Genomic DNA, 60,948 nt, shown 5'->3' with positions numbered 1-60,948 from the left:
TATACCAATCCAATCTAATTGGCTGACCTGATTTGGAATTGTGTTATTGACATGGGGCTTAGGATACCGAGGAATTAAGGGACTATTAAAGTTTGAATTGGCCAACTCCGTATCAGGATGGACACACCTAAGATGGGGAGATGAAATTCTATAGCAGGAAAATCACTTAGGTATGGCTACTACCTGAGCTAGGAGCCAGACATAACTCCAGAGTTCAGGACTATCATTCCAAAAGAAAAATCCCCCTAACTCTCAGGAATTTTTCCCCATTTTACCCCCAAAAGGAATTTTCCATAGTCAGGGGGTCACCCTATCTATCTTCTATAAAAGCTTTGGCATTCTTTCTGTTCTGGGAGAAGGTTTCTCAGCCATCTCCTCCCCTGAGGCTAAGTCTTTGACTTCTCTCTCAGTCACTTTCTCTAGGGACCAATAAAGGACCATTTTAATTCTAATTGGATTGTATGTAATTCTTTACAGAGGACCACCATCACTGCCTTTCCCCAGTGATATTATATTAAAATGAAGTCTGGGGATACTTGACCTAGGTCACTCAAATCTTGATAAGAATGAAACCAGAGGGGGGCAGCTAGGTGGCGCAGTGGATAAAGCACCAGCCCTGGATTCAGGAGGACCTGAGTTCAAATCCAGCCTCAGACATTTAACACTTACTAGCTGTGTGACCCTGGGCAAATCATTTAAACCCTCATTGCCCTGCAAAACAAAACACAAAAAGCAAAACCAAAACCAAAAAAGAAAGATACCAGAGAAAGAATGTAAAGCCCACCCAAGATTCCATCTAGGTGTGGTTTGGTATAGTTAAGTCCTTCAGCCATCTAGATCTGTCTCTACCCAAGATTCTTTAGTAAGTTTGGGTTGGGCTTGACCCAGATTAATTTTACAAGGAAACTGGACTTGGGATGGAGGCGGGGTTGGGAGAAAGGACTAAGAAAGAAGAGAAGAACACTAAATCCTCTGAGATATTGATTATTAATAATTATTTCTCGGGTCAGCTAGATGGCGCAGTGGATAGAGCACCGGCCCTGGAGTCAGGAGTACCTGAGTTCAAATCCGGCCTCAGACACTTAACACTTACTAGCTGTGTGACCCTGGGCAAGTCACTTAACCCCAATTGCCTCGCTTAAAAAAAAAAATTATTTCTCACAGCATTCTAGAAATATTAGCGCCTTGGTTATTATGATCTTGGATGAAATAACATTTATTACTGTTAACATTTGCCTTTCCAGTTTTATATGTAAATTACAAGGTATTTATTGGACTGCTAAATTAGGAACACCATTTTGATGTTATTAAATATTTATTAACAATTTAAGGCAAGTAGTACCAGTTCCATAGTTACAAATTCCATGCTGAGCATCTTGTTAATTCTATACATGGGGAAAAGGCAAAGACAATTTTGTTTTAAAAAAAGTCATAAAATTTTATAAAAAATGGTTATATTACATTTTCCTAGAAATTATATGGATCTCTCACATTTTCGTACACACACCCACACACCCCAGTGATCAAATTCCAAAAGTATATCTAAAACTATAGCATAATGAATAGTTAACAATAACAATACCATAAGGCACAAGTTTCAAGTATTAATGTAACAAGAATCCATGTAACAAATATATTCTTGAGAAAAAACATTTTGTCAAAGGTTTGGTTAATTTCCATTAATTTTATAAATACAAGCTGAATTAAAATATCTTGGCTGGTAAGCACTGTTTATCAGTACTTAGAAATGCTTTCAACTCCATAATTCTGTGTAAATCAAAATTAACTGTAATGATTTGATTATTCACATAGCAATTGGCAATTTTTCAGGATCCTGGGAACATCCAAAAGCAGCAAGTATTGCAAGTATATTTGCCAAACTTTCCAGTGACAGATACCACCCAGCTCAAAGAGAAAGACTACTATTTGTCTGCTTGATAAGTTGACTGATCTATAACCACATTTTAAGTTACTTGTGGCTAATTTTTCATACTTTGTATTGCTATCAATGTTAAGAATCATCTTTTCTGTGTTCTTGTTGATGCATTTTTATCAATCCAAGAGCAACACATGTCAGTCAGCTTTCCTGCCCAATGGTACAGACTCCTTTAAATAAGAGACATTTGAAAAAAGTTTTGGCAACAGGAATTCACAAAGAAGACAATAACCAGCAGATGGGGGCTAAACATTTGGAAGGCTCTTATAAAAGAAACAGGGAGTTCTAGCTCTCTGTGTGTATATATATATATATGTGTGTGTATGTGTGTACACACACAAATGTATACATGAAAACATATATGTATATGTTCATAAACACATATGTATATGTTTAAATGTCCCCTCTTCCCTCAACTGTGAATCTAGATTAACTCTTCACCAATTGAAATTATTTCTAAGATCAGATTTTATGACTATCTGCCAAAGGCTCTTGGTAACATCTGAAACCCACATTTAGATCATTTAACACAAGATTTTAGTTCAGCTCAATTTTCATTTGAAAACAAACAAAAAAAAATCTCACCTCTCTAATCAGTGCTATTAGGAATACAAAGTTAAATTACAAAAAGCAAATATACACACAGTCTGATTCAGCTAGATTTTTTGCTTTTTGCACCACAGGTTACAAGTACATTTTAAAGATTCAAAAAACCTAAATCAAACCAAAAAGCTTCAAAACAAGCTTACCTCCTTGAAAGGAAAAATGGGCTAAGACTAAACACATGATGATTATTTCAGTAAAGGAAGGTCAAACACATGCCCAGCATCTGCTGTTAAGTCACTTCCTTATTTGTCCCATTTCCTAACCAGTCCCTTGAAATATATAATGTAATAAAAATTATTTTGAACAGGTAAGTCAAGAAAGCTTGAGGCAAAAACCCTAAATTAGCATTCTGTTTCTTTGCTGTCCACTCGACTTTGGCGTTGTAATTTAAAAGAGGATGCCTTTTCACTCCTTGTGACAGGATGGTCTGTAAGATCCTCAAAAGACTTTGCAGCTGAGCTGCTATTTGGGAAAGGATCCTTCTCAAAGCCATCTTCATCAAGGACTGAATCAGTGCTCGGGTCTTCCTGAATGGTGTCCATCCTTTGGTGGTCCAGCTTTGGAGCCACTGAGGGCATCACTGGAGCAGGCTGGAGGGGCTGAAGTCTACCCGGGGGTTGAGGCACAGGAAATGGTTTGATGATGCGAACAGATGCAGAGTCCATGCTACTCAACATTTCCACATTCTGAAAAGATAGGTTTTACCGATATGGAACAATTTTATTTTTAAAAAGGTTTTATTTTCACTTTATCAAGAGGATGGAGGAGTGAGAGACTTGATTCAGAGTGACCAATGATGAAAGTGGATTTAGAGTCAGAGGCTCTGGTTTCTAATCCTATCTCTGTCAGTTATTATTTCAGTGACTGAGCAAGTTACAACCTCCCTGGGTCTCAGTTTTCTCATTTATAGAATGAAGGCAATAGACAATATGATCTCTAAGGTCTCTTAAAGGTCTAAAGCTAAGATCTGTTACAGTATCAAATAATATATCAAAATGATTCAAAACTTTCTATTGACAAAGAAAAAATATATTTATGCTATATACTTATATTTAGTGAATGGCTCTATTAAAATATCCCTTTGATATGAAGAGAAATTTACATGCATTCTCAAACCCCACCCCCCCAAACTAGAGACATATTCACATTTCCAAATTTAGGAAAATTTGCAGTTTATAGAAAAAGGCTAGAAACATCCACTTTCCTCCCCTTTTTAATATTAATCTTTTTAAATAAAAATTTTTAAAATGGGGGGGGGAGGAGGAAAGGTTTTATTTTGAAAAACTTTTCCTTACCCTCATTCAACCTAAGAAGAGTGCAATGTCTCTGAGGAAAACTTTCCTCTTTAAACTTCCATTCACCATTTTAACAATTTGAGTAAGGAAAAGAAGGAACTCATTATTAATATAAACCTATTAATAATAACATAGTTTGCCTACTATTCTAAAAGAACAATGCAACCAAAATCTGACAGGATCCTAGATTCGGCTCAAGAGAAGCATCATGAGATAACTTAATTCATCGCTAATTACCCAAACCACTCCACGAGGCTGGGGGTGGGGTGGAATTAGGGTGGAAAATGGTCTTGTCTCTTTAGATTCTTAGATCTCCCCGAAAATTCTAGTATTTATTAAATCCCAGCATCATGAAAGTTTTTTTCTTTTATCCAACTTCTCTATCCTGCTATAGCTTTCACTCTAAATTTTGTCACCAAATAGTGATAAAGTCCCTATGGGGAATCCCTATATTGAGTTGGACCATCTGAAAATCTAAGCATATGAGCTAAATGTTTGTCTTCAGGATAGTCATATCAACATCCTGGCTTGTGTACTGCAAAAGATCTGAAGCTACCTTTTCACATTCAAGTCAGAGGAAAATTCTCAGCATTATAGACTTCCAAGTGTAAAGGATCCGGTCCATTTAGTCAAACCCCCTTCATTTTACAGATTTGGAAACAGGCCCAGAGAAGTTAGGTGACTTACATAAGTATTGTAAGATTGTACAAGATCACATAAGTAGTTAAGTGGTAGAGCCTGGATTAGAACTCAGGTCCTCTGAATCCAAATCTGGTACTTTTCCCACAATACCAGTGTTTCTCTTAGTCTGATGCTACCTTCACTTAATTCATGCAGGAGATAGCATTTAAGAAAGACTTTGAAAGATGAGTGGAATTTCAACAGGTAAAGATGGGGGTGGGGGGTTTGAAATGAGGCATTTTAATCATAAGCAAAATTGTAAGCAAGGACACAGAGACACACAAACATTGGTCAACTCCAACATAAGTAGTATGAGAGAAAGGTATGAGTACACCAAAGACATATTATCTCTCCATGTACATAACATACTTACACTGGGGTGAAACAAAGACAAAGACTCATACTCTTTATCCAATTTCTTGTCCTAAAAGATAAATTTAAGCTAAGTAAACATTTCTTCAAACAAAATTAAGCAATACATAAAAATCTTTCTGCCCACCCCCAATTTAGGCCATTTCCACAATACTAAAAGGAATGCTTAGAAGGATTGTCAAACCACCAGCAAGCCCAGTGGGTGAATGGCTCTTCAAAGAAAGCTTTATATCATTTGTCATCAGCAAATGTGAAGCATTAAAAAAAAAAAAAGCTTTTATACCATTAATGAATACCATTATCAGTAGGGTCAAATGTGACCACAGGTAAGACTTCCTGGCAATATTTCAATTCACCCTCTTTCTTTCCAGACAAGAAAATGACAAAAGGCTCTAGAGGCTTTACTGATAGTTTGTCTTGTTCTCCAGTATAACAACATAATAATAATGCAAAGCAGTGTTGAGATGGAGGAATTAATGGGGAAATGTAGAAAAGAGTATTCAAGGCAATTCCTCAAGTATTTTCTCATAGGCTAAGTTATATGTATTAAGAGCACAACTGACCACATGACAATTCAAATGTAAAGCAAAGGTCATTTATTTTGTAGGTGTGTACACATTTCCAAAGAGTCCCCTGAAAATGTAGCTATGCCTACATATGCTCATTACCACTTCCCTCCCATCCCTGACCCTACACCTTCCTGCTTCTAATTTCTTCCATGCCCTCTTCAATGAGCAGTCATCCCTGTGCTGAGTAGACCACATAGAAGAACTGGGCTAAGATCAAAGAAAGTCTTTCCAGAACACAAGGGTCATTTAGGTATCTGCCAGATAAAAACATTTCCTGAACCATGCTGTATCTTTACAGAACTAAGAATCAGGATTCATGCTCTTAATGGTGGTTGGCAAGAACCTGCTTTATGGCTATAAAGTTGATCTTCCCACATGTGCCCCACTTAAAAAGTAATGATCCTTGGGGGAGGCTAGGTGGCGCAGTGGATAGAGCACCAGCCCTGGAGTCAGGAGTACCTGAGTTCAAATCTGGCCTAAGATACTTCACACTTACTAGCTGTGTGACCCTGGGCAAGTCACTTAACCCCAATTGCCTCACTAAATCCCCCCCCCCCAAGTAATGATCCTATTTTTTTTTACTGGGGGCAGGGGGCGCAATGAGGGTTAAGTGACTTGCCCAGGATCACACAGCTAGTGTCAAATGTTTGAGACTGGATTTGAACTCAGGTTCTTCTGAATCCAGGGTCTGTGCTTTATCCACTGTGCCACCTAGCTGCCCTGATGATCTATTATTTATTTTTTTTCAAGTGAGGCAACTGGGGCCAAGTGACTTGCCCAGGGTCACACAGCCAGCAAGTGTCAAGCGTCTGAGGCCGGATCCGAACCCAGGTACTCCTGACTCCAGGGCTGGTGCTCCATCCACTGTACCACCCAGCTGCCCCCTGATGATCTATTATTAACTGAAAATTACTATATGAAAGGCAAATTTAAAAAACAGTAGGAGTTTTCAAGTGGGCCCAAATCAGGAGATCTGGGTCTTTGTGTCCTCTCTAAAATGGAGAAAACTACCTCTCTATATCAACTACTCCACACAAAAGTCAAGCTGAAAAGCATTTTGAGTTCCTCAAAGTTTTATTGCAAGGGGCACAAGATGCACTTATTACTAGACTAACTTGGTACATCCAGAATTAAATAAGTAACAACTCGGAGATGGTTGCTTGAGGGATCTCTGCTTACACTTAAGTGGTTTTGAAAATGTTTACTTGGACCACCTTATCAGAGTCTCTTAATGCTTATGGCTATGTTTTAAAACTAAAGTAAGATGTAAGATCATGGATTGTTAATACAGCACTCTTCTGCAAAATAAGAGTAGACTAACTGGATTCTTATTAAGACAATGCTCTTCAAAGAAATTCATGTTTTGACTAATATAAGGTCATAGCAGTGAGAAAATGTCCCAGGAACATTCAAGATTAGATGGGGAAAAGTTTTGCACAATATTTTGCCAAGATCAAATTTTGCTTAACCTTCATAAAGTACGGTGGATTGCTGTATTCAAAATTAAACTCATAAACACTAAAAGATTGTGACTTACCACACAATGGACAAGAATGCTGAGGGGAATCCACAAAATCAAGGAAAAGACGAGGACTGAACCAACAATATTGTCTGCTAAAAACTTCCCTGTGAATAATTTGAAAAACCGTAAATGTCCCATGTCAGTATTTGACTAATCCAAAACCAGTGTGAGCTGCCTTTTTCCTATCAACAGTAGTATCAGACCTATAATTCTTTGTTATAGAAATACTTCATTGAGAAGATATATATGAAGAATGTGATAAACTGAAAATCTTATTGCAAGCAAGTACTTTTTAAGTCCTTTGAGGTACCAGCTGAAGACTGTTTAAGCAACATTAAAAGGCTGATGCTAATTCAGATTGTTATTGGTACTCAACTACTCAAGAACTAATCAAGAAGCCAATCCTTACAGAATATGAACCATGCTGTTCAATGAGGGCTACATATTAATATAAAGTCCGAGAAGCCAATACCATGCATTCATTTCTGGAAAATTAGCTGACATTCAGTGTCAGTAAAATAATGGCTCCTAATCAAATTATACACTGTCCTAGAACAAACAGGATTATATTATGTTTGTAGGGATACATTATTTTATAAAGGAAAACAATGTTTTAGCCCTGAAAAACTTGATTCCCACTACAAAGAACGACAAATCTACATTACTGCAGTTTTATTTGAAGTGATCAAACTGCTTTATGATAAATGTGCATGAGGCTTCTATTTCTTCAATCTTATGATTCTAGTTAGCAAGTCTGAAAAAAAATCCCACCTTTTCTGATTTCTTTTATATATATATATACACACACACACACACTAAATTCTTGATTGTTCACAAATGTATTTATCCAAAATAAATCTTACTGTCAAGTTTTTAAATGATGCACCAAGCGGAGTATGTGGATAATTCTTTGTCACTATAGTGGGTCTCTTTTAAGAACAAATTTTAAAGCACTTAACCTCCCTATAATTAATCTTCCAAGAATAGTGAAAGTTCTCCAGTGTTCTTCATGAAAATACGGTACAGGAAAGCACATACCAAATGTATTGATGCTCAGCTGATCAATGAAATCCCAAAATCGCTCTATTACATCCTGTACTCGTTTTTCACATTTACCCTTTAAAGGAAAATGTTAGTATGAGTAATTTATGCAACAAACACCAAAAAACAGTCTCAAAGTTCCTTCAAAGGCCAACAAGATGACGAAATACACAGAGTGCTGGGCCTGGAGTCAGGAAGACGACTAGCTATGTGACTCTGAACGAGTCACTTTTTGCTTGCTTACCCATCTGTAAAATGAGGATAATAATAGTACCTACTTCTCAGGGTTCTTCTGCAGACCAAATGAGACAATAATTTTAAAGTGCTTAGCACATAGTCTGCTATATAAATTAGCAGTATAATTATTAGTATTATGACTACTATACAAAAACCTAACTGCACAGACCACCTAAATTTAGCACCATAAAAGTAGACAACTAACTAGAAATGTTTTTTGTTTGGTTGGTTTTTTTTGCAAGACAGTCCCTGCTTTTAGGGAGCTTACATTTTTTGGGGGGTGGGGTAATGAGGGTTAAGTGACTTGCCCAAGGCCACACAGATAGTGTCAAGTGTCTGAGTCTGGATTTGAACTCAGGTCATCCTGAATCCAGGGCCAGTGCTTTATCTACTGCACCACCTAGCTGCCCCTGAAATGTTTTTTAAATGAAAAAATTTGCTTCCTTTGTATGCATGTATATGAGAAAACGTACAGAGTGTGTGTGTGTGTGTGTGTGTGTGTGTGTGTGTGTGTGTATTTGTATACAAAAGTATCTATGGAAAATCAAGGGTTGTTTTTTTTCCTTTTCTGGCTTAAGTAGGCAGAATTTTGATTCCTGACAACCAGTGATGAAGTGTCCTATCCCACTTTCTGACAACAAGATGACAGACTCATTGTATAGAATGAGACATATTTTGGCCATGGCAAATGCAGAAAATTTGTTTTGCTTGACTATGCAGATATGCTATGAGGGATTTGCTTTTTTTTTTTTCTTTTTCAATGAGAGCAAGAAAATAGATTTTTGTTAAATAAAAAAAATTAGATCCAATAAAACAAAAAACTAAGTTCATGGACACCACACTAATGAAAAAGGAAAAAGAAAATTAGGCCACCAGTCCACTTCTGTTTCACTTAAAGTCAAGTCATTTTATATTATAAAATATATGGTATAAAGTATGCATAAAATATAGTATAAAGCATAGGATACTATAGTATAGCACAGTATATATCATATAGTATAGAATGATATACTGTAAAGCATAAGGTAATATGATATACACAGTATAGTATGGCATAATAAAGTATATCATAGCACATTAGAGCAAAGTACATTATCATATGGCATGTATTAAGCCAGCATGGTGACCTCACTTTGTCATGTTATTGTTCAGTCATGTCTGCCTCTTTGTGACCCCATTTCTGGTTTTCTTGGCAAAGATATTGAAGTGGTTTGCCATTTCCTTTTTTAGCTCATTTTATAGATGAGGACACTAAGGCAAATAGGGTGAAGTGACTTACCCAAGGTCATACAGCTAGTAAGTGTCCGACGAACTCAGAAAGAAGAATCTTCCTGACTCCAGGACTAGCACTCTATCCTAAGCACCACCCAGCAACCATCATTTTGTCAGAATGAGTGACACTGTAATATGTCATTTATCATACTATCATTATATATCACCTAATTTGCTATATCTAAAATATGACATATATGACAAATAATAGAAAACAGAAAACAAGATCTATCATGTTTTACATAATATATGATTGTACATGCAGAACAAGTCAATTATCACACGCCAGGGCAGTACATGGCTTATTTCCTAAGCATAATAAATGACGACATTTTTAAGAAACAAAAATTTCCAGGCTGTTTGGGGCCGCCAGATTAAGGACATGTGTCGGACATACATACTTACATTCATGTCACAAAATCCCACAGTACAGGGCTTTCCTTTCCTCAAATATAAGAAGTTATTATAAGCATCAAGGTATGGAACACATCGGCCAGATTCATCCCTACAGCACACTTTGCAAGAGTGGTCAGTTTCTAAAAGAGAAGACATTGCATGTCATCAGTTGTCCATTTTCTTCCTTCTTCCCTTTCTCTTACTGACCACACAACACTCTCAAGAAGAGGAATTACTATGTCTTTAAAAGACAAAATAGGGAAGGGGAAGGGAGAGAAATAGTTAAAACCTATTTTCACCTCAGTTAATAGTTTCTCACCCTGCTCATCTCTAAGAGACAAATTTATAATAACTATAGTAAAATAATCCTCTGTGACCCTTGCAGCCAAAAACCCCCCAAAATTGCATAGAAAAGTAACCTCCCATGTTCAGTATAAAACTTGCAATGGAACCCAAAATTTCCTTTAGGATTCAATATGCCATTAAGTTTGTTCAAAATGCATGTTTTCTCACAGCATGACGAATTTTCTCAATACCTGTTTATAACTAAAACTATTAATCTTGCCAATTTAAACCCCTTACTTCTTGGTTTAATGTCATTTCAAAGAACTATGAAGTATGAATACAGATTGAAGCAGACTATTTTCACTTTTTGTTGCAGCTTTTTTGTTGTTTCTTCTTTCTTGTGGGTTTTTTCCCCCTTTTGTTCTGACTCTTCTCTTACAACATGACTAATATGCAAATATTTAACATGAGTGTAATGTATAACCTATATCAGACTGCTAACTGGCTGGGGCGGGAATGAGAGAAAAAATCTGCAACTCAGATTCTTACAAAACTAAATACTGAAAACTATCTTTACATATAATTTGTTATAATGTTCATATAGTTCTTGGATTTGTCTTGGCAGGTATACTCTCAGGTATTTTGTTTTTGCAGGGCAATGAAGGTAAATTGACTTGCCCAGGGTCAAGTGTCAAGTGTCTGAGCCTGGATTTGAACTCAGGTCCTCCGGAATCCAGGGCCGGTGCTTTATCCACTGTGCCACCTATCTGCCCCCTTTACATATAATTTGAATAAAAATAAAAGTCAGGTAAAATGGAAAAAAAAAAGTCATTTCAAAGTATTATTACTTGAGCTACCAATATAATAAAGGCTTTTTCCGATGCCTTACCATGAGGTAAGGCTCTGCATTCTCAGGTGCCTGTTACTACCTGACAGGGGCCATTTATATACCACTCCCTCCCACTGTAGAGTTTTCCTCACAAACACCTTATAAGGAAGAATTGTTGTGTGATCAGGGACCAGCTATTTCACCTGAGTTTCTCCACCCATAAAATGGGGATACTTGTGGTACGTACCTCAGGGGTCTATGGATTAAATTCTAGTTTAGACATTATCTTTGTAACACACTTAAAACTTGAAATAAATCACTATTACAGCTGTTATTATAGTAACCTCATTTTGTAAATGGGGAAATTGAGGTCTTGAAAGGTAAAGTGACTTGTGAGGATTCCCCCAGGAAGGAAAAAAGCTAAGATTTATTCCCAAACCCCAGCTCTACACCAGGACTCTTTCAACATGTGACATGACCCCTACCATGATGGGGGCAGGCCTAACAGTGAGCAAGAAGAGGGTTCTTGTTCCTCCGTTATGTTTGCCAGAAGTTTTGATATCATAGCCAGGACACCAAGCTCCATTACAACACTGTAATATGTAAATGAAATCAGAAAGGAGTAGGCTACCCCTGCACAATGAATCAGGGAATACTCCAAGTGAAAAACCTCAAGTAGGAAAATCAGCTCGCTGAAGAGCACACAACTAAGTATATCACACAAGTTATCGAAAGACAGTTGTGCTATGAGAATTCTTACATTTGTAAAGTACCAAGCTTCCTTTAGTTCAGAGCCCTTCGAATCCTTCACTTACATATTAATAGCTCCAATGACCATGAAAGGACTAATTATTTCCATTTTATAGATGCAGATATTAAGGCTTGAATAATTAGAAGTCAATCAACAGGCTAGCAAGATTATCATTTTGGTCCTCAGGCCAAAGCTCTTGCCACTAGGCTATACTGTTTCATCATAATGAACCCAGTAATCAACTGAGGTTTCTGTTTCCAGGAATATTGGGAAGGATTGTGTGGCAATCCTACCCCCATGAGAGGGTAATGTACTCTATGTTTTTGGGTTTTTTTGGTGGGGCAATTGGGGTTAAGTGACTTGCCCAGGGTCACACAGCTAGTAAGTGTCAAGTGTCTGAGGCCAGATTTGAACTCAGGTACTCCTGACTCCAAGGCCAGCAGTTGTCAATCTACTGCGCCACCTAGCTGCCCTTGGGTAATGCACTGTAAACCCTCTTCCCCACTTCTGGGTTTGGTGGCATTGCCATTCTGTAGCAGCAGGTGAAGTCAAGCATTTTCAATCTCAGGATCTGGTGATTTAGTGCTGGACATTCTGGACACATGTGAAGACAACCTAAGCCCAGGGAAAATGACTTGTCCCCTAGGCAGTGAGTAGCAGATCTGATGCCAGGCCCTCGCATTTCAGACTGAATGTTCCTTCCAAGATACCACGCTACCTTTCAGAAAAACAGATCAGATTAGCTATTATTTCTTGACTTCATCTGGCATGGAGCCTTGAAGTCAGAAACAGAATATGTTCTGAATCCCAGCTAACACTTAATAGCCACATAACCTTGGACAAATTCTTTCTCTTGTCTGAACCTCAGTGTCCTATCTGTAAAATGACAGGACTGTATTAGCTGAGCTCTTTAGTCCTTTGTGGTTCTAAATCCCATGACATTAAATCAATCCTATCTGATTAAGAACAAAGCAGGAAAATATTGAGGAATGCTGCTGAAATGCTATTTCATAATTAAGAGGCTTTGATGATCTTGTCAATTTATACCCTTGGTTTGTTCTTCCCCACTGCCTCCAAAGAAAGAGTCTGCTGAGTCAGAACCACTTTGATGCCTTTTCTAATGTCAAGAACAACCGGTTATTTTGCTCACCATTACATGCACAAGACTGGAGATTCTTCTCCCTCTCACAGAAGGGAATACACTCTCCATCTTTACACTTTCCTAAATCCAAGCAAACAGTATCATCTGCAGCATTTCCAGGAGGGGGGCATTCACTGCTGTTACCTAGAAACAAAGGATTATAGAACAGAGATTACTGGAATCAAATATTTCTCTCATCCTCCCAACCATCTTATAGGCATGTGATCTACAGGTACATGATATATTTTCTCATGAGAAGTAAAATCCTACAAAAGGCATGACCTAGCTTCTCAAATGCCCTAATACTACCTTAATTTCCTCACTGGTATAAAAATAAAGATATCCGCATTTCCTCTGCCTCAAGTGGATGGAAAGTACTTTGCAAACTTTCAAGTGCTACAAAAAGCTGATCCATGAATTATGCAGAACAGCATAGAAAAAAGCGAGCTTCTTATAATTCAGCATGATCCACCACACAAACAGTAGCTAACTATATAAGAAGGGATCAAATTTGTTATTCCCAGGGCTCAGCTGGGCCACATTTTCAATATAACAGCAAAACCAGTCAAGAATATTATCTGACAATGCTCTGTGGAAGTGTCAGACTTTAATGAACTAGACCCTATTTCAAAGAAGACACACTGAGGTTCATTTTAAAAGTTTGAGTGCCCATGGTGATTTTCCCTCCTTTTTTGGGGGGTGGGGGCAATGAGGGTTAAGTGACTTGCCCAGGGTCACACAGCTAGTAAGTGTCAATTGGCTGAGGTCGAATTTGAACTCAGGTCCTCCTGAATCCAGGGCCGGCGCTTTGTCCACTGTGCCACCTAGCTTCCCCCTTAAGTGTTTTGTGTTTTTTTTTTTTAAAGATTAAAAAAAGATAAAGGCTCATACAGTCAGAAAAATTATCTTAGAAGTCCTTCAGTACTATTAAGATGAAAAAAAAAAGTATTTCTGGAAATCCTTGCTAGAATACTGACAGTATACGGAAACCATTTTTTTAAAAGTGAAGAATGGGGGCAGCTAGATGGCGCAGTGGATAGAGCACCGGCCCTGGAGTCAGGAGTACCTGAGTTCAAATCCGGCCTCAGACACTTAACACTTACTAGCTGTGTGACCCTGGGCAAGTCACATAAATTGCCTCACTAAAAAAAGAAAAAAAAAAGAAAAAAAAAAGAAAAAAAAAAGTGAAGAATGAGCAACTGAGCTAAGAATTCTTGGCACACATTGTTTGGTAATCAAACAGAAAGAAAACCACTGTGATAAAATACCTGTACAGTAGGATACGCCTTTGCAGGTAGCATTAATGGCTTCTTGGCACTTCTTCTCAGCTGTCTCAAACTGACAGTTTTTACAGCAAGGACTATTTCTATCGCTGGGAGAAGAGGATTTGATGGGAAAGTTAAAACATGAATAAAAGTACATTTTCAAAATTAAAATGATTTCTTTATCACCACAACTGAACCCTCTGCAGCCATTGTGGTCTATCCTTTACAGATAAATCCCCTCCAAATCCCTGTTCTCCATTACTCCACAACCATTTCTACAATGTTTCAGTTCATCTACTGCCTAGAGGTTTGGCCTAACTGTGGCTATACCACTCTCTACACTTCTGAACATATAACAAATCTTTCCATACAGTTCTTCAGTCTTAATTTTTATTGGATCAACAAATGATTAAAGGAACAGATCTTATGAAATTCATTTGTTAACTGCTAATTATCTAATATATAAACCTGCTGATTTTTCATCACAAGGGTTTATTTAGATAGTTCTTTAAATGGTATTTCAAGATCTCCCCCCCCCCCCATATTCAGCCAGGCATTGATCTAACTATTTGGCTGGGCTGGGGAGGGAAAAAGAATGAATATAATACCCTTAACTAAATTTCCAAAGTGAGTCACTGTTTTAGGTTACTTACTCCCCTTAACTCCTTTAAAAAAAAAATTCTATTTTTATTTTATTTTTTTGTTGGGGCAATGAGGGTTAAGTGACTTGCCCAGGGTCACACAGCTAGTAAGTGTCAAGTATCTGAAGCTGGCTTTGAACTCAGGTCTTCCTGAATCCAGGACCAGTGTTTTATCCCTCTGCTTAACTCTTACATTATAATAGATGATCTAAAAATCGAAAGCAAGCTATATTTACAAAAATTTGAAGATGTAGAATTGTTACCCTATGCAAGGGCTTCTTAAACTTTTTCCACTCTGGACCCCTTTTTGCCTGAGAAAGTTTTAGATGCCCCTGAGTATATAGCTATATGAAATAGGTATACATAATCTTTTACTGTTGCGAATTTTTTCATGATCCCCACATTGTTATGTGATCCCATAAGGGGTTGTGACCCACAGCTTAAGAAACTTTGCTCTATGCAACAGAAGTATATTATACAATTAAGTCATTACTATGAACAATACTTTAAAGATGTGCTCAAGAGGCAAGTGGCTACCTTTAACATTAGCATAAGACCACCACCTTTTTCAGTCTCATTCATTTATATGGAGCTTCAGAATTTCTAATCAAACTATATGGTTTAACAATGCTCACCTACACTGAACTCCTTTTTTCAAAGTACAGTTTGTATTGCAACAGGTATCATTGTTCAGATACATAATGCCAGGATCACATTCTTCTCCTTCATCCACCCTGGAATTCCCAACATACATTGTTTGTTGCGTTCTTGAAAACACTTCCCGAGCCTACTTTCGATAGTCTTGAAGATGGATTGTTTACTGCAGTTTGAAAACATCTTAAAAACAAAATGCCACATAAGCCCAAATTGTAAGAGTTCATTCCCATCTTATAATATAACTCATTCTTTTACTCAGTGACAAGCAATAGTATTTACTGTGAAACCTGTAATAAGATATTGTTCCAAAAGTGCCAAGAGGCTTACCAATGTTATTTCTTTTTTCCCTTTTCTTTCTTTTTTTTTAAACCAATGTTATTTCTAAGTGCCATCTGTTTGGAATTCCAACCCCTTCCCTCCCTGCAACAAAGATGTTGAAAGGATAGGTTACGCATGGTAAAGCTTTTTAAAGAACTTCAGAGAATGCAAACTATCATTATGAAACGGATGAATTATTCCTGCTGGCCAACTACACCAAGGGAAGAAGTTACATTGTTCAGATATGGGAAGAATTAGATTTACTTTGTAATTCTATGTATTTTATTTTATGCATTTAAAAACATTAATCTGAGAAAATTGCCATATGACATGCAAGAACTGTAAGAATGCAACTATAAAACTTCTCACACAAATAAAGTCAGATCTAAACAACTGGAAACATATTAATTACTCATAGGTAGTCTGAGCCAAGATAATAAAAATGACAATCCTACCTAAATTTATTTATTTATTTAGTGCCATACCAATTAAACTATCAAAAAATTATTTTGTAGACCTAGAAAAAATAATAAAATTCATCTTGAAGAACAAAAGCTCAAAGATATCAATTGAAGCAATGAAAAGAAAATGCAAAAGAAGGTGACTGAGCAGTACCAGATATCAAATCATATTACAAAGTAGTAATTATCAAAATAATCTGGTACTGGAATAGTATCTATATGATTTATGGGCAGGGGAAGAATTTAGGACCAAAGAAGATGGAGCATTACAAAATATAACATAATTTAGATTATAAAAAAAAAAAAAGATTTTGTACAAACAAAACCAATGCAACCAAAATTATAAGGAAAGCAGAAAACTGGGAAAGAATTTTTGCAACAAGTATCTCTGAAAGGCCTCATTTCTTTCTTTCTTCTTTTTTTTTTTTTTTGGTGAGGCAACTGGGGTTAAGGGACTTGCCCAGGGTCACACAGCTAGTAAGTGTCAAGTGTCCGAGGCCGGATCTGAACTCAGGTCCTCCTGAATCCAGGGCGGGTACTTTATCCACTGTGCCATCTAGCTGCCCCTAAGGCCTCATTTCTGAAATATATAGAGAACTGAATCAAATTTATAAGAATACAAGTCATGGGGGCAGCTAGGTGGCGCAGTGGATAAAGTACCCGCCCTGGATTCAGGAGGACCTGAGTTCAAATCTGGACTCAGACACTTGACACTTACTAGCTGTGTGACCCTGGGCTAGTCACTTAACCCTCATTGCCCCACAAAGAGGGAAAAAAAAGAATACAAGTCATTCCCCAAGTGATAAATGGTCAAAGGATATGTATGAATAGGTAATTTTACAAAGAAATCAAAGCTATCTATAGTCATATGAAAAAATGCTCCAAATCACTACAATGCAAATTAAAACAACTCTTAGGTACCACCTCACATTTATCAGAGAGGCAAATATGACAAAATAGGAAAATGCTGAATGTTGGAGGAGATGTGCGAAAACCGGGACATTAATCCACTGTTGGTAGAGTTGTGAACAGATCCAACCATTCTGGAAGGCATTTGGAACTATGCTCAAAGGGCTATCAAACTGTGCATACCCTTTGATCCAGCAATACCACTGCTAGGTCTATATCCCAAAGACATCCAAAAAAGGGAAAAGAACCTATTTGTACAAAAATATTTACAACAGTTCTTTTTTGTGGTGGCTAAGAATTGGAAATCAAAGTAATACCCTTTAATTGGGAATGGCTAAACAAGCTGTCATATGATTGTGATGGAATATTATTGTGCTATAAGAAATGACAAGCAAGATGATTTCAGAAAGGCCTGGAAAGACTTACATGAATTGATGTATAGTGAAGTGAACAGAACCAGGAGAACATTGTACACAGTATATTGTTGGTGAAGAGCTGTGAATTACCTTAGTTGTTCTCAGCAATATAATGATACAAGAAAATCCTAAAGGACTAAGGATGAAGCATACTATCTACATCCAGAAAAAGAACTGATACTGACTGAACACAGACTGAAGCATGCTATTTTCATATTCTCTTTCATTTTTTTTCTTTTTGAGTTTTCCTTATATAAAATGACTAACAGGGTAATGTTTTATATAATCGTGCTAAGCTAAGAAGTCTGTAGTTTATCTAGAGGCAACAAGTCCACTAAAGATTTATGAGGGAAGGGCAATGACATGATCAGATCTATTCATTAATGAAATGATTTTGTATGGGGATGATTTGATATCACTTCTACAACTACTTCTCTATAGAGTTTAAGTATAAAAACAAAAACAGAGGAGAAAGAGTTCAATAAACCTTACTTCTGGTTATGAAAATAGTTCAAATGACACCTTTAACTCGATAATCAAATGTGATTACAACATGCATTACTCTTTTTTTTTAAAGGAGGGAGATTGAAAGGTCGAGTCCCCCCCTTTCTCAACCTTAGGCATTGGAACATTTTTAATATTCTTTCCTAATATGAAGCAAGTTCTCTCCCCTCATTATCAATATGAAAAATAAAGGGCTACATACCTTATTATTCTCATGGTCTCCCCTCACAGCTATTGGATACATAACATATTTTCCACCTGATCTTCATTTGGGGCACATTCTGCTAAGCCATCGGGATCATGTTCTGCTCCAAAGTTGTGGCCCCAATTCATGAGTTGTAACCAAATCAGCCTCCTTAAAGATAGTGCAAAGAATGTGGTATAATTTCCCAACAATAGATTGTATGCCTATGACTGCAGCTGAGTTTCAACAAATATGGAAACTCAGGAAGATTATGTTTCAGTTGTGCTTCTTAAGGTTCTGAGTATTTAGAATGTATTTATCAATTTAGAAGGTGATATATGATTATTAATAGGGCCTATAGTGTCATGATATATGGAGTGAATGTTAATCAAAGGAATAAATATAAACAATAACAACAGTAAAATTTCAGCTCACTTTTCCATACGCAACAGAAACATATCAAAAGGTTCTATTACAACATAAAGATTTTAGATTCAAAAGTAAATAGGGGCAGCTTGGTGGTGCAGTGGATAAAGCACTGGCCCTGAATTCAGGAGGACCTGAGTTCAAATCTGGCCTCAGACATTTAACACTTACTAGCTGTGTGACCCTGGGCAAGTCACTTAACCCCAATTGCCTTGCCAAAACAAAACAAAACAAAACATTAAAATAGAAAGATAAGTAGATTTGTAATCAGAAGACCTGAGTTTCAAGTTCTGCTACTTAATACTTATATGACCTTGGGCAAGTCATTTCCCCTCCTCTAGGTTTTAGGAACCTCCTCTGTAAAATGAGGATGAGATTATTTTTAAGTTCCCGTTTATCTTTGTGCCCTATAATCCTATGATTTTGAAAATCAACACCAAGAAAACAAATAACAATTGTGCAACAGTGATATGTCATTTGCTCTTCAATTCCTAAACCTATTAAACGATTGTTTTAATATAGTGGTCAAGAATTTTAGTAATTAAAAGTTTCTTGACAAAGAAAACATTCATATTCTAATAGGGCTTAGAATTATTTGACTGTTAAGAAGCTAGAGGGCCTGTGGAAAGAGAACTGAATTAGAGTCAGGAAGACTTGGGTTTGGATTCCTCAGCTCCCTCCAAAACTACCAAGCTGTGTGACCATGAGTCAGTCACACATGAGCTTTCAGAAGCAAAGTTTCCTCATTTGTAAACGGAGGATAATAAATCCTGTAGTACCTAGCTCAAAAGGTTCTTTATCAGGTCATGTCAGACAATATATAGAAAGCATTTTTACAAACTTTAAGGTACTACACATTACCTATGATTATTATATATATTTTATAAGGGAAAATAATAAAACAATGACAATATATCATTACATTATTCAGTCATGTCTGATTCTTTGTGACCCCATTTGAGGTTTTCTTGGCAAAGATACTGCCATTTCCTTTTGCAGCTCATTTTACAGATCAGAAAACTAAGACAAACAAGGTTAAGTGGGCTTTCCCAGGATCACACAGCTAATAAATAAGTATCTGAGGCCAGTTTTGAATATCAGTAAGATGTGTCTTCCTGACTCCAGGCCTGGCACTATAAACAGCGCACCACCTAGCTGTGCACCCCATTATTACATATGCAAGTCAAATCAAGTAAAGATTACCAGCAGTTAAGTAATTTTAAAATAGTGTAATGGAATTTATTAATTCGATCATTGACAATGCTATGCTAAGGTTTAGTAAAAAATACAGCAATTCAAACAGTTAAAGATAATCCAGCTTTCCAGACCAGAGTCCAGAATCTAGCTTTCCAGACCAGAGTCCAGAATCTAGCTTTCCAGACCAGAGTCCAGAATCCAGTTTTCCAGACCAGAATCCAGTTTCCTCCTGATGACATCTTACCACTTCAAGAATACAAGAGAACTCAGAGACTTTATATGAACTGTTTTGCTTTATTAGTTTTTACTATCTCCTTTCTGTTATAATATATACTATCTGTAACATGTACTCTCTGCAGAGGCTCTCCCTTTGCAAGACTAATGTCAAAGCGTCGGTTCATGAGGACAAAAAATCGCCCCTCTGGACAAAACTTTCCTCTCTTCCTTTTCTATATTGTTGTTCTCATATTATTAGTTAGCAATAGTTATTATATTCTTTTTACTGTTCCATCAAGGAAACATTCCGTTTCTTGAGGAACAAAAGGGGGGAATGTGGTAAAAGTTTTAAACAGTCAGTTAGATAATGGAGAGGACCACCCTTTGGGAGGAGACCAACAGCATGAGCTATGCACACCAGTCCGCCTGCAGTGCAGGCCAGATTGCCTGCTGAGCACTCGACTTCTAGGGTGCAAGCTTAAAAGGCAAGGAGAGAACGGAAATGGGTTTTTTTCCTGCTCTGCTGGTCTCCTGACTGTGCTGCACAGATGGTCTCTCTCTCCCCAAAGGTGGCCTTCGGCTTTTGGTGAGTTTTATACAGAATATAGACTAAGCCTAGACTTAAGACGATTTGTATTGTATTTCTACTTTCCTAACCTTCTAATCAACATCACCTTGTGACTACCATACAATAAAGGCTCTATCTAGAAACCAGAACTTCTTCTTATTTACTAGTCTGGGAGATAAATTAAGGGAAAGGTTAAGTAGGGTAGATTTATGATCTAATATCCAATTTTAGTCTCACAATAGGAAATGTCTGTTTCCATACATTGGATAAATGAATCATGTGTTTATTTAATAGAAAAACCTGCCTTAATTGTTATAATTGCTTCAAAAAAGGAAAACAAAAGCAAACACACTTTAAAAACTAGAGTTTATAATTTTTTCCAGATTTGTTTCATAGTTCAAAATCATTGGAAGATAACAACAAAGAATTACTTGTTCTAGATGTTCTATGTCAAATAAGAATAGATTCAATACGCTAAGTAATTACTACACCATTGTTGATTATGTTGAATATGAGAAAGGACAAATTAAGTAACATACTGGTCTGAATATAAGCTAAAATCAAGTGTAGCATATAATCAATGTCATTTTTTTCAGTAGAGGGTATCTCAAAAGTCTCTATAGTTATAAGGTATTAAAGTTTTTCATAGCTTTAGTACAGTATACCTAAAGAGTATAACTACTTATAGTCTTTCAAAGAGATTTCATTTAGGGTATAATCTATGAATATGCCATTCAATTAATCTGCTACATCATGTTGGCAAAAAATATTGCAGTGCTCTCTAAACTGTATGATCTAATGACAGATTATTTACAATAATCTCATTTCACACTCATGCAGGGAAAAAATGGTTTTTATAAGAGTGTCCATATCACTACTACACAATATCAATTGAAAAAATGGCACCTTCCGCAGGAGGAGTTCAGAGAACCTGGAAGGACTTGCATGAACTGATAATGAGTGAGATGAGCAGAACCAGAAGAACATTGTACAAAGTATCATCAACTTGGAGTGTGATCTACTTGTGAGGGACTAGATTCTTCTCACCAATGCAATGGTACAGAAGAGTTCCAGGGGACCCATGATGGAAGGGATCCAAATCCAGAAAAAAAAACCCCAAAACTGTGGAGTAGAGATGCTGATTGAACATACTGTTTCTTTTGCTGTTGGTGCTGTTGTTTTTATATAATATAAACCTATATCAGATTACTTGCTGTCTAGGGGGAAGGGGAAGGGGAGGGAGAAAAATCTGAAATTGGAAAGCTTGTATAAACAAATGTTGAGAACTATTTTTACATGTAACTGAAAAAAAATACTTTATCAGAAAAAAAATGGCACCTTCCTTTATGCCATTAAAAAACAATAGAAAAAGTGACAATGTATATGATTAGGAAGAATTAGGACTCTTCATACTTTACTAGGAATCACAACTTTTCAGAACATTTTATGACCTTAATTAAGTCTTCCTAAAGCAAAACTAAAATGTCTGAAAATCTGCAAATAAATTCACCTACATTAACCCACTAAATCAAAAAATACAATACTGGCAAGTGTCCTTTGAAGGTTTTTCTAAAATTTAAAGCACTACATATATTATATAATCTGAAATGTGAAGATCATCCGGATTTCAAGCAGCTCGGCAACAATTCAGCCAGTATTTTTCCCAGATATATAAATTCCCTTTCAAAAACTTAGCAGGGGTCGTCAAATTAGGATTGCTAAAATAGAACCCCAAACTTAATTTATAAGAACAAAGCGAATAATTTTTAAATACAGGGTTCAGCATCAACCGAACGCCATACCACAACATTTTTTTACTTAAAATTTTTCTACTTACTAAATGATGACCAAAAGTATGAACTTCAGAAGGTATATTATGAAATATAATGACAAATTGTGTTACCATTCATTGTTTGTGGCATGGTACAATTTATCAAGCATTTTATAAGCATTATCTTTTTTTATCCTCTCAACTCCTTGTGATGAAGTTGAAACAGAAATTATAATCCTTATTTTACAGATAAGGAAACTGAAAGGTACTCTAAGAGGTTACTACACTATCTGCCCATGATCACACGGACAGTATGTGGCAGAACTAGGACATGACTCTTCAGACTCTACATCCAATGTTCTTTCTCCTACGTATGGCTCTCACACGCACATTCAAAACTAAGTTAATGAATGGTGGCAGAATAATATAAGACAATACAGGATCCCAGTGAAACTTCATACTAAAGACTAGGGGGATGTCAAAATGCACCACCTAGAGCACATCACTTGGAGATGGAAGTCAATCTCTAACACAAGCCTGGCTTAAGCCCCTTGAAAAACACATTCCTGTGTGCTGGGTTTATGAATATCTGTGACCTATAAAGTAAATCATTTATCATAGACTAAAGTATTTTAAAAGAACCATCAAGAAACATACCTTTGTAAGGATGGTTTTACCGTAATTTTTTGTGCTGGTCAAACCACTGTTCAGAAAGATGTTCTTTTTCCCAACTGAGCTATAATAAGCTAGAGGAAAAGAGGGGGGGAAAGACAAATTGCTTATGGAATATATCTCCACTTTCTTCTCTCTCCTTTCCCTTCCACTATTCCACCCCTCCCTTCACTCAGGCTCCAGTTACCCTGGCTAGTGATACCGAAATCATATTCATGGGTTAGCTAGGTGGCACAGTGGATAAAGCAGTGGCTCTGGATTCAGGAGAACCTGAGTTCAAACCTGGCCTTAGAACACCTGACACTTACTAGCTGTGTGACCTGAGCAGTCACTTAACCCTCACTGGCGCCCCCCCCCCCCACCCCCGTCCATCACATTCAACCTGGGAACTGGAAAAAAAACAAAAACAAAAACAAACAACTTACCCTTTTGGACAAACACCTCCATGACTGTTTGATCTGGGAGATCCAACATATGCTAATCAAGAGTTCCCATATCAAAATCTTGGTATGTGAAAGATGTGCAAGGCAAACCTTTTGATGCATCCTCAGCTATATCAAAGCTAAATTGCTTTAAAAAAATCAGATACAAAATACTATCAGACTAAAAGATATTGTTACCAAGCACCCCCAAATAGCTCTTTATTACTACTCAGAGTCAAGCATCACAGCCCACCAATTGCTCCAGTTCTTGTTAGTCAGATATCTCAATCTACCTGTCTGAGCTTCAATTAGCTGTACAACGTATAAGAAAAAATATCCAATATAATGCCTGACGGTAAGAGATAATTAAGAGTAAAACAGCTCAGCAACTTTTTATATATATTCAGGCTGAAGCATAACAGACAGGAACCCAGACCCAGAAGACACTATAATTCTTTATTATAGAGTCTTAAGGGCTGGTCCCAGGGAACCCTTGCAAAAGAGGTTGCCTTGAAAAAAAAAAATCTCAAAACACCAGCTTTATCACCTACCAGGCTAGCTAGGAAGACAAATAATACTATTATGCCAAGAATGATATTCCACAGGGGAAAAACAAACAAATTTCATGGCATCAAAATATTTTAAAATATCTGGCTTTTGCCCAGAGATCAGGTTGCCAAACTCATAGTATATTCTCCTGAATGTCATTAACTTGCATTGTCCCTCACTTTTAAAAAAAAAACATGAAAACAGAAAAATCTGGCCTTCAGGCCCCTCTTTTCCTTTACAAATAGGTTATAAAGTTTAGACTCTTTCAAATGCTCTAAGAAAATTCTACATAAAATATTAAGTCATCCTTTAGACAAGCCTTCTATTGACGGAAAGACTCAACCTAAAAATGATCAGATAAAAAGCAAGAAAAAGATAACTCTTCTTTATCTCTAATATCTAATAGCTAAATAGTACTTTACAGTTTCCAAAGGGCTTTTTCATAAAATACGCTGGGATGAATAACCAGCTATATGTGGATGGGACTATATCTTTGATTTATACAACACCTTGTAACAAAGGCTAGAATAGATATTAAGACCCTCAATTTCAAAGATGAGAAAACTGAGGCTCCAAGGAGCTATGTACATTTTATGGCTAGTAATGGGAAAGCTTGGTACTAGGACTCAAGACTTCTGATTCTCAGGTTTATCCAATACTCTTCCATCACAACACACAAGAACCAAAAGCCAGACTTGAGGGAAAAAGGAAGATATCTTAAGGGAAACCCTATCTTCCAACTTGATCAATCTAGTAATAATGAATTTTTTAAAGTACCTACTATGTGAGGCACTGTTGTAGGATTAGGTGTCCAACTCTTGCCCTCAAGGAGCCCAGCAGGGACAGACAACATGTGCAAATATGTCAGTACTATAGTTTTTTCTGGGAGGCTCCTCTACTGATTGTGCCAATACCATATCCCCAAACTGGCACAGCAGAAAGACCTTATTTCCTAAAAGCATTCTCTTCACTAAACCTTCTCAGTGAAAAATCCATAACAGCTTTGTAATGTTTCCCAAAGCTGCTTTCCTGCACCACAATTACAGCTTATTGTTTGAAAGAACTAAATGAATTTATTCCTAGTTTCAATTATCTGCCCTGATGCTCTATTCATCAATGTGTATATCTGAGTTATACTCAAGTAAAGAATCCTTAACTAAGTACTACATCTTAAACTGCGACCTACCTCTAGTAACATTTTCACATCCCAAGCATCCTTCTCTTCATGGGATAACTTTTTGCCATGTTAAAGTGCCTTTCACCAGGTTTTACCTCCTGAGGTGTCTTGAGGATACGAATCTATACTTAAAAGAGGATATAATTAGAGTGAAGTCAAAGAAAGTAAACACCAAAACTCTAATAATTTTATAAATGTCAAAACAGGATGCCAGAATAGAAAAAATATTTAGAATTAAACTCTATAATTCTTTAAAATCTAAAGCTAAGTAAGTTTAAACAATTTTCATGCTGTCTCTAGTAGAAATTTCAGAAATTAAAACTTGGAAGATATGAGATTATAATATGATTAATTATAACTTAAGGCTTTAAATTGTGCATACTCTTTGATCCAGCAATATCACTACCAAGTCTATATCCTAAAGAGATCATAAAAAAAAAGGGAAAAGGACCCATATGTACAAAAATATTTATAACAGCTCTCTTTATGGTGGCAAAGAATTGGAAATCGAGGGAATGCCTATCAATTGGGGAATGGTTGAACAAGTTGTGCTATATGAATGTAATGGAATACTATTGTGCTATAAGAAATGATGAGTAGGCAGATTTTAGAAAAACTTGGACTTACATGAACTAATGCTGAGTGAAGTGAGCAGAAGAGCCAGGAGAATATTGTACATAGTAACAACATTGTGTGATGACCAATAATGACAGATGTAGCCCTTCTCAGTAATACAATGATCAAAGACAAATCCAAAAGACTCATGGTAGAATATGCTATGGACATCCAGAGAAAGAACTATGGAGTCTGAATGCAAAATGAAGGTTACTATTTTCAATTTTTTTGTTTTCTTGTTTCTTCTTTCTTGGTGGTTTTTCTTTTGTTCTGATTCTTCTTTCACAACATGAGTAATGTGAAATTTGTTTAACATATACCTATTCAGATTGTTTGCTATCTAGGGAGTGGGAAGAAAGAAAAATTTGGAACTCAAAATCTCTAATGCTGCCTTTACAATTTCTCTCATAAATATTTAACAAAGATCAAATTTATATTTTATGTGGAGAAAAGAAAAAATATCCAAACCACAAACTTTCCACATTTTAAGAAACAGTAATTGGTATTATTACTACCAAAGCCCTCTTCAGCCAACAATAACAAAAATGACAACAATGACAACACCCTACAATGTAGGAAAAGAATCTGTAAAGAAGTACAAAGGCAACAATTTCTATACCAAGATGTGTCAATGTATTGGGAATACTATCAAGTTTGAGTGTTCCTTTCAAATAATTTTATCAAAAATGGCATAATACTAGCAACGGGTCATGATTAATGTGACAATCAATGCATGCCAAGGTAATATATTTTTGTTGGTTTTTTTTTTTGGTGGGGCAATTGAGGGTTAAGTGACTTGCCCAGGGTCACACAGCTAGTAAGTGTCAAGTGTCCAAGGCCGGATTTGAACTCAGGTACTCCTGAATCCAGGGCCAGTGCTTTATCCACTGCCCCCTAGGTAATATATTTTATATAAATCGCCAAATATTTATTGAAAGTCTTCCCCCATATCCTCCCCCTCTGTTGTTAGTGATTTCGCATTACCTTCCATTATACTTAACTTGTTTACATTCTCCCAAGTACAATGTAAGTTTCTTGGAGTCTGTTTCGGTTTTTTTGTCCAGAACCCTACATAGTACTCTATACAGTCTCCTAGCCTCACGTCTCCTGACTCCAATTCATTCTCCACAAGCTGTGAAAGTAATTGTAATTCTAACCTTCACTATCTTCCCCAAACCTTCCCTATACAACAAATCCTAGGGGACTCCCTATTGCCTTGGTGAGGTTTATTTCCTCTTTATGAATCAACATTTCCCTGCCTCCCTGTGCATTCATTCCCTTGCTGTCCTCTACCATTGAGGGGAACTGTCCTTCTTGATACTGCCCTGTTGTTCCCCATTCCTGGAAGGTTTCCCTCTTCCCCCCACACCCCCACCTTGTAGAATCCTTTGCATCCTCTAGACCCAGTTCAAGCTCCATCTTCTACATAAACTTTTCCCAAAGACCAATACCCTGAGTCCTGGAACATAGTGAGCATTTAATAAATTCTTGTTCACTAATTAATATCTCCAGCATCTGCTACCCTCTCTCTTAAAACCGCTTTGTATTACTTTAGTATTTAGTCTGCAGGTGTCTAAAAATAAGCATTTATTAAACACTTAGTATGTGCCAGGTATGGTGTGAAAAGGTGAAGATACAAAGAGAGGGAATAAAACATTTGCTCTCTACCAAAGAACACAACATTCATATGAAGAAGGATATATATGATGGATGATACATACAAGAATTGATAGAAGAGAACCTCAGAGGGGAAGCTAAGAGTGGCTAAGAAAGTCTTCCAGTAAAAGGTGGCATTTTAATTTGAGTCCTGAAGAAAGTCAAGGGTTGTAAGAGGGGATGATAAGCACAGAGAGCATTACAGGTTTGGGGAACAGCCAGTGCAAAGGCACAAAAAGAGAGTGGCATGTCATGTATAAGGAACATCAAGCAGGTCAGCATGGCTGATTGGAAGAATACAAGAAGTATAGTGGAAAGGAGAAAGACTGGAAAGGGGCCTGAAAACTTTAAATGTTAAACCAAAGACTTTGTATTTGATCCTGGTGGTAACAGGAAGTCACTGGAGTTTACTGTGTAAAGGGATGCCACAGTCAGACCTGAGCTTTAGGAAAATTACTTCAGAGGCTATGTGGAAGATAGATTGAAGTGGGATAAGATTTGAGGTAGGGAAGGCTACTATTGTAGGCTCTTGTAATAATCTGGGCAAGAGGCAGTGAACTAGAATGGTGGCTACATGAGCAAAGAGAAGGGGATTATAGAGGATTGAGAAAAATTCACTATATTTGGCAATTAAGAGACCAGCTTTAAGTTAAGTGTTTTGAAATAATTTTTTTAACTCAATAACTAAAGAAAACAGTTTCAGTTGTATGACATGAGGTCATAAGCCAGACTGCAGAGGAAAGTAGGGGGAGATTTGGAAGGCCCAAGTATAAACATTTTTTCCAAGGAGTTTACCTGAGAAGGGAGGAAGAGCTAGTGGGGATGGGAGAATGAAAAGAGGGTTTTGTTGTATTTTTTTTAAGGATATGGGGAAACATGAGTGTATTTGAAGACAGCACAGAAGGAACTGGTAAATAAAGAGAAAAGGTGAGAATGAGTAGAAGAGCAATCTACTAGAGAAGACAGAAAGGGATGGAATCATGGATGCATTATTTACACACCCACCCCCACCCCACAATGTCCTCTCCAATAAAATGCAAGCTCCAATGAAGGCAATGAATTATTTTACTTTTGTCTTTCTGTAGTATGGTGCTTGCTGATTAATTACTGAATAAATGTTGATTTTGAATTTACTTTGTAACTATGTTTTACCAGAAATCACTGTAGTAGGACCTATAGGAAATACAAAGAAATAAGATAGTCCCTCTGCCCTCATGAAAATCATAGTCTAGGGTGCAGCTAGGTGGCACAGTGGATAAAGCACTGGCCCTGGATTCAGGAGGACCTGAGTTCAAATCCAGCCTCAGATACTTGACACTTACTAGCTGTGTGACCCTGGGCAAGTCACTTAACCCTCAATTGCCCGCAAAAAAAGAAAGAAAGAAAGAAAGAAAGAAAGAAAGAAAGAAAGAAAGAAAGAAAGAAAGAAAGAAAGAAAGAAAGAAAGAAAGAAAGAAAGAAAAGAAAAGAAAATCATAGTCTAGGAGCATGGTATACCAGATAACAAAATAAAAAGCACAATTTTGAGTTGGTAAACACAAGCCACATCCATTGATGAATACCTGTTCTATCTGTATGCCATAACCTTTAAAACCTGCATTGTCCCAGGATGTATTCCGATAGATGTCATCAACTCTGTCAATCAGCTCAATCTGTGAATAAAAGGAAAGGAAATCATGCAGATCTTTACAAATCTGTATAATACAATACAAAAGTAAAAGACTCCTACAGAGGATTCCAATAAAAACTTTCTACTAATCATTAAAAACAAAATTAAGATATGGTGGATATAAGTAGGCTGCAACCTATTGTTACCAATGATGACTTGCTCATGAAAAATAATATGACATTATCAGACATGACTAGAAAAAAGGTCAGCCATGTTACAAAAATAACAGATGAACACTACAAATTTTATACTAATACTCATGAAATGTGTACCTCCTATATTGGAGGGAGGATGTGGACAAGAATGGCACAGGATGAGAAGGAAGAATGGACTGTGATCTGTATCACTGGTTAGGAATATCCTCAATAATGAAGTATTAATTTCTTATTACATTTAAAATATCAAAAGTTATCAGCAAATGAATAATAAGAACATAGTTCCAAGGAAAAAAATAATATTCATTTCAAAATCTCACTAGAGACAAGAATTATAGTGAATTACTACTTCCCTTGGTACTTGGCATAGTTATGGGAACAATTTCCTGTCAATTGCCACTGCTTAACACAATAAAACCATTCATGGGCCATGGCGTAGGAGATTGGGAGAACAAACCCAAATAAGAGAGGAGGGCGAGGCTGTGAGGACCATATCTTTGCTGGGCCAGACTAACAAATACATGAATAGCTTGCATTGTAAACGACTCAATATGGTGAATAAACCATCCTATGAAAAATGTCAATATAATAAATCACTCAATTATAAAAATCAAATGACCAGGAATTAAAAACTAATTTCTATTTTCAACGTTATTTTAATTGTTCCTTCATGTCATTATCATCATTAAAAAAAAAAATCAAGCCTGATACACACAGCTATATTCCAACACATGGTTATTTCTGTATTGTCCTAGTATGCAAAATTCCAAAGTCAAAAATCTTTTTACATATCTTCATTCATCCATCCATCCATATATGGGCGCGCGCGCGCGCGCACACACACACACACACACACACACACACACACACACACAGCGCCCTATCTATAAAGATATATACCTTTTCTTTTTCTGAACGCCTATCTCTATGAGTAGTAGTAATAATATTGTGAGTACCCAGCAACGCAATCTATTGGGATATTTTTTTTTTAATTTCAAGAGGCAATCTGGTTTATACAAAGAAGTAAACTCTTTCTAAGCAGTATAAAAGTGAAATAATTAAGATGTTATTTATAATTTTCAATGTAATATACATTTTCATAAACCTGAAACTAAGCCTGCCTTAAAATAATCTTGAATCTTTTGAGTGAATGACCCTCAGAAAGTAAAATAAATCATGTAATGTCTAAACAGATTTTTATCTTGTTAGGATTCAAGTTACAACACCTATCTCCCAAAAGGAGTCTCCGACCTAATTATCTTATCTATTATCAAATACTTACTAAGTAATTTGTAGTTGTGCTCTCTTCCCCTCTGCCCATGTACTTGAAAAAACGATGGTCTGCTACCACCAGTAACTTGCATGTATTCTTCAATGGATTTGGAGGAGCTCTCTTCTCCCGATGAACATACACTAATAGGAATTTTTTACATACTATTAAATTTATGAACTATTTTATAGTAATACTTTAAATATGTATAGATTATAAACATACTATTATTTAAACTCAATTCCCTTAAAGGTACCTAAACAAAATTTTTTTTTAAGATAAGGAAGTAGAAAGTAAAAGAAAATTTAAAAGCTAATATGAAATTCTAAGTCAAGGGAAAAGAAAACATTTTTTTAACCTTAAAAATAAACAATAATAAAAATAAAAATAAACAGCCTGACTGACCATCACAGACCCATTCTTAAGAGCTATGAAGTTCTTATCTTTCTCTGGCAATGAACTAGACCTCAACAACAACTCCCATTTGGATCTCTCTTATGCAATTAAATGATTAACTTGCATTATAGTTACTTGTATGTGTCTTAAACCTCAGCCTGCCTAGAATAAGTTCCTTGAGAGGAAAGACTAGGCCTTATTATATCTTTGTATTCCCAGTGCCTATTACAATGCATTGCACATGAATAAGTTAACAAGCAAATATAGATTAATGAATGAATACATGTATAATAAAGCAATATTTGTGGCACTGAAGTGGTTCAGAGCAACTTCATAGAAGTACATATAAAAATAATGCAAAACAGTACTTTTTAAATCTTTGATAATGTATTTAATAAAGGGTTAACTGGGGGCAGCTAGGTGGCGAAGTGGATAAAGCACCAGCCCTGGATTCAGGAGTACCTGAGTTCAAATCTGGCCTCAGGCACTTGACACTTACTAGCTGTGTGACCCTGGGCAAGTCACTTAACCCTCATTGCCCAGCCACCCCCCCCCCAAATAAAGGGTTAACTGATTAAAAATGAAGAAGAGGGATTAGACTTTATTCCAGAGGGTTGAACTAGGATTACTGAGTGGAAGTTAGAGCTAAAGAGATTTGGGCAGAATAGAAGAACTTTAAATAATTAAATTTGCTAAAAAATAAAACAGCCTGCTTTTCTGTAACCTTAAAGTCTAGCATCTGGAATTTTTTAATGTTTCTACAACTAATTTTAGCTATTAATTTCTTATAAGCTAAAATGTTTCACTTTTAATAATAAATTCTCAAAATCAGATTCTTTTTCCTCAGATATTTCAATTTGATTTTTTCTAATACTGAATTTTACTTACCAAACAGACCCAACATGCTAGCACCAGAATGGTTGGCACACAGCATATACTTAATAAATGCTTGGTGAGTTGAACTAAATGTTATATACAGGAAAGAACACTAGAGTTGACATGGCACTACTCTGAGGTAGATGAGTAACTTTTTTTTTTTAAATAAACATTTTTATTTAAAGTAAAAAAAATATAGGTAGGAAGTAGCAGTACAGAACTAGAAACAATGGGTCCAAATTTTGGAGAGCAGATCCATCTGTTGTAAAGAAAATTATATACATTATAGTAACATGGCAAAATGGGATGCTTTGGAAAGCAGTAGGTTCCCAATCACTAAAGGTCTTCCAAAAGAGCTAAATGATCACTTCTTTGGGTAGATAAGTAACTTGACCAAGGAGTTAGTCTAGAAGGTCTATAAGAGGACCTTTCCAACACTAAGACTGTAATTTATAGTGTTCTTTGCCTTCACTAGTGCTTTCAATGTTATACATAAAAGAGACAGTGTTAATCCAATAATTCCTGTGTCTGAGTGCTCTTTTCTAACCAGCATGCTTAAGATACTAAAGTTAGCTAGTAATCATATTGTATTATTAGCTATTATTAAATTTTTAATACTAGATGCAAATTTCTAGTTCTTATGTGAAATATATTTTAATTCGCACCTGTATGTTGTTCCCTGTCTTCTAGTCCTTTAGGGAGCAGTTCTTCCTTTTCAATTTTCAAATAACCACATACTTTTGGAGACTGGAAACGTGAAACATTTTTGATATCTTCAGACTTATAAACCAACATCCTCTTGTCCTGGGTATCATTAATAAATCTCCAGAGTGGCTAAAATAATATAAAATATGAATATCTGAGACAATATAAATATGAACTATTATATACACTAGAATATTCAGCAAACACAAAAATCCCCACGTTTCAGGATATTTCTTTTCTCATGTACCTAGATCTGACTTTTTAGATTAAGTATTCCAAGGAATCATTTTATGATTCTAAGATATTTAATTTTATTTGGAGAAAGTGTCTGTGCTGACAAAGTCAATTTTTAAAATGAGAAATCTAAGGCCCAAACAGGTAAAATAACCCTAAGGCTAGTAGTAGTTTAGAGGCAAAGCAAAGAACAGAACTTGAACTTCCAGACTCCTAGTGTGTTCTTTACTTTCTTTTCAGGATCAAACATTTCTGGAATTTTACCAATAATTTAATAATAAAGCTAGAAGGTTTCTGTTGCATTAAAAAACAAGTTCCTCTATAAACACAAAAAAAATTATGTACATATAAATATAAAAGGTAAAAGCAGTAAAAATTTTAAATGGCTAATGATGAGTCATGTTTACATATTAGATATATAGATCTTCCTGAATTTGATCCTAAGAGCATGCTTATTTATACATTTATGGGGTTATCTGTTTTTAAAAAATAGCTAATATTTGATTGATATCAAAATCATCATTAGAAAAAATTACATGAAATTTCAAAACTACCATTTTCAGAAGAAAAAAATTATTTTACACTGAGAAGGTTTAAAAGTCTATAATCACTTACAAGTGACTTAATACACAATTTAGATTTTCTCTATAAAGTAAGCATTTCAAAAGATGTCCCAGGTATCACATAATGACTATTCACTATAGTCACTTAAAAAAAGTAGAATCTCTAATTCTATTGCTTTAATGACTAGTCTAAAAAATATCAATTTGTAAAAAGGAATAAGAGCTCTTTCAACAAGAATCTTATTGTCATAAATTTCAGATTAGGCATCTAAAATTCATTTCCTTTACCTATAGAGATCATTATTTATTAGGTAACACCATATACAAACATAAAATGTAACAGTGTAAACAAGCACCATTTATATGTTCTTTACTAATTCAAAGTCAAACTTTAAAAAGGATAAAACATTGTTCAGAAAGTGATACTCTAGAATATAAATATTCAAGATTAAACCTCAGGGTAGCTTTATGTTTCAGTTCTATCACCTTTTAAAAAACACTAGAATGATAACAAAACAGAGACAGTGAACTCCAAGGGTAGAAAGTAAATTGTTTCTGGATACAGTAGCCACAAGAATGAAAAACCAGCGGCCTCGAGATCAATGAAATCTATAGTTATTTGTCCATAAGAGGCCTTGCTGAATAAGTATTTGTTGGCTTTATTTTGATTGGCCTTAATCTCAGTTTTCCCACTGCATGATTTCTGGAGATGACATCACCACTCACACAGGGTACTTTTGCATTTCTAGAATAGCATATCAATGTGCGAATGAGAGCAAACACGTATTTGGTATTCTTGGCTAATAATTGAGCCACCTATATCTTATGGTATCTTAAATGCAATCTAAGCAGTTCTGTCTTGGCTTTCAGTAGCAGAGAAGCTACCAAAACAATGGGGTTCTTCAAGTTCTTATTTCAGCTGCTCTGGTCACCAACTATTACTTATATTCCTAGAAAGATGACTTTGGATGTTAGATGGAAATTCTTTTTTGAATTCTGACAAAATGACACACCCATTCAATGAGGATTTCTGGATTATTATAAAGCAGAACAGGGAATGAGACAGAAAAGGGAAAAAAAGAGGAAGACTACCTCTCTTTTGCCACATAATCCATATGTGACTTCTCAAAGTATGGAGAAAAATAGGATGCATTTTTAGTGACATTATTTCATGTCTAAAAAACAAAACTAAAATGCCCTCCAACTCATTCTGCTTCCTATCTGGAAAAAAAAAGTCAATCTTGGTGATAAAATTATACAAAGAAAAAAATAACATAGGTAAAAATGAAAGTTGCCTCTACATTACTAAATAATTAAATGGAAACACCATTCTTAAAAGGCCATAAGTATTTGATATTGAAAATAAGACTAAAAACAAATTACCTCTATGTTATATTCTGCCCCATCTGTATTGATTCTTACTGTAAAGTCATCATCACCTATATGGGCCAGAACCCTGGAATTGTGTTCACCTTAAAGCCAAGAAAAAGAACAAGACTAATAAAATTATTATTAGAAAACACCCCAAATGAAACTTTATTTCATCAAATTTCAGTTAAAAAAAATTAAGTGTCAGAGGACCCAAGTGACAGCCACTACTTCTTGGGATTTGCCTGGAAAGTATGTGAAAAATCTGCAGCAAAGAGATGCCTCAGAAAGAGCCAGGTTGATTCCCACCACCCAACATACAACCTAAAACTCAGTCATTTAACCCTACTCCATTCTTTCAAGCCAAGTGAGAAGATCATTTCTGAGAAAGAATAAGTGCTGGTATTTACCTACATTTGGAGGAAGGCAGGAAAGAGAAATGTGGTTTCACCTATACCATGTCTATGCTAATGAACTATGATCTGGAGATTACATTGCATTTCCTTTTCACCATTGCAGATGTTTCCAATGGAAAATTTGAACTAAGGTCAGAAGTGAAATGGTCATGTATACTACCTTATCTATAATTTCATAAAGCACTTTTAAAATGCATTTAGCTGGGGCAGCTAGGTGGTTCAAATCCAGCCTCAGACACTTGACACTTACTAGCTGTGTGACCCTGGGCAAGTCACTTAGCCCCCACTGCCCTGCCCCAAGCACTAGCTGGGGGTGGCTAGGTGGCACAGTGGATAGAGCACTGGCCCTGGATTCAGGAGGACCTGAGTTCAAATCCAGCTGCAGACACTTGATACTTACTAGCTGTGTGACCCTGGGCAAGTCACTTAACCCCAATTGCCTTACCCCCCCCCCCAAATGCACTAGTTGGAGGTATAGAAGCAGGATTATCTTTACTTAAAAAGAAATCCACTTTAATGAACATTCTAGTAGGGTGAAAAATATCACCCTATGCCCATTTTTCTCTACATGTTCTATTGATTTGTTAAATGTATCAATTTCAAAAAATAATTTCTATTTAAAGAAAATATAGAAGAAAGAAATGCTGTTTCTTCCCTTGAAAAGGAGTTTATACATGAAATAAACCTTTACTTGGGCAAAGGCCCACAGCATGTACAAAAGCTTTGTTCACACTCACCTACTACATGCCCTGTGAAAAAATCTTGCCATTTTACAGGATATTCTTGCTCTTCTTTCCCATCCACGACCAATACTTTGAAATTTTGTGAAAAGCGTTCAGCACTTGATGTTAGATATACTTTAAAATGCCTAAAAAATAACGGGTTTGTTTAATTCTACGCAAACATCAGAATATAAATCTATTAATTTTCCTCAGTAAGTCAGGAAAACATCTATGCAGCTTGTCAGGATCACTAAACATGAAGCATGATACTCATCTAATAAGGTGAAGTGGGCAAAAATCACAGAAGTCACTGGGCTTGGAAATCAAGCATCTGTAGGCCATAAGTCATTGATACTGGAAAAAATTCACCAAAAAGTCTTCAATATTCACCTTTCCTGGATTATCTAAAGAGTAAGTAACACCAAAGGTCTTGGGATAGTTTAGGTTTAAGTTGCTATCAGGTCATTAACATTAAATACACATACCAACTATACCCTCTTATGCTTCTTAGCACTGCTACACTTCCATCTCCTTCTAGAACTTAGTCTATATATGACATCTTGAAACATGGCAGTCCAGATCTATCGCTGAGTAAATAAACATGTGCAAGATACTAAGTATAAATATTAAAATAGGCATATCTGTGTTATGGTAGGCTCTCCAGCTGTCCCCTAACAATTCCAGTTCTCTTAGGAAAGGGTGAGTCTATGAGGGAATAGTTGTCAAATTTTCAAGGGTTATCATTTGCAGAGCTCCATTAAAAGGAGGATAAAGTCTAGAAACAATGAAAAGTACCTTCACTTGCTGTCTCAGTGAGTGGCAGGAAAAATTTTTACTAGCTCACAGCTGATAATAGATATTGCTTCGATACTGGCTTACAAAAGTCTTTAACAGCCAGGAAAAGAATGGACCAGGAATGTCACCATGGCAATAAGTATTTTTAATTTTTGAAGCATACCAAGTTACTTTAGTTTTTCTTTTGGAAATGCTTTTGTGGTGAGGGAAAGACAGACAACAGAATATTATTGTATAAAATCTGTGAATATTTTCCCCTACTCTTCTAAGCCTATCTTCTAACACATTCATAATTGTGCTTTTTTTCTTCAACTACAGTGAAAAAGAAAATAAAAACATTCTCATTTGGTAGAGGTTATTTAACATTTTTACATAACTTTTAAGCGTTTTAATGTCATTTTTTATTCATTATTCTTTGAACAATGGCAAAGCTGTCCTCATTTTCTTGATGAGGACCTATGCTTTTGGTAGCTAAAAATCTTCTCTGAAAAGTTACAAAGAAAGTTGATGAAAATTAGAAGTCATACTTTCTGAGTTTCCAAACTTAGCCCGAGTCATACCTTCTTGCTGGACCGTGTATCATTAAGAGATAGCAATTCATATTGATCATATTTAAAATCTTTTCTAAAGTTTTAGTTTTTTAATATGTAATTGTTCCACCATTCTCTTGCTTTTTCCTGATGTGAAGCTTTAATGAACTCAGCGGCCTTCTGGCTTAGCCTTACTTTCTTTCTTTCTTTTTTTTTTGGTGAGGCAATTGGGGTTAAGTGACTTGCCCAGGGTCACACAGCTAGTAAGTGTCAAGTGCCTGAGGCTGGATTTAAACTCAGGTACTCCTGAATCCAGGGCCGGTGCTTTAACCACTGAGCCATCTAGCTGCCCCATTAGCCTTATTTTCTTATCCACTTTCTCTCTTTTCTTTTTTTTGTGTGTGAGGCAATTGGGGTTAAGTGACTTGCCCAGGGTCACACAGATACTAAGTGTTAAGTGTCTGAGGCCAGATTTGAACTCAGGTTCTCCTGACTCCAGGGCCTTTGCTCTATCCACTGCGCCACCTAGCTGCCCCCTCTTATCTACTTTCAATGAGTATTTTTCCCTATCTTGGTTTCTCAGTTCTATTACCTCACCTTTTTCTGTCTCCCCTCAAATGTTTAATACAGTTTATTTCAAGATTTTTTGGGGAGAAGAAAGAATAATCATTCAGATTTCTCAAAATTAGGTTTCTTGAGTCTATACATAATAGTAATAACTGACATTTACAACAGAGAGTTACAGATTGCAAAACATTTTACACACATTACCTAATTTGATCTCAAAATCAAAGTAATAGAAAAATAAAATTTATTAGTGCATTGTTTATGAGTGCCACTATTTTAGAAACAAAACAATCATACATAGGCTTTAAAAATGTAAGAGAGGGGCAGCTAGGTGGCACAGTGGATAGAGCACCGGCCCTGGATTCAGGATGACCTGAGTTCAAATCCAGCCTCAGACACTTAACACTCACTAGCTGTGTGACCCTGGGTAAGTCACTTAATCCCAACTGCCTCACAAAAATAAAGTAAGAGAAAGTAACCTATCAATTAAGTTGGAAAAAACATTAAAATTGGGGGGGGGGTGTTGAAGTTATTTTTAAAACAATATATAATCCTTTTGGTGTTTTATATTAAGTATATTTATTCCCATTCAACAAAAATATATTCTCAAGCTTAAGATCATAAATTCATTAATGTTCTGCTTCTGACTGCTTTGAGGCAGTAAATCAGTCTTGTACAATGTCACAGAGCAGTTATGAATAAATATTTAATGGAATCATACAATGAAGGGAGTCTCAAATAGAAGCAAATAAGCTCTGAGGAGACTCTTCTATAAGACTACATGGTCTTTGTGACTTGTTTTCCTAAAGTTCTCATTTGCTTGTGTATCCCTTTTAGCAGAGATGGCCAGGGAAATAAAATGTTAGTAAGCTGTCATTCAGTCTTCAGTCTTCTCAAAGTTATACATGGGAAAGAACTTCATGGAACACTGTGCTTCTCTGAATAAGTATCTCCAAATTCTTGTCCTTTAATGACCCTTACAAGTCTTTAGGAATCATTTGAAAAATGTTATCAGAAGTGAATACACCTGACAAAGAGTTATCAAAACACTGAAAAATAGGTTTTTTATAAAGGCTATAGCTTCAGGAATTTAAAAAAAGAAATCTTCAAAATTTGTAAGATAATACAAGGGAATAGTGTTAACAACTTTTCAAATGCAATACAATTCATCAGTTGATACTCTGAAGGAGGTCTATTTTTACCTAAAATTCATAAAAGCTGAAATGGAAAGTATACAGTATTATAATACCAACATTGGGAATTTTCTAGGGGCAGCTAGGTGGTGAAGTGAATAAAGCACAGGGCTTGGATTCAGGAGGACATGAGTTCAAATATGACCTCAGACATTTGACACTTACTAGCTGTGTGGCCCTGGGCAAGTCACTTAACCCTCAATGCCCTGCAGAAAAAGAAAAAAAAAAGGAATTTTCTAGCTTCTTCTGCACTTAATACTGAATTCAATTAAGCAAAAACTTATTAGAATGATCTGCTATGGAAGGATCATTTAGGACATGTTACTATTATCTCTACCATTCCCTTAAAAAAAAACTTCAAAAGATTTCAATATAACTATTTTTTATCTTAACCAAAGCAAATAAAGCACAAGAACCAAATAAATTCTTTAAATATAAATAATAATAATTACCTATGTAAGGCTGAAAAAGTCAATAATCTTTCTAAATGTGAGGCTGTCTGTAGATCTCTTTTCCTCAAGGAGTGTTGCTGGATGTTTGACAGAGAAAGGATATCATAGTCTGATAGCATGGAATCAAGCTTCTCTGAAATAAAGAAGAAAAATTTAATAGATTTTCAAAAGAACATTTTTTAAAAATCTGACAAGATAAAGTCAGAACACTCAAAATTTTAGTGATAATATATTTTTCCATATTGTTAGTATCTTCTTTGTTCATTTCACCACATCATGCAAAGTTTAGATGGACTCTCCTGCCATGTAAATACATACACAAAGGGAATCCACACTCTAACATACCTAGCAAGTGATTGTCCCTCTACTTGAAGATTGCCAAAGAAGCAAAAAAAACCCCCATCACTTTTCTAGGTAGTACATTCCACTTTTGAATAGCTCTGCTAGTAAATATTTCCTGATATAAAGTCAAAATTTGCCTCTTTGCCTTCTATCCACTGTTCCAGATTAAGCCCTCTGGGGCCAAACAGAATAAATCTAATCCATAATAGTCCTTCAAATACCTGAAAGACAGCTATCATGTCCCTCTGAGTCTTCTTTCCTTCAACCTATTTTTGTTAAGTCATTAGCTCAAGGCCTTTCACCATCTTGGTGTCTTCTTCTGAATCCTCTTCAGCTTATCAATGCTCTCATAAACTGTGGTGCCCAGAACTGGATACAATATTCCAGATAAAGTCTGACTAAAGCAAAGTACAGTGAGACTATTACCTCCCTGTGCCTAGCAGATACTTAATGCTGCCCAAGACCACATTAACTTTTTTTGGCTGCTACTGCATCACATGCTGACTCATCTTGTGTCTGAAGGCCACTAAAACTCCAAGATCTTATTCAGAACTGCTATCTATCCATGATTATTCCATGTTATACTTATAAAGTTGATTTTTTAAAAAGTACTCAAATTCAAGACTTTTATACTTAACCCTACTGAATTTCATCTTATTAGATTTAGCACAATGCTCCAATCTGTTAAGATGCTTTAGGATCCTGACTCCATTGTTAGCTACCCTTCACAACTTTCTGTCACCTAAAAGTAATTTTCAAGGCATAGCTTCCATTATACAAAGAGATAATTTTGCTGAATGAAATGAATTCCAAATTAAATGTATCCCTCAAGAGTGATGAAAAGGCAACGTTACAAAAAAGTTAGGCACCAATTTCTGCTCACTGCACAACGGTGATCAAGAAATATGACACAAACTAGAAAAGTGGAAGAAAAATGAGGAAAAATAATTTGCCACTTTTAAAACTTGCCAAAGTCATTTTACAGCAATACACCCCCTCAAACCTGTTTCTCCTTCTTTTCAACTTCTCTATTAATATTATTGACATCGTAATCACTAGTTATTTTACATACTTTTCTCTCATGCACTTCTCAAAGCCATTAGCTACCAACTTGTCAATTCTCCCCCAAATCTGTTTGTTCCCTTTTTTAGATTTCCACTGTGTTTACCTTTCTTCAGGCCTTCATCAACACTCATCTTGAACTATTGAATTAAACTAAGTGATTTTTCCTCCATTTGATCTGTCCTATACAATATTGCAATATTAATCTTAAAAGTTCACATATTGATTTAATAAGGTTTGCAAAGTACTTGTATGAATATTTCATTTTATCCTCAAAACAACCCTTGGGAAAGTAAGTGCTATTATTCCCATTTTAGAGATGAGGAAACTGAGGCAAATAGAGGTTAAGTAATTTGTCCAAGTAATTGAATGTCTAAGAATGACTTTGAACTAAACACTTGGTGACAGGCACCCAACTGCATTTTCCCCCAATTATATCATTATATTCCATGTAACTGCCTCTGCTAAAAAAAAGTATCTTTGTCATGCTGGATTCTTTTTACCCTTGGTATGAGTCTAGACTTTCCATTTTAACTGTGCTGTGTTTCCATAACCCAGTAAGAAATGTTAAAGCCATTATATATAACTATTTAATAAGTAATACTAAAACTATATACACACATCAAGAAAGTAAAAGTGAAAAAGACTCATGTAAAAAAAGCAGGTTTTGACAAAAAATTCAAGAAAAAGGAGTACCAAAACATAAAATAAAGTATAAATTATGAATGTGATAGAGTATTATTGTGCTATAGTAACAAAAACAAAGAATTCAGAAAAACTTTGGAAGACTTATATGAACTGATAAAGAGTGAGGTGAACAGATCCAACTTCTTGTGGCTTCATCAATCTTCATGATGACCACAATAATGTAAAGGAAAAAACTCCCAATAAATGAAAATGCTGTGGTATATGTTTGTAATGGAGTGTTATTGTGCTGTGAGAAGTGACGGGCAGGATGATTTCAGAGAAACCCAGAGAGACTCATATGAACTGATGTATACTGAAGTGAGTAGAACTGGGAGGACACTGTGCACAGTGACAGCAGTATTGTTCTATGAGCAATTGTAAATGACTTGACTACTTTCAGCAATGCAGGGATCCAAGACAATCCCAAGGGACTAATGATGAAGCATGCTATCCACTCCCAGAAAAGAACTGATATTGACTGAACACAAACTAAAAAAAAAAAGAAAAGAAAATGAATGTTGAAAACTACCTTTACATATAACTGGAAAAAATAAAATAAACGGAAGCTTAAAAATAAAGAAATGAATAAAGAAATATATAAATGAAAGACTTAAGAATTACAAAGTTAAAAAAAAAAATCCTTTAGGGGCAGCTAGATGGCGCAGTGGTTAAAGCACCGGCCCAGGATTCAGGAGTACCTGAGTTCAAATCCGGCCTCAGACACTTGACACTTACTAGCTGTGTGACCCTGGGCAAGTCACTTAACCCCAATTGCCTCACTAAAAAAAAAAAAGAAAAAAAAAAAAGAATTACAAAGTATATAAAGTACCTGGGGATCAATCTACCAAAGCACAAAAAACCCCTTATATATTCAATTACAAAGTGCTCCTTAAAGAAATAAAGAGCAATTTAAATACCTGGAGGAATATTCAAGGCTTATTATGGTTGGCCTGTGCCAATATTTTTAAAATGACAATTCTACCAAAGTTTTAATGCTATGCTAATCAAAGTATCCAAAGGGATTCTTTATAGAACTTGATAAAATCAACAAAATTCATTTGGAAAAAATGAAAGATCTAGAAAATCAAGGGAAATTATGAAAAGAGCTAGAGATGAAGGGAGAAAAGCACTTCCAGATCTGGTACTATAATATAAAGCAGCAGTCATAACATCTGATCTTGATTAAAAAAAGAGAGGTAGACCAATGGAACAGACTAGACAAGAGAATCAGAAACAATGGAACTCAAAACCCAGTATTTGATAAAATAGAAAACAAAAATTACTTAAACCAGGGAAAAAGTGTTATAAATGAGGGAATCACTGGAAAGTGACTAAAAAAGAATATCAATAAATTTTTTAAAAATAAAGTGAAGCAGGTATAGTAAAGTTATTCTTCAAACCTCAAAATGCTATAACAATCTGAATATTGAATGAAACAGAAAAAAGAAGAAAACAGGGATAAAAAAGCTCACAGTATGAGCAGCAGAGTAGGACTGACAAATCCCAGGCACCAGGTTGCTACGGCACCTAAGCATTTTCTTTCCATTAATTTCACTTTAGACTATCTCTAAGTTTTTTATAATTACTCAATTATTTAGGTTGCAAGATTTATTTAGCAATCATACATTATGCGCTACATATTAAAGAAAAGCACAATATCATAGAAATAGCACTAGATTTCCAGTTTTGTCACTTTCTACTCAGGTTGTAAGCAAGTCAGTTCAACTCTGAGTTGCTGTTTTCTCATTTGTAAAATTATCTAAATGATCTTTTTAAAAATCCCCTCCAGTTCCAAATACTGGGATACCATGATATAAAAGATCATCTAAACTAATCCAAACTGCTCATTTTAATGAAGTAAACTGAAACTGAGAGAGGTTAAGTGACTTATTGAAGGTAACTGTTAATAAATAGCAAGCCAGGATTCAGGCCCAGGTCTTTTAACTCTAAATCCATAGCTCTTTCTACTATATTCTGCAATTGGTTCTGCCTCCACATCTCTTGCATTCATACCCTTTTGGCCACCACGAAAGTACCAGAGTTACAGGAAGAATCTCCTAATAGAGCTTCCGAACCCTACTCACTCTCCTCTCTAATCTATTTTTTATTCTTTAGTCATGTTACTTCTCTGTTCAAATGTCCTTTTCCTAGTATACCATACAATAGGGATTTTAAGGACAGAAAGGTTTTGAGAGGCATGTCATGATAAGATCTGGAACTCAAGAACTGAAACAGTATAAGGGACAGAAGGAAGGGAATGAAGACAAGGGAGATCAAAAGTTACAGTAATCTCAGCAAGAAGTAAAAATAGCCTGCCTGTTCTAGGGTGGTGTCTCCATTGGGGTAACTGATGTATATAAAAACACCAAGATGAAATCAGAAGAAATCCTGTTCATTGCTGAGGAAGTAGTGGACAAGACAGAAGATGATCTTTTGTAGAACATTAGAAAAATTAGAAGGTAGTCTAAAATTTACTACATTTTACTTTCTTCCTCTGAACTCTCAAAAGCAGCCTGTACCTCCATTGTGTCATTTACCAATTCCTACCATATTGTTTTCTCTTGCCAACTACAATATAAGATGCCCAACAGCAAAGATCAAGTTTTAATCATCATTGTATCACCTCCTCCCCTGCCTGTAGCACCTAATATAATGCTTTCCATATAGTAAGTATAAATGTTTGTTGAATGAATGAATGAACTGGAGCCTAATTACATCATCTTAGAAGTGCTGGATTAGAAGACCAATGACGATAGTTTTAAACAGTACGTTTGAAGATCATAAACTTCAGTGGAAGTTTCTAACAAAGAATGTTTTATATTAAGAGTAAATTTCCTTTACTATGGTACTATTCTTTTGCCTCACTGTGATATGGAGGTGATCCTTGGTTCTCTAAGAGCATGCCAAATAGGGTCCTCAAGCACTGGAAGGTCCTACAAAACTGGAAAGGATTAAATTAAGAGCCTAGTATATCTACTGTCCAAAGATCAGCCTAGCTAAATTTGGAGAGCTTTAACACATGGATGGCACAAAGTGATGAATTTTTTGGCTATAGCACCGCTGTAAAATCATCTACTAAGTAATAGAGGGGTGGTGATCTGCCTGAGTGTATTAAATAATCACACCAACTGAAATTACAGAAAACAAAAGTATTAAGTTTGTATGCAATCAACACTATTATCCATGGATAGATTACCCAGAAGAAATTTTAAAACAACAGGTTAACATTTTCCAACTATTATCCTAAGTTCCCAGTAGTCAAGAGAACTTGTGTAAGCCCTGACTGCAACGAACTACCTAAATGACTTCACTTGTCAATTGATTTTAATTTGGCCTAAGTAAAACACAAGGGGACAAATAAATCTATTTCCAAAGCATCATATAATCATATAAGGCAAACTACTCAGCATTCAAAACCTTTCATAACCTATTCCCCTCCTACCTCTCCAATCTTCTTACACCTTACTCCCTTGACAAGTCTTCTTCAATCTAATAACACTGGCATGTTTGCTGTTCTACCAACAATTCTATCTCTTGGCTCTGGGCATTTTCCCTGGCTGGAATGCTGCTCTCTTTCTTCATGTCTGCCTACTGGCTTCTTTTAAGTCCCAACCAAAATCCTATCATCTATAAGAAGCTTTTGCTATCCCCTCTTAATTCTAGTGCCCTACCCTTGTTAATTATCTGACTTATCCTGTATATAACTGGTCTGTATATATTTGTCTGTCTTCTTCTTCGTTAGACTGTGAGCTCCTTGAGGGTAGAAACTATCTTTTGACTTTTTGTATCCCCTGTGCTTAGCAAAGTGCCTGGCACATAGTAGGCACTTAAATGTTTGATGATTATTTATTTTTTTAAGAATCATACTTTTCCAGAATATCCATATCATTACCAGGCAAGTTTAATGTAGAGTGGAAATACATAAAAAGAGCAATTTATCCTACCAAAGAGAACCACAAATAAAATGTGCATGTGACCTGTGAAGAGTGGAAGGAAATTAGTCATAGGCTAAGACTTCTTCTATTAATAATTTTAACACAGATTAGTTTATCAGATTACCTAGCTGTCATTCTGAAAAAAAGCAGAAACAGGATCCTGAGACAAAACCTAAGAGCTGGAAAAGAAATCAGAGGCCCTTTAATCTAAACTATGCCTACCAAGAATCCCCTCTACAACCCTTTTTTTTATTGTTTTTTGCAGGGCAATGAGGGTTAAGTGACTTGCCCAGAATCACGCAGCCAGTACATGCCAAGTGTCTGAGGTCAGCTTTGAACTCAGGTCCTCCTGACTCCAGGGCGGGTGTTTTATCCCCTGCACCACCTAGCTGCCCCCTCTACAACACTTTCAACTGGTTATCTAGCCTCTGTTTAAAAATCTCCAGTGTGGGGCAGCTAGGTGGCACAGTGGATTGAGAGAGCAGTGGCCCTGGATTAAGGAGGACCCGAGTTCAAATCCAACCTCAAACACTTAACACTTCCTAGCTATGTGACCCTGGGCAAGTCACTTGACCCCAATTGCCTCCCCCCCCCCCAAAATCTCCAGTGAGGGAAAACCCACTACATGCTTCCTAAGGAAGCTTTTCCTTATATCAAGATAAATCTAACTCTTCTTTTCTTTTCTAATTTCTCCAGCCCACTACTTAAACTCAGATATAAAGCAGTACAAATCAAAAAATATGAATTGGAGAATTTCTACATGACAGCCCTCAAACACTTAGACAGCTATCACAAGCCCTCTAAGCCTTCTCTTTAAAGAGGGGGAAAAAAAACCTGAAAAGGTTTTAGAAATATCCCCAGTTATGATAATAATATATGCTATAATAACAATGATATAGTAGGCATGATGATGACTTTTCAAAAATCTAGATGTGGAATAGGCCACAGGACAAGCCATTTTTTATTAGAGAAAAGAAGGGTAGGGGGAGAAAGTAAGGGTAAAAGTCAGAAGTATGAAGAAGTTCCCATAATGGGGGGCTAAGGCAGATAGACGACAATGTTAAACAAAGACAGACCTAAAAAATAGAGGAGGGACACCAAAGGTAAAACTTTTAGCACTGGACTGGCCAAACGTAACTGCCCAAGTACAATTACCTCCAATTCACACTTAACTATTTTTTTTTTTTCACTAGACCATAGTCAAGTCACTCAATTTACTTCAATTTCCTCAACTGGAAAATGGTGATAGTAATAGCACCAACCACACAGGGTTGTTGTGAGGCTCCAAAGAGCTAATAATTTGTAAAATGTTTAGCCCAGTGCCCAGCATATGACACCCTACACTAGAGACAGTCAACTGTCATCCATTTCTCTGTGCATGTTCTGCAGAATCAGAACATGTACAGCATAGACTTCTGACAGCACATATGGATGGAATCCTGTGGGTGATTTTGCCTATGTATTGTCACAGGGGAAATAGGTGGTGGGGGTCCTTAGGTATTCCTTTTTAACGAATTACAACTCTCTTACACAATCCAATAAAAGTAAAATGGTCTTTTATTTGGGCGTTAGAGAAAAGTGACCAAGAGGGAAAACTTCCTTCTTGGGGAGGAGATGGCTTAAAGATAGCTTTCTCCTCAAATGGAAGAAAGGCAAAAGCTTTTTATAGGATAGATGGGGTGACCCCCTGACAATGGAAAGTTCCTTTTAGGGAAGGGGAAAACTTGAATGTGGGGTGGGATGGGAAAGGCTTGAATGAGGGATGGTGGTATCTCTGTCCCCTGGGGCAGCTCAGGTAGCAGCCACGCCTAAGGTGGAGTGGGAGAGGCTTGAATGAGGGGTAGTGGTCCTGACTTCTGGAGCTACCTTTATTATAGGCCTCCCCCTACTTCTTAGGTGTTGAGCTTCTCAAGGAGAAAACCTCTGAGTTAGCCCAGACCCATAGCAGCATTTAATATTCCTAAGTTCAATGAGTGATAAAAATGGAAACCATTTCTTTAGCATTTACTACATGTCAGCATTGTGCAAGGAAGGGAGATATAAATTCAAAAGGGAAGAAAGTCCCACCCAAAAGGAATTTACAATCTAATAAGAACAGACCACAGATAGATAGGGGAATAGAGCCATAGGGTTTCCAGGAGTTTCCTCAGAGTGGATTTGATTATAGTTGGAACTATAATCAAGCAAGAAGGGGAATTAGGGCTAAGTAGCCTGGGCAGCGAGTAAGTGAAGGTAGGTAGAGCCCAGGCAACCACCAATGAGCACATGGAAGTCTCAGAGTAAGAGTTCTGGGTATGAAAGGGGAGGCTTTGCAGAAAAGGGGTAAATGGTAGCTGGTGATGGCAGGGTACCTGTTCAGTCCAAGTCTCACAGCCATTACACAAAAACTAAAGAGAACAATTTACAGACCTTGAGCTCTGGGTCTGGAACCTGTCTCTGGTTTGGAGCAAGAGAGGAATCATCAAAAAGAGATGTAGTTGGAGCAGCTAGATGGCGCAGTGGATAGAGCACCGGCCCTGGAGTCAGGAGTACTTGAGTTCAAATCCGGCCTCAGACACTTAACACTTACTAGCTGTGTGACCCTGGGCAAGTCACTTAACCCCAATTGCCTTACTAAAAAAAAAAAAAAAAAAAGAGAGATATAGTTGTGTGTTGATCAACTATGATAGACTTGACTCTTCTCAGCAATACAATGGTCCAAGATGGTTCCAAAGGACTCATGATGGAAAATGCTCTCCAAATCCAGAAAAAAAGAACTATGGAATCCAAATGCAGATTGAACCATACTATTTCTATTTTTTTGTTTTTTTTGAGGTTTTTCCTTTTTGCTCTGATTCTTCTTTCACAGTATGACTAATGCAGAAATATGTTTAATGTGATTGTACATATATAACCTAAATCAGATTGTTTGCTGTCTTGGGGATGGGGGAGGGAAGGAGAAAAATTTGGAACTAGAAATCTTATAAAAATAAATGTTGGGGGCAGCTAGATGGCACAGTGGATAGAGCACCGGCCCTGGAGTCAGGAGTATCTGAGTTCAAATCTGGCCTCAGACACTTAACACTTACTAGCTGTGTGACCCTGGGCAAGTCACTTAACCCCTATTGCCTCACTAAAAAAAATTTTTTTTTAAATGTTGAAAACTATCTCTATATGTAACTGTAAAATAATAAAATACTTTTATGGGAAAAAAAGAGATGTAGGACAAAAGGGTTTGCCAATAAACAGTGGACAGGGCAGAGGAAAAGATGTTAGTAAATCCGGGTGCCTAGCAACTTAATTATAGTACCTATTATGTTTAGTGTAAAATCACATCCTAAATAAACTGTAACAATGCTATTCATTCTTCCCACCAATATGTATTCTGCTGTGCTGATACCATTCTTTCAGTATACACACACAGAAGCACACTCACTTTCCAATTGCAGTAGTCTATTTACGATTTTAAAGCTGAAAGGAAATTTATAAGTCAGCTTGAAGGTTCGAACTCCTACTTACAGACAATGAAACTAAAGTCTTAAGCTAAGTGATTTGTTCAAAAACGAGTTCTCCAAACTGTATTTCAGATACTTTCCTACATCCCAACATAAGGTTGTTTTAATCTATTGGCAGGACAAGAATAACCTATTTTTATATATCACATAAGTTAAAATGCAATATACATGTGTTATTTTATTCGGCCCTCAAAATAGCCTTGAGAAGCAGGTACCCTGTGAGAGAAATAACATATGTGTTGTTATTGTTCATTTGGTTCAGCCGTGTCTGACTCTCCTATGATCCCATCTGGGGTTTTCCTGGCAGAGATGCTGGAGTGGTTTGCCATTTCCTTATCCAGCTCATTTTTATAGATGAGGAGCTAAGGCAAACAGGGTGAGGTGACTTGCCCAGTGTCACACAACTGATAAGTGTCTGAGGCCAGATTTGAACACAGGAAGATGAGTCTGGCTTCAGGTCTAGCACTCTATCTGCTGCATCATCTGGCTGCTCTAACATACATGTTACAAGCCAATTTTATAAATGAAAGAGTTTAAGTTCTGGTTAAATGATAATAACTGATAATAATTGGCATCACTGGAAAACTCAAGGTCAATGATCTTTCTACTACAATACACTGCTTCCTGAAAGCATGTCTAAGGTGAGTTTTCAGTTGTGTGTTGCTGACATCAATCTTTGGCTCCAGAGCTGCCCTGATACAAGTTAGTACAAGACCTCAGTATCATTCAAGATTATAATCAGTGCTACTGACATAAATTTATTGATAACATCATAGTTCTAGCTCCATCAATGAAAGCTCACTCCACTTATCCAATCAGCTGCCCAAACTTCTAGTTTTCTCCACAGCATTTCTCACATATTCCCCTTTCTGCAATCACACAGCCAGCATCCTGGTCTAGGCCCGCAACTTCCCGCCTAGATTATTGCAATTATTTGCTTCAAGTTTCATCTCATTTCAATACAGCTACCACACAACTGCCAAAGTATTTTCCTAAATTGTAGGTTGGCCCCAATGAATAAAATCCTATGGCTCAAATATAAACTCCTTGTTTGGCACTTAAAGCTTTTTACACTTTGGTCCATGGGTACTAGCCTACTTCCTGTTCACTGAATACAAACTCTGCATTTCCTTTTGTATTGGCTTTCCCCCAAGCCTAAAATATTCTCCCTCTTCACAACCACCTCTTAAAACCCTGGGCTTCCCACTAGACCCAGATCAAGTACCACTGAGGCCTTTCTTGTTCCCTTAACTGCTAGGGCCTTCCCTTCTAAGGCAAATTTGTATCTACTTTTTAATCTACATTATATACATGAACATTTTACATATACATATATGCACCTATCCACATAAACATGCTGCCTCCCTATTGAGAATATAAGTTCCTTAAGGGAAGGTCCTGTTTTTGCTTTCTTTCTTTTTTTTAATCCTCAGCATTTAGCAAAGTGTCTGGCACATAGTAAGTGATTAATAAATATTTCATGATTGATAAAGAGTATTGGAGTTATCAATAAAAGAAGTATGAATTAAAAATAGATGTTGTAACTTAAAAGCAAGAATTAACATGTGGAGATTCTACCAGCTGATAAATGAAACCCAGTCAAGTAAACTTTTGAAATACATATTTTCAATGTACAACTTTTCATCCTTAATTTGTGAATTATACTTTTCTTCCTCTTGTTATCTTTTTTTTTCAAAGCAACAAGTAGGGAAAAACAATATGAAATCATAAAGTGAGGTTAATATACTCCAGCTACACCTTTAACCAAAAAATAAATCATATGACTAAGTTTGTATGACTCACAATTTTCCTAAATTATGCAATTCATTAGAGTTCTGTTGAATTAAGCCTGGATGGAGACCCCATCCATCGCTATAGTTTTATTTATTCGTTTTCTAGCTACCATCGATTCTGTGATGATCAATCAGTACGCGCTTCTTTGCATATGTTAGTATATGCTATACAAATTGACACAAAATACAAAGATAAATGAAGTTTAGATACTGAAAAATAGTAGAATGAGAAAGATGCTATGAAGTTAGAAACTGCAAGATCTGGCAACTGACTGGATATTTTAGGGGGAGATAGGATTCCAGCATAATGCTGAGACTACAAACCTGAAACACTGGAAGGGCAGTCGTGACTTCAACAGAAATAGAAGTTTGAGAGAGAACAAGTTTTTTGGGGGAAAGATAATGAGTTCAGTTTTGCATATGCTGAGTTTAACATGTCTCCAGAAAATAATTTAGTTTGAAATGTCAGGAAACTGATAATGCAGGACTCAAAAACAGGGAATAAAAAGTGACAATTATTAGCTATATCATGGGTAGCTATAGATATGAGAGTATTTTGCATAAAGAAGAAAGTTAAACCCATGAGTTTAGGTTCTAGTAAACCAAAGTGGATTGTACTCATTGATAATACATCAATGAATTGATTATTTCACTGATGTATTCTCTTCAGAGGGGGCAACTAGGTGGCACCAGGTCTGGAGTCAGGAAGACTCATCTTCTGAATTCAAATCTAGCCTCAGACACTTAATAGCTGTGACACTGGGTAAGTCACTTGACCCTCTTTGCCTCAGTTTCCTCCTCTGTAAAATGAGCTGGAGAAGGAAATGGCAAACCACTCCAGTATCTTTTCTTTCCTTTCTTTTTTTTTTGGGGGGGGGGGGCAGGGCAATGAGGGTTAAGTGACTTGCCCAGGGTCACACAGCTAATAAGTGTCAAATGTCTGAGGCTGGATTTGAACTCGGGTGCTCCTGCATCCAGGGCCAGTGCTTTATCCACTGCTGTCCTCCAGTATCTTTTCCAAGAAAACCCCAAATGGAGTCACAAAGAGTCTGACACTACAGAAATGCCTGAACAAATTCCCTTCCAATGTGTAGTACTAATAATAGTTTACATTTACATAACACTCTAAGGTTTGCAAAGCACTTTACTAATGTCATCTCATTTTATCTTTAAAACCATCCTGGAAGGTAGGTGCTTTTATTATAATAGCCTCATTTTACAGATGAGGAAATTGAGGAAGAAAGATATTAAGTAACTTGTGCAGGGTCCCATAGCTAAATAAAGGGTCTAAGATTTGAACCCAGGTGTTGTTGACACAAGAGGTCCAGCACACTATCTCTTTGTCTCAGTGATACTATTGTCATTGTTGTTGTCATTATCCCTCCTTCAGTATATAACCAGTCTGAGTCCTTATGCCATTTCTTGTGTGTAGGTCACTACTGGAAATAGTCTGTAGAGTCTACTTGCGCCCTAAAGAGAGTTCAAATGAAAAGGGAATTTCCTATGGTGAGGTACTCCAGATATTCCCATCTGTGAATAAGCCCCAGAATATTACAGGTCCTCCTTAAAGACTGCTCAAATTTCAGGCTAACAACCCACAGCAAAAATTAAGTGGATGAAAAATAACTTTCATAGATTATGGCAGGCATTTAAGTCAGTATGCAGAGTTTCTCCATTAGTACATATGAATCCAATGTCTTGGCCTGCTGGTACCATAGCCTTACAGTACAATAACAAGAAGTCAAAGAAATAGGGGGAAACAGACAGAACAAAAAAATGCAGAATGAAACAGAATCCAAAGAACAATATATACTCTAACTACAACTATTTAATTAAAGACAATAAGAACAGCAACAAATCTATAAAACACACAGAAAAGTTAAAAAAATCATCAGAAACAAACAGGATAATCTGGTTACTACATGTTAAAAAACCCGAACACTTTCTTTTTCATGGCTAACAAAGTTTATTACTATATATGAACTGTTTACAAGCATTTTTCATTTTGTTTGATTATTTCTCCTATGCTCTTGTTTATATATTTGAATACCTATACCTAACAAAAGAATGGAAAATAAATTTACCGGTGCTCTAGGGAAGAAAAAAAAATTCAATAAAAAAAATAAGAGTATCTTACACCAAATTTTCCTCTTTTGGCACTCCCAAATCGAAACAGATAACCCGTCACCCACTTCGCCAGGGAGAGAACAGAAAGCCTGCGTTCCATTCTTCAAAAGAGACAGAAAGATACCCCACTCTCACTTCCCCAAATAGACACAGAAAACGCTGGGCTCCCCCCCCCCAACAGGGGGGACACACGCGCTTGACATCCCTTTTCAGAAAGGAATCCCATTCATATATTCCCCAGAGGGAAAAAATAAACTTCGCTAATTTCCACACAGTTAAATAAACACACTGTGGGATGGAATCCCCAGTAGCATTACATCCTCAAAGAGCTTAGTGCCTCCCCACACACCCTGTGCTCCCCACTTAGCCACTCAAAGTTTATCCTTCTGTCCTCCCATTACTACTGTTAAGGCCACTTCCCTCTGTGACAACCTCCCCCCAACACAGTTACAGATCCCCCTTATTAAAGCCACTCTTATACACTCAGTGACAGACTCTCTCCATGTGACACCCCTTTATACACTGACAGACTGCTCTCATACAAAGACCCCCCCCTTATATAGTGATAGACCTTTCTCACAACCACCTTATACACACAACACCCCCTTATCCAGTGACACACCCTACACACTTTCATACAATGACAGAGCCGCCCTTACACACATAGTGAGAGACCTCTTTCATATACACAGTGACAGACCCCCCCGTAAATACTCAGTAAGAGACCACCACCAGCACCACACACGCAGTGGCAGACTCACAAATACACCACACAGACACAAACATACCCGCTCCCTGCAGCCAGACACTTCCTCCTCACCTCCACCCCCAGCCAGGCTACCACCCTGCCTCGCAAGCTTCCCCCAGTCTACGCTGACAGATCCAGGCCAAGCTCAGGCCTCACCGTTCGGAGGATGAGAGTCATAGCCGGGCTCGTTCGGGGGTCTCCCCGCCAGCAGCACAGGGGACCAGATGGAGAGGATGAGGATGCATAACTTCATGTTGGCGGCCCCGAAAGCTCCTCCCTTTCTCTGGCCCGGGGCCTGGGGCTCGGCTCGTACCCGAGACCCGGCCCCAAGCTCCTCTCCCTCCTCACGGCCACCCGCTCCTGCCGCTCGCTCGCCGGTCCCCGGAAGTCAGAGGTGAAAGACGACTTCCCGCGGGGCCCGCGCGCTCCACTCCCCCAGTTCCGTCCAGCGGCTCGAGGCCGCCCACACCCGGAACTCTGGCCTGGGGTGCGGCATGCTGGGAACGACGGGCGAGATCCCGCCCATTACGCTGGGCGCCCAACCACCGAGACCGCCATCTTGTGACGCGATCGATTAGTTACCGCCTCCTGGAAGGCGGGGCCCTTAGCCGGTGCTCTGACGCGACCCCACTTGTGCTTCGGGTTCAGCCGCCGTACCCCGGTCGAGACCGGGGGATGGCAGGTGCATCTGAGCGCTTTCTGAGGTGACAAGAGGAGCCACCCCAACAATCCGTTATAACTCCAGATGGGTTCTTGAAGCCCCGTGTTTACAAAGTGCACGACGTCTTTTGTTTGTTTAGACGCTTACAACCCCGGGAGCTGTGCGGAATCCTTAGCCCTATTTACTGAGGAAAAAACTGAGGCTCTGAGAGGAGAAGGTGTAAGGGAAAGAATGCCGGACTGGAAGCCAAAAGACCCGAATTCAAGTTCCGTCTCCGACAAGCCAAGTCAGCTAGCACTGATTAACTATTTACTGTGTCCCCAGGCATTTGTGCTAACTGATGGGGCTGTTAAAAAGGGCCCTCCCCCCAAAAAGCCCCTGCTCTCGGAGGAGCCCGCGGTCCGGCTGGCTGGGGTGAGTCTCTCTTTTGTCAGGTCAGAGTGGGTCTAGCTCAAACATCTTATGAATGAAAATAGGACCGCGGCTGTAAAGAAAGGGGCTATGTAAATCTTTAATGTGCTAGGCCACGTGAATAGAAATTATTTATCCCCTGAGAACCGCAGTTCCAGAGTTATCAAAGCCGGGGACTCTGTAGTATTCCTCTCCCCTAGCTTCTGTTACGGGAGAAATATCTCCTTTTTGAGTTCATGTGGTAAGCATCATCCTGAACAAAAATTAGGATTCCAAAGAGACTTTTTATAAACAAAATTATATCAGTGTGACAGAAAAATAATTCTTTTGCATATTGCAATGTCATACTTTTTTTAGGCTATGAAAGTTAAACAGATCGGTAAACCAGTGCTTCCTTCAATGTCATTAAAGTCGGACAGAGTTAAAATCATGTCATACATACTCTAAGGAAACAAACCTAGTTCAACAGACTATGGGTAAACTAAGTCAAGTTACAGATTAAACTACATTTAGAGGGCTCACCGTGGACTGATTTGAGGGAGAAGGGATTTACAAGTTTCCAAGAGAACCAAGGTGATAACTGCAATTTACTGAGAACTGACTGATCACCACCTACTCCCCATTCCCAGGCCAAGTAATTGCCTGGGGCTAAACAATTCCAGGCTCTTGTCTTATGGCTCTCCCCCAAACAAACTATCCCCTCTCAAAGATTCCCCACCTTATCCCCAGGACTTTGGGTTATTATGTAAAAGGATCGTTTACATTAGTTTCTATTTAGAGTTAAGTAGCTTCTATACTTAACTAAAAGGTAGTCTCATCACTTTGTTAAAGGTTCATTTACATTAAGTTCCCTTTGTTCTGTTGCCCCATATAAACCCTGTCCTCAGTTCCCATCTTTGGGCATTCCTAGCATCTTGCTTTTCCACACCAGGAGCCATAGTTCCTCTGCCCCATTAAAGACCTTATTTCTCCTATATAAGGAATGGAGAATAGTTGGGATCCTTCTTTCTTTTTTCTTTTTTCTTTCTTTTTATTTTTTAGTGAGGCAATTGGGGTTAAGTGACTTGCCCAGGGTCACAGAGCTAGTAAATGTTAAGTGTCTGAGGCCAGATTTGAACTCAGGTACTCCTGACTCCAGAGCCAGTCCTTTATCCACAGTGCCATCTAGCTGCCCCAGGGATCCTTCTTAAAATAACATATCAGTTTCACTCTTCTTTGGCTTCTATCTGAGGAATATCAGTTTGCACTATTATTCCATGAGTCAGGTTTTGGTTAATATTAACAGAAGACAGGCTTTCAGTTAACCAAAAGTTGTAGGAACCATAATGGTAGAGTAGAAAGACTACAAGATGGTCAAGGGACCTGGGTTCTTAATCCTGTCTCTATCACCATAGGGTGTAACCTTGGTAAAGTCTTGTGACCTCCCACTTCCTATGTAAATTAAGGATGTTGAGACTAGATGACTTCAATCCTTTTCAGCTCTAACTATAATTAGCTTCTAATTTGCTACTGTTTCCTATGGAAGTGAATGGGTAACCCTCTGAAATAATGTTGGATTTGGAATTAGGAGACCTGGGAATGGATCACCCATCAGACTGATGTAGGAGGCAAAAAAGGGTTAACAGAAAAATATAAGACCCAAGCTCTAGTACAGATATTAACTCTAAAAGAGAGTTAGATCCCAGTTAATGGATAACTTATGTTAGGTTCTTGTATCCATAGTGATCAACATCCATAATAGACCAGAACAGGTCAGGTCAAAATAACAATAAGGGAAAAAGACAACCTATAGAAATTCTAATGAAAAATGATTATATTTTGAAACTAGCCATGGGAATCAAAAAGAGACATGCACAGAAAAGGCCAAATTTGTCCCCAGATTCACCTTATGACATGTAAACCCCCAAAACACACCTCCACTGAAAAAGGTATCCACCTCGGGGGTTGGCTTATGACCCCCAGGAACTCCAAATTAGGATAAACCCTCCCTATTAACACCCCTAGGTGGAGAATATTATAATGAGTAGGACAGGCTCTCCCCTGTACCTCCCCAAGGTGGAGATTATTATAATGAGACTGATAATCAATTTATCCATACTATAAATACAACTGTCTTTTCTTTCCTTATTTGAGAGATATCTTTCCAATATTCTGGTTCTTTCCCTGTGATCACTCACAGTATTGCAATAAAACTTGGGAAACTGAGTCACTGAGTCTTGTAATTCTTTTGGGACGACTCACTATCAATTGGACCCCAAATTCCAGCCCACATCAAGACATAATAATTGTGACTATTGGCAAGTCACTTAATCTTTCAGATATTCAAGTTTCTCTTCTATAAAATGGAGATGATAATAATGTAATACTTGCACTTCATAAGGTTATGAGGAAAGTGCTCTACAACAAAGGAGGTATTATATAAATGTCAGTTATTATCATTAACAATGAAAAGCATCCAGCTTTAGTAGTAAAATATTAGACCAGTCATGTACCAGTTGGCCCCTATCACACTACTTAGTTTGATGTAAAAATGTCAAAGAATAGACTGTCATATGTACTAGCCCAATAGGTGGAGAAATGTAGGGGATAGGTGACTCAAGGAAATTACCCCCAAATACACTTCCCAGTCTCTTGCTCTTTTGGCTTATAGTTGTGGTATATTCTGACAATGTTAGATACCTTTACTCAGAGGTGTTAAACTCACCTCCCACTCAGGCAGCATGTATCCTTCAAAACTCCCCAGTGTGGCTGAACCAGATTAAAATATAATTGGGAGGGACAGCTAGGTGGTGAAGTGGATAGAGCGCAGCCCTGGAGTCAGGAAGACTTAAGTTCAAATAGGACCTCCTTTAGCAGTATGACCTTGGGCAAGTCACAACCCCCATTGCCTCCAAAAGAAAAAGATTTTTAAAATGTAATTGGGAAATGTTTAACATAATAAAATAAAATAAAAATACAGTACAACATAGATATTGTTATTTATTTATTTTGTGAGGCAATGGGGGTTAAGTGACTTTCCCAGGGTCACATAGCTAGTAAGTATCAAGTGTCTGAGGCCAGATTTGAACTTAGGTATTCCTGAATTCAGGGACGGTGCTTTATCCACTGCACCACCTAGCTGCCCCTGATATTGTTAATTTGTAGAATCCCAGTAGAGATTCTTTCTATTTGACTTTGACCACACTGCTCTTAATAAATCAGTCATTTAGCATGCATTTTGTAGTGTTGTATTTTTTTAATTCCTGTGCCTTTGTTGAACTCTTTGACCTCTAAGATCCCTTTTGCCTTTATTGTCTTAAACAATGGTAACTTTTGTGGAGGAGGATGGTTTATAAAGACAAGCTGAGGTTGATAACCATTTTCCCATTGCTGTGCCCCCCACCTACACCTTGCTAAAAGGTAGAATTTTCATTACAATTTTGACAAACTAGAATTCTAGGGCTAAATCATTATCCATATGGCAAAATGGGAAAAGGAAACTCCCTACTGACAAAACTGCTGTGTGTTTTGTTGACTTAGCCTAGGTTGGAAATTTCCCAGGAAGTTTTTATTTTCTAATAGTACAATTTCATAATGATATAGTTCAGTCAGTTCCTGTTTATGTCACTAAACTAAACATTATAAAAGTAATACAGTATGAAAGAGAGAATCCTTATTTTCTGGGTTAGGTAGCTTTTCCTCAATTATAATGTAGTAACATGTAGTAAATAAAACAATAATTTGAGAACTATATAGTGCTTTTTTTGGCACTTGCCCCCCCAAATTACTTATGTTATAATTTAAATTGATGTTCATTTTGGTATGCCTCAGTAAGATCTCAGCGTCTTTCCAGTAGTTCTTATTTCCCACTAATGACTGAAATTATTAATGGTTAAAAACCTTTGAAACCATAATGGCCCTTGACTTAAGGGCAACCAAATCATAATTGTTCATCTGTTCATTCCTTTGGGAGAGGGTATAAAATTTGTTTACTTTATGCAGACATTAATGTACATAGAATTAACAATAATAACACTTGTATGGCACTAAGAATTATAAGAAGTAGGAAATATAAATATCCGTGATGGAGGAGGCCAGAAGGGCTAACAGATAACCTAAAATCAACAGTAGCCAAAAGGGTTAACAGAGAAACTAAGATTTAAATTCTTATCAACAAAAGTTTAAGGAAATAGTAGCCAGGGATTAATAATCCTAGATGACAGGAAATAGAAACTGTACCTAGAAACCAAATCTTAAAGCAAAAAGGTATCCTAAACAGAGAGACCTTCAGGCTCTTACAAGTTTAAACATGTTTTATGAACATGCTCAGAAAGACCAAATGTGTTCTTAGGCTCACCTTATGATGTTTAAACCCAAAAAACATACCCCTAGGGAAAATGGTACCCACCTTGGGGGATGTCTTAGCACCCCAAGAATTCCAAAATAGGATATGAACCTCCCACAAGGAGGAGATTAAGATAATGAGGAAATAACCTACATTTTTCACTATAAATATAACCATTTTCATTTCCCTATTTGAGATACTTTTCTCCTTGGTGTTCTCCCTGTGGTCATCACAATCTTTTAATAAAACTGGAAACTGAGTCACTGAGTCTTATAATTCTTTGGGATACCTCATGATCAAATTAATCAATTAAATCCATCCCTACATCATTATGATCTTCATTTTACAAATAAGGTTTAAGCAAAGTGACTTGCCCTAGGTCACATAGCTGGTAAAGGTCAGAAGCAGGATTTGAATTCCTAACTCCAGGTTCACGGTTTTCCAATATATCATACAGTGGAATAAGAAGTTACTGTCCTGGAAAGAGAACTGGATTTGAAGACAGAAGCTAGATTTGAACTGAAGCTCTGCAGCTTACTAAAACTTTGGGTTTTTTTTGGTTTTTGGCGGGGCAATGGGGGTTAAGTGACTTGCCCAGAGTCACACAGCTAGTAAGTCTGAGGTCAGATTTGAACTCAGGTACTCCTGAATCCAGGCACCTCGCTGCCCCTACCCATATAACTTTGAGTAAGTAGTGAGTGACTTGCTATTTAGGTGTGAGTTTCCACAGATGTAAAAATGAATGCTTAAGTAGTCTTCCAGTTCAAAAATCTATGATCAACATCTGCAAACAGCATAACATTCAAAGAGATTTGGATTTGCTGCCTACTCTGTACACCCAAGGTATACAACCTGACACCATCTTTTTTTTTTTTAATGAGGCAATTGGGGTTAAGTGACTTGCCCAGGGTCACACAGCTAGTAAGTGTTAAGTGTCTGAGGCCGGATTTGAACTCAGGTACTCTTGACTCCAGGGCCGGTGCTCTATCCACTGCGCCACCTAGCTGCCCTGACATCATCTTTTAGAATGCTCGAAGGATCCTAGATCTAGAGCTGGAAGAGACTTCCTGAGCCAGCCATCTAGTCCAACCCCATCATTTTCCAGATGAGGAACAAGACCCCATGAGGTTGCAACTTGTCCAAGGTAGCAGAGACATGTCAATTAACAAGCATTGACTTAAATGCCTTCTATGTCCAGGCACTAGGGACACAAAGACAAAGAATGAAACAATCCCTACTCTAAAGGTGTCTTACTCATGTATTCATTTGTCCATTCGTTCATCGAGCCTGTTCTAAGTGCTCAGGATACAGAAATTAAAAACCTGAAGCACTCCCTGCCCTCAAAAAGTTCACATTCTTTTGGGGGGGGGGGGAGGGAAAAGAACACACTGTACACAGAAAAGTAAATACATAATATATACAAAATACTTTCTGGGAAGGAAGGTACTAGCCAATTAGGGAATCAGGATAGGCTTCCTGTAGGAGGAGGCATTTAAGTTGAGCCTTGGGCATCTAAAGAAGTTTGGGATTCTGTGAGGAAAAGGCAACAAGGAGGGAGAGCATTCCAGGCTTAGAGAACAGACTGAGCAAAAACCCAAAAGTTAGGAGGTGAGATGTTGTGAATGGAGATAGCAAGTAGGTCACTTTGACCAGAAAGTAGTATTTGAAAGTGGGCAATGTGCAAAAAAACTTTAAAAGGCAAATCTAGAGCCCAATTAGGAAGGCCCCTGAGGTTTGTATTTTGTCTTAAAGGCAAGGGTGTCTAGTGGAGTTTCTTGAGCAGGAAAGCAACATGGTCATGATGTAGGAGGCAAAAAAGGGGTTAATAGAAAAAACCTAAGACCCAGCTCTGATTTAGATCTGAACTCTAAGAGGGATTCAGACCCCAGTTAATGG

General features: G+C 37.1%; 1 protein-coding gene across 1 annotated transcript; it reads right to left on the bottom strand.

Moving 5' to 3' along the window:
* Positions 1-1,244: 1,244 nt before the first annotated feature.
* ADAM17 (ADAM metallopeptidase domain 17) lies at positions 1,245-54,124 on the bottom strand. Its single transcript, XM_043984844.1, is given in 24 exon segments — positions 1,245-3,228; positions 4,892-4,942; positions 6,997-7,085; positions 8,020-8,098; positions 9,937-10,067; positions 12,943-13,077; positions 14,202-14,305; positions 15,475-15,587; positions 15,590-15,676; positions 18,307-18,365; positions 18,368-18,428; positions 18,430-18,459; positions 23,124-23,212; positions 23,565-23,621; positions 23,624-23,708; positions 25,296-25,336; positions 25,339-25,408; positions 29,120-29,209; positions 30,664-30,794; positions 32,589-32,757; positions 34,809-34,897; positions 35,947-36,077; positions 39,469-39,601; positions 53,813-54,124. Coding segments are annotated over 24 exon segments (2,466 nt in total). The 5' UTR covers positions 53,910-54,124; the 3' UTR covers positions 1,245-2,883.
* Between the last annotated feature and the right edge of the window lie 6,824 nt (positions 54,125-60,948).

Source organism: Dromiciops gliroides, chromosome 2, assembly GCF_019393635.1.
Source record: "Dromiciops gliroides isolate mDroGli1 chromosome 2, mDroGli1.pri, whole genome shotgun sequence".
Classification (NCBI taxonomy): domain Eukaryota; kingdom Metazoa; phylum Chordata; class Mammalia; order Microbiotheria; family Microbiotheriidae; genus Dromiciops; species Dromiciops gliroides.
Note: the sequence above shows the minus strand (reverse complement) of the source record. Positions and strands in the feature narration are given on the sequence as shown.